Raw genomic sequence first — 72,089 nt, 5'->3', positions numbered from 1 at the left:
TAAGACAAATCACAAATAGTTTGCGTATTTCTGTTGTTGTTGTTGTTGCTTTTCCAATTGCTATTACTGTTACTAATGCTATTATCATATAATTATGTATTCATTTGCCTTTTATAGATTATTTTGTATTGCAAACGAACAAACATTAGAGAGAATTACCTGAAGAATATTAAATAATTGCGATCAGACTGTATATACTAATGCATGCAATATTAACATTTACATATATATATATGCTTACAAATTAATTATAAAAATTTACAACAACAAGTGTGACATGATTATTTCGTATTTTGTTGGTTCACATTGTAAATCACCGCCAGCCAATACGAACACAAGAAGTGAATAAAAAATAATTTCACTTTCGTTTTCTTGCATTCAAATCTAAGCAAGCGGTTTATAAGCGCATACATATATTTTTCCTATATAACGAACACATGCACATAGACACTTGTCAAAATCAATATGTGTAAGTATGTATGAATGGTATGTATTTTTGTTTTTAAATATAGTATAAATTTTTTTTTGGATTATGCATTAGCGATATAGCATGTAGTACGGTATGTGTGGATGATGGATTTGATAAATAATTTTTTTGTCTTTGTTATGCCAATTTATTGCGATTGTTTTTTTGTTTTTTCTTCCGATTGTTTTTTCTATCATTTGTTTTTTTCTTTTAAAATATAGTGAACATCATACCATACACGTTCCATATAATATTCACACCATACATCATCATCATGTACAAAAGGTGCCAGTTTATAAACATATTATTAAAGAAGTTCCCGTAATTAAGCAGGTAGTTAAAGAAGTGCCTGTCGTTAAGGAGATAGTCAAAGAAGTTCCGGTGGTCAAAGAAGTGCACGTTCCAATCATTAAAGAAGTTCATGTACCTGTACATCATGTTCATCACGAAGATCATGTTGTGCATAAAGATTTCTCCTCGAGTGGCTGGTATTAGAATTTTAAGAAGAATACCTTTACCTTACCGATCTTGTCCGATTATCTTTAAATTCCTTTTTTTCTCTTCACATTTTTTTAGTCACAATGTACATAATTAGGAACTTTTCTCTTATTTTTGTTTTAATTTTTTTTTTTTTAATTATATTGTAAAATTATTATTATTTTACTTCTCAGTTAGTTTTTTTTTTTTATAAAATCATGTACTATATAGATTTGTAAATAAATGTGTGTGTAGGATTTATTATGCTTATGAATAAAATAGTATATATGTATATGTAAAAGGAAAAAAAAAAAATAAATAAATGTAAAACGCGAAAGTTAATTAATCAGATTGAATTTTAATTTATAGGAAATGCAAAAGAAATGTTTTGTCCACGATATTTCCTCAAGGGGTTTTGTTGATCTTGACCGCTCAGCAAAGCCATTAATTACATTTGTGCTTTGATTACTTTTTATGAATGCCGCTTAGCTTTAAGATAATTTGAGATCATTTCAGGTCAAATAAATGTTTAGCAACACAACATAAGCACAACAACATAGTTTTAGTTGATAATTCGAACAAACTTTTTCTTCTTCTACATTTTCATACACTAGTTAAAGCAAAAATTTGCTGCATGTTTTATACCATACTTGCGACTTGCGTTACAGGGTCGTGTGTTAAGTTAGTGCGAACGTACGTAACACGCAGAAGGGCAGATTCAGAATCGTAATCTGAATTGATCTAAGCCCGTCTGTCCACCTGTCCGTCTAAACTCTCTGTCCATGTAAACTTGTTTTGAACCTAAAGCAACGCAATTGTTGAGATATTTTGATTTTTGATAGAGTCATAGTTACAGAGCCGAGTAGACAAGACTACCAAATCTCAGCGCAGTTTGACCATACTTGATAAATACAGCACAGGACTTGTCGAATGGACCACACATTAGTCTACGGCCATCAGCACAATATGGCTTGATACGTTTAATATTATCAACGTTACGCCTCTCTACGCTCACTTGCTGGGAAAAAATCGCAAACTTTTGCAATCACTCCATATACTCGACGACTTCCAAAGTTGGCAATAATGATGCGAATTGGTCCACAAGTGAATGGACAATGAGATATCGAAACGATCGGAGGTACGGGAAAGGATCGAGTTTAGTGAAAGAGTGGAAGGATAGATAAGCTGATTAATTTAATGTATGCGCAGACGGATAAACACGCACGTAGTAGTTGTAGGCACACAAACGCAAATTTGTTGGATAAAAATGCAAGTAAAAACAATTCAACACATTATAGTGTTATACGGGAAGTGATTGAAAAAGTGGTCTGATCCGCATCATTTTCAATAGCATTCGGCATTTGTCCTGTTTTGGGATCTGTATACTAAATTTCATCAATATATCTGAAAAATTGCTGCCTGTAGATTGAAACCAAAAATCTAAAGTGAAATCAGACAGTGATTCTGAATCGATCGGTATAAGAAAACGTGGGTCTGTCTCAGGTTCTCGTACCATAAGTAGTCCAGGTGAATAATGAATGCATGTATACTTGGATGGAGGACGAGAAGACTCAAAATTCGTTTTATGTCAAACACATATATACATTTTGAGGAGTCTTATGATGTGTCATGAATTGTATCCATGTCACTCGAGCATTTCAGTGAATGTTCTTACTTTGAAATCTTAGAAACAGCTTCCGAATCTCAACTTGATAATGTACGTAGGGACAGTTCGTAGGTATTTCAAGATGATTCTCTGCCTTTACACGAAGCCCTGACGATACTAAACTGGATGCTCAAAAAGTTTTTATGACATCACATCATCTCAAACTTCTTCCCGTGCGGTACGTTGGACTTATTATTGAAATAGTTTTGATTACACAATCAACACTAATTACTAAGTAGCGGAATTTTTTTTTTTGCTTTATTAAATTAACAGATTAAAATTATAAATAATTTGAAACAATAAGACTTTTACAAGAAACGATAAAAATAACAAAAGCTCGTACATACCTACATACATTCAAAAGTCATAATTAAAGATATCTATGACTAACACAACAAAACATACAAGACAAAAAAAAAAAAAAAAAAAAAAGTGAGTTTTTAAGGAACCGCGTACGTAATAGCTATTAAGAAAACTGACATAACTGGTTAACGAAGAGCATGGTTAACTAGTGTACCATAAACGTAGTGAACCAGAATACGTGAATATGTTATTGTTTTAATGATGTTGTTATGCACACACAAATGACAACAACAATTTTTTACAACTACTCGTATTAAAAAGATTGAAATTCTTGCTAGGTAAATATGTTGGACTTGACCTTCGGGCCATAAAATCGGTTGCAAACAGTTTTCTAGAAGTAACTCTAACGCAATCATTGAACAACTTTTACTTTTTTTTTTTTCGCCAACAATTACGCAAAAAAATCTTAAGGTTCCGCATAACACTAATACATGGACTTAAAAAAAAAAATAAAAAAAAATAACGTAAACCACATATCATATAAACGTCTACCTGTTAGTTACAAGTCAAGTCAGTTAAGTGGGAGTTTTGTGTTCTTGAATTTTATACCTGAGGTCATTCCTATGCATTACTATACATATAAGCAAACAAAAAGTGATTTCTTTTTTTAATTATTTTAATTTATTGCATTTTTTATTAAAAAAAATATTTTCTTCTTTTTTTTTTCTTTTTTTATTCTTTATATTGCACCAACAACAATCACAAGTTTATACAGGTAATTTCTAGGCAAGAATAGCATTTATGATGTGTAAGTAGTTGTGTATAACACTTGCTATAGGCGAACAGAAAGGAAAATAGAAAAAAATTCTAAAATAAAGGAAAGAAATATAGTCAAACAAAAAATAAAGGGGAAATCGTTCAGTAGATAAGAATCTGTGAAGGATGTGTAAGGTAAAGATTAAGTGCATGCAAAAAGGTATGAAGTAAAAAAAAAGTAGATTTCGAAAATTTGTGTGGGTGCGTGTGCGGGAAGGATGTTGAGTAAAATAATACAATTTCGAGTATTGAATGGAATATGCAACTCACAAGGATCTCGAAGGTTTCGCTTGGTTCAGTTGTTTGGATGGATTGGAGTGAAATGGAAATGGAAGATGTTAACACATGTATCAGGCTTTTGGGATATATCGTTATATACATCTAGTGGCAATAGGGGAAATTGGGGCAAGTGTGCGGACTAACACCGGCAGGATATTGACGTTCAGTCCAGCCAGGTAGGGGTGGAGCAGGAGCACCAGCAGCACCGGCATGCAAATCACAGAAAGGATAATTAGGGCAGGTATGAGGGCTAACACCGGCTGGAAATTTATCACCGCCAGCTGCAGGAGCGGGTGCACCCCAGGCGGGAGCAGGAGCATTCCAGGCGGGAGCAGGAGCTTGCCAATGAGGGGCACCCCATTGCGGTTGTGGTTGCCAGGCGGGGGCCGGTTGCCAACGAGCGGCAGGATTATGCAAACGCGCATTATCACAGATAGGGAAGCCAGGGCAGTCCTGAGGATTCACACCAGCCGGAAACTGAGCGGCAGCGGGCAAATGTTGTGGCTTCGCCAAAGCCATTGACATCAAACCAAAAAATACCTAAAGCAATTATTCAAAAAAGCATAGCACACATATACAGTTAGTCCTTTTTTGAACTCATCATTTTGCATTTGCCTTTTACTCACCAATTTTGTGAACATTTTGAAAATTTGTTTTTTATTTTGTTTTTTTCTTGCTGTTGTTGCTGTTGTTTTGTATGTAAATGAAATCCTTTTCTACTCGATGTCCAATTGAACTATAATCGCTATTGAGTCGTTAGTGATTAAACTTCCAATTGGTTTTGATTGTGGCAACCGACTGTCTTAAGTTCTGTTGATGTAGTTGACACTTATATACAATTTGTGAAGTAATTCTCTAACAATATAGCAATATAACGAGAGCTTAAATTTTAATGCACTCAATATTTACGAGCGTTAAGAACAAACCCGCAAGCATCTTATAATGAAACAAGAAAATGAAAAAAAAAAAAAAAAAAAAAAAAAAATGGGCGCTGCTGCGCTTATTAATATGCTCTCATTTCAATCTAAAGGTATGATCTTATGGCTCGATATTATTGTTGTATTGTTGTTGTATTCCAGTTTAACCACAAAAAAGAAAAATTTAACAACAACAACTCCAACAACAAGATAAAACACTTATAGTAGAATTTGTTACATTATTGTTTTATTAACATTATTATGCATACATTAGTTAGTGGTGGTAGTGATGGCGGTGATGGTGGTTGATGCTTGCTCTCTAGTGGTTGCATTTCATTGCGATTTGCAATATTTGGCTCCATGACTGATTACTTTTTTCTTTTTTTTTTCTTCGATAATACAGTTCTTTTTTTCTTTTCTTCTTTGATCATAGGTAAATGATTATTTATAAACACATGCATATATATATATATATATGTACATTCTTAAATACATATACAACCTACATGAAACTAAAACGAATTATGCATACGTCACACATTCATCTCCATATTTGTTGCATTACTTCACTTAAAAACTTAACCCATTAACAATTGTACCAAAATGCAATGCAATATGCAGGCATGAATAAATGCATGCACATTGTGCATACTTATCTACATATATACACTTGCATATCGATACCTCTACACATTTGTGTATACCTACTTACCATAAATAACTTACAGTATAATATTGGATAGATTGATATATACACATGCATATAAATACATATAGTAAATATAATATTTCAACATAATGCCACTCATTGCCTCTTATAACAACTTTCATTAAAGTATTGCACAGAATTAATACAACAACAACAACAAGAACAACAACGATAACAACAATAGCATAATTTAATAATAAAAAAAAAAAAAAAAAACAATTTAATACAAATGCATCATAGTTCTCTTGTCATTGTCTTATGGGTGGGTGGGGTCAACATATACAGGAAGGATCAAAAACGCTGACTTAAATTCTTTTACAATAAAAATGCATTTCAAGAACCGTAGATTGATTAAAGTTACACGCTTATTACATTCCATATAAATGCGCACTAGTTCTAGTCATTTTACAGCTTTGACCATATAATTATAAATTTACATCGAGGTTCTACAAATTGTACAAACACTTTGCAACTCCGTCTATTATATAAACAATGAAGTAGTTATTATATAATAATTTTGCAAAGAGAAATCGATGAAGGCCGCATTAGGGCAGTACTTTTAAGATGAGGTCAAATTATAAATATATTATGCTTACACCCTAAGAGCAGAGGCGGATTTAAAGGCGTCGCTGGAGATTCAAAATTTCGAAGGCTACCACAAATTTCCATTTCTCTTCCTCTTGTTTCTCAGGTGGTTTCCTTGTGGTACTGGGCATGTCCTGCAGCTTGTTTATGGCAACAGTGGACAATTTCAGCAAACACGCCACACTAATTACAACTTTTTAACACCCACCACTAACTTTTGTATACTTCATCTAAAATATATTGGGTGTAGCATGCATTTCAAATCATACCGGGATATATATGTATATATTTAAACACAAGATACGGGCAGTAGGTTGAGTTCCGCGACCGAATAGCACGGGCACTGGATCATACAAAGTCGTCTTGCTATCAATAAGATACGAAATGTTGTCCAAGTTGTACAAGCGACATGATTCGGTACCCGAAGTTGAACATGTGTCAGAAAAGTACGAGTAAGATGGGTTTCTATCCCAAAAGAGAGCTTCCACAAAGCCCACATAACATTTTTATTTGCGGCAAAACTATTCAAAATTAATTTCTGCAAATCTCACGCGATCTAGTCCTTTGAAATTGGAAATATGGTATCATTCAAAAGTATCCGTCAACGACTATTTGTTGCCAGTTTACTGCAAGCGATAGCCCGGAAAGTGTCTTTGCTCAACAAAGCTAATTTAACGAAAAGAGAATGCTTTTCTTTAGCCCATAAACAATGAATGCGTACTAGAGGGCGAAAAATTGTTCGAAAATATACTTTGGAGCGACGGAACAAAAATAATTTTATTTTCGCAATGATGCGGGCACAGTTGCCCGTCGGTGGAAATGGGAACAATTCCTTGTTAGATTTACTAAGAAAATACTGAAGCATGGCGGAAGAAATCTTATGCTATGAGGTTGCTTTTCTTGGAAATGTGTCAGCGCGATACATCTCCTCGAAAACATTATAGATAAAAACTCTTTCGAAACTCTAATGTTAGGTATGGAAATTTCAGCAAGCAAATGATCCGAAACATTCACCCAGTCTGGTAAAAACACAGCTCCGGAAGCCTAACTTGGATCACCAAGTCAGTCTCCCGACCTCAATCCTATTAAGGTCAGGTTTCGGAGCTTTCTTGCAACAATAAAAAACATTGCTGGAAAAGGATTCAGAAAGTATGACAGAGACTTGCCGTAAGTTAATTTTATGCACACCTAGAGCAATCGAAGCTGTCCTTAAAAACAATAGTGGATTTCTAATAAAATGATTTCCTTTAAACATAAAATTTTCAGCTGATCTTCAGTTTTTGCATATACACTTTCAATTTCACTATCTACCTACTCACATTCTTGAACTGAACTTCTTTTAAGTTTTTGTATATGCTTAACATAACTCTAAAGGCATTTTTGAATACATAAATGCTCCTACCACATAAATAAAAGGTAAATAAAAAATATAATAGCAGGTAAATGGAAGAGAGTACCCCTTTACCTTAATACAACCGCATATGCCTGATTTTCTGCCCACATGTGCGCTTGTTTACTACTGTGTAGATATAAATGAATGACAGGCGCAGTACTATTAGCCAACGAAACTTGAACTAAACCGATGGCCTAATTAGATGAAACGCTCAAGTTGAGATTAGCTACATGCAAAGGATAACTTGCGCCTGCCAGCCTGTAAAACTATTTCACAACACTTAGAGTACCAGGTATCAGAAATTGTGGTTGTTGAAAAGTGCTCAGTTATTCGGCATTAGCGGCATTTAGGCATTCATGTATTTGAATTATCTCTACATTGTGGATAGCCATTCATATTTTTTCTCCATAGACTTTCAATGTCCAAGGAGCACTACCGAAGCAGCTTAGCCAGGTAGCCAATTATAGTACTATTGCTCTAGTGCCCTTTATATCACATACAAGCACACCCACCCTCAGTTAAATCTTAGAATTTTAGAAGAACTGATTGCTTAGAAGGATGCAGGCAGACGACCTTCGTCACTCTCGATGGTTTCTCCAATGAGAGTTCCCTTTGCGGAGATGCTTTACTGCTCAAGCTGCATATTGTCACTGGGATTGGGTTCTCGAGAATTCGTGCGCCCCAAATGCCGTGCGAAAGAATAAAATGTAGTTCGTTCTGGAATAGAGATGGGATCGTGCCTATTGACATGTTAAAGGCACTTTCGATCAACGCATTGGGAAAATCCCAGATTCTTGTTAATTTTTGCATCAAAAAAAAAAAAGATTTAAAAAACAACCTTTTCGTCTCCGCACTTTATTCCATTTGGATATTAGTATATGCATGTACTTGCATTATAAATATATATATGTATAAATAAAGATATATGTAAGTATAGATATAAGTATGTACATAAGTATGCATATATACTTACATATGTTTATAATAGGTGATCGTTAATCATTCATAATGTCATTCATAATGACTTACATCTTTTCATATAACGACTTTTCAAAATAAATATGGGATGTGGTGGAGAAAGTGGTTCGAAGCAAAACACTTTCAATGGCGTTCCTCCTCGGGCCAGGATACGTCGGTGAACCAAATTCCATTAAAATATCTCCAAAAATTGCTACTTGTACCTTAAACACAATTATATGCACAGACCATAAAGAGACGGACGGACTTCTTGAGTCTGCTTATAAAGAAAATGTTTTTGGCTATTCAGCCATTTTTCATTAAGTGGTATTGCAATTACCGTAGAACGAAAATGTGCTAAGTCAAGTCAAAAAAGCTACGGACATTTGGTGAAGCTTTATTCTATAAGCTACGAGTTGAACGTGAATGCTTGAAATTCTTTTTATTGTCTCAAATTTCTTAAATAGAAAAATAACTACAGCTGCCTTAACTTTGTAAATTGGTAGGTGGAGTCATTTCGAAACGTTGTATTTCCGGCGCCCGCTGAGTTTGAATCTCAGATCTGTCGTGGTTTGCAACGCACTCCTTGGTTCCATTGGTAGTTTACAAATTGTCCAATAGAACGCGTCAATCGACATCAAACTTGTCCAAAATCGGTCAGGCACTTGGTGTTGTCAAACAATAACGTGGACATCGATTTTGTCCATTCTTCGCTTTGATGAACGCGTTGCTTGTTAATAACCACCTAATAAACACGGATAGCGCAGTTTATGTATTATCTGCTAGTGAAGCGCGCAACTAACTCAGTCAACTCATTTGTCTACGACAGTGACAGTAAAACTTTGTCTTTATTAGTAATTCTTATACCAGGCTTTCATTTCCATAATCTGAATAATTTTTGTTTACCCTACATCGCTGGTTGTACAAGGGCATATTAAATTTGTGCGGATGTAACGCCCGAACGGACTTGAGATAGACCCACCTTATAATACATCGAAACAAATAAGTCGAGAGGATGGAGACGGGGACGGTGAAAGTGATTCTAAATCCAACTAAGCTTGTCTGTCCGTCTGTCCATCTTCTTTTTTTTCAGAATCACTTTCTGAATCGATCTAAGCGTGTCTGTGCGTCTGTCCATCTCCTTTTTTTTACAGAATCACTTTCCGAATCGATCTAAGTTTATCTGTCCGTCTGTCCTTCTCCTTTTTTACAGAATCACTTTCCGAATCGATCTAATTTGTCTGTCCGTCTGTCTATCACGTTTCTCGTGTCCAACTGGCAGGCCACAATTTTTGCTATATTAGAATATAACGCCTTATTTTCAAAAGTAGTTAAATGACTAACTGTAAAATGGTATATGGTATTTAATGTTCGGCTTTGCCCCACTATAGTGGTTTTATTTATTTTTTCTTTATTGTTACAACATAAATCACCCCACGTTTAAGTTTAATGCTTGAAATTAAAAAGAAATAAAAAATCGCGTTCCAGATTTTCAATTTACGAATTGCTACAGCAGGCATACAAGCTACATATTGTCACCCTCAACTATGTATAGAAATTTTATTTCATCTAATTAACGGGCTGTAATGTACTTGTAGAATTTCGGGTGGCATTTTATGAACAGCACAACGAAGGCATCGGAAGACCAAAAATAATAATTTTTTTTTCTATTATTATCTACCGTATTAATGGACGATTGATTCCATTAATTTAATTTCGTTAGTTTCGTGTTCTTATTCTATAATAATAACGGTTCTTAAATCAACAATATGTTAAAGGAATTATAAAAAGAAATTCGCTATAAAAAGAAAAAAAAAAATTGTATGTTAAAAATTATAATAATTTTACAATTATGATCGATTTTTTTGTGCTCAAGTTGATAATTTTGAAATTATTACCCAAGAGTTAATCTATTAATCTTTTATTAATTAAAATTTTATTTTATTTTTTTTTTTTTTTTTTTTTTTTTGTTTCTTTTTCAACATTCCTTTGCTTTTAATCTTTAATGTTTTTTACATAGAGAGAGAAAAAGAGACAGGGAGAACCTATGAAAACTAGTTTTCTTATCGGAGTATGTGATAATTTGTGTTGTTCAGCTTTAATGCATTTATTTTCCTTTAAACAAAGGTTGAGGTTAACATTAATATTATACTCGTATGTCAAACAAATACTATCTAGAATGTAGTGGGCGCCCCCAAGCCAACCTCAATTCGTCCAGCGGCACAAGTCTTAATTAATTTAACCATTTAACTGCGACGGATGTTGAAAAGTATGATCTTAAAAAAAAAAAATGAAAATTTCTATGATGCATGTGTGTAATTTATGAGTAAGAAGCAATAAGCACGAAAAGCAAAAATATTCACAGTTTTCGTAACATAGGCGAGGGGGCGTTATAGGTGTGTTCTTTGAAAAGTTTGGCTTATTTTCAGATTTTATTTCTACGCAAGTGCGCAGAACGACAGATGAACGGAAGGAGATGCTTAAGTACATTCCAAATTTAAAACTGGCGAAGAATTTATATACTTTATGGGATGTTGAGGGTTAAAAAAAAAATAATAAAAATATGACACACTACAAAGGCGTGGCCAATTTTTTCCCCCTCTATAGCTTGAAAGCAAGAAAGCAACACAGAAAGACGGACAGACAAGCGTAGATCAATTCGGAAAGTGATTCAGAAAGTGATTCAGAAAGTGAAAGAAGAAAACAAGACAGACAGACGGGCAGAAGGAATCACTCTAACTTTCTGAATTCATCTAGGCTTGTATGTCTGTCCGGCTGTCCGTCTTATTGTGAGTGTGATCCTGAATTGATTTACGCTTGTCTGTCCATCTGTCCTTCTTGTTTGTTTCATTGTAATAAAAGGTGGCTCTATCGCAAGTCCTTCTTTGTATTGCATACATCCGCACAAAGTTAATATATCTTTGCAGCACAGATAATGTAGGGTATAAAAATCTATAATCGTCTCAAAAAATTAAGCAATTTTTTTTTATCAATTAATCATAAAATTGTCTATGGACCAAGTCGTACCAATATGCGTTCATTTTGATTACAAGTTTTAAGGTAGCAATGAAAGTAATATGACTTTTCCAAAATATTTTTCACGTTTAATTTTTTTAGTTATTTTGGAAATCTTCCTGTACTGACAGATAGGGAGGCCCGACTAAATCGATTCTGCAATTTTCGCTGATTGAACCCATTCTTAAGTAACCTTCGGATATAAAATTATTGGACGGTAAACATATATTTTTCTTAGTCTTTTCCATCTTCTTAATATTCTCCTTCGATTTATTTAATTATCATTGCGAACGATAGTTAATAACAATTTCCGCATTTAACTGGTTAAAGGTTTTATGACTTGAGCCCAAAAGCAATTTTTTATCTTTTGAAGTTAACCTTTACTTTGAGGTTTGAAATAATACTTTGTAATTGAAATATTTCGCCTTAAGCTCTAAGTTGGAAATTTGAAATAAATTAAATATTTATTCATATGAAGTGTAAAATAATTGTCATATAATAATTTCGTTCCGAGCAATAAAGAATAAGCTGCGATATTTATGACATTTTTAACACTTAATAGCTTTCATTTCTCCTTCTACTCAATAGTTTCAATATATTGATAACATAATAAGAAACAATGTCATATGCATTACAATCAAAACTTTGCATTAAATGAATCACATTGAGTTGACAGTTAATGAACAATAACGTATACGGTCGAACTACCGTTAAAAGTGATATCTGAAATTTACATAAATATACAGAAAAACACTTACAGTTATTTGTAAGTAAATAGATGTAGAACTTTTGAAGTGTATATGCGGTGTATTGCGTGCATGCATTGCAAATTGAACTTTATGAACTCATGCGTTATTATGTTTACCACCCACACCCTGTCTGTTAGAAGCATGAATATTTATGCAATTGTCTTTTCAATATTATACATTATTTTAATCGTATTTGTATATTTATGTGGCAAAAACGTTTGAGAACTGTTCCCAATTTTATTTGTTTTTCTGACACGGGCGCGTGTCAATGCTGCAAAAAAACAAAATTAGTCGCTACGATCTTATCTTTCATTTTGTTACTATAGCTGTTAAATTAAATGTATGTATGTGCGATGGCGGACTGGCAGGAGCGTCTTAAATGTCTACCAATAGAAAACGAATAAAAATACTGTAGTAGGGCACAGCCCACCATTAAATACCCAGCACCACCCCTGCTGTTAATCGTATAGTGACTTTTCCATATAAGGCCTTATATTGAAAGTGGCCGAGAAATTGGTCCGATTTGACGCATTTTCTTTCTAGTATTCATCCGGTGTCTTACACGCGTCGTTGCAAGAATTTTCATCAAAACATTTAAAACAAAAGAAAATGGGTAGACAGACAGACAAGCTTAGATCGATCCAGATAATGACCGTAAAAAAAAAACAACCGTAGATCGATTAAAGTGATTCTGAGTTTATCTAACTTTGTCTGTCTGTCTGGTATATATATATATATATATATATTTAATATACCCTTGTACGACAAGTGGTGAAGGATATAAAAATTCCTCTACATTTTTGGTAATTTTCATAAAAGTAAAAACTAAATTGTGTTTCATTTCAAGGCTGGATGAATATATACGTATGTACAACCTTCTCGAGTTTTCATGTAACGCAAGGGAATGTATAAAATTTTACATACGCCCTATTATATGATTTTCGCATGTAAAGCTTACAGAGCAACTAAACGTGCGTATTATTGTCCACGAAACAAAATGAAACCAAGAAAATTTCAAAATATATTCTTCAGTAACCCATATTTCATATTTGTCGACAATGTATATAGCAGTTGCAAGTCCTCCCAATACCACTATTTATAGAAAATTCCGACTTCTACATAACAGATTTTTAATAGATGCACTACAATTACATAAACAATTTTTAAGTAATTTAGTCGTTTTCCAAATTTCAATTTGCCTCATAGTCCCTGAAGCAGAACATGTTTCAAAAATGTTCACATATCATTCACTTTATATATATAAATGTTCTTTACGCACATCTTATGTCCCCACAGAATTTCCAATAACCGAAGAAGAAATATGGACAGGCTGTCGCGCTCTCCAGCCTGGAAACCAGCTTCGCATGCCTATATGGAAAGGAATCACTTCAGCGCACAATAGCGCATTTTAGTTCCTCTAGTCCGTCGCTGATGAGTTATGCTATTGAGAGACAGAGACTCTTGTATCCTTAGTATGACGCGCGATTGAATTTATTTGTTCTGGGACTTTCTCAGATACTGTAGTGTTTGAGATAAAAATCAATGTTGTAGACAAATAGAGAAATAAGCATGGATAACATTAGGGGAAAAATTAAAAAAGTATTTTCGATTTTATCATAACAACATAATGACATTTCAGAATAAAAGCGTTCTATTGGACTTGGTTGAAAAAGTGGTCCGGTCCGAATCATTTTCAGTAGCATTCGTCCTTGGGCTAAAGTAAATCGGCGTACGAAATATCATCAAAATACCGCAACTTGTACATTAAACTCAAGCATACAAAATAGACGGACGGACGGACAGACAATCGCAAATCAACTCACAAACTGATTCCGAATCGTTCGGAATACTAAAAGATGGATCTCTTTGAAATCCTTTTCGGTCTCGCACACATCCACATAAACTTAATGCACTCTATATCATATATGTTATGGGGTATAAAAATTGCAATAAAAATTCATAAAAATATATTTATTCTAGTCATGAAAAATTAAGTCCTACGCTTATGTTGCGGTTGCCATTGCTCTTAAGTAATATTTTAATTCGCGATTATTATTGCAATTTCAGCTTTGAGCCACACCGTCAGTTTCGCCACAACAATCTTACCATAAATTAGCGATGGTCACATTAGTAGTATTAGTAGTGTTGGTGTCATGTGACAATTTATGCTGCTGGCTATTTGTTGACTTTATTTCAATCCAAGCCAGCAATCAAGCATCAGAAATATGTATATAGTTTTCAACAAGTTACTTACTGGTTTAGTCGAAGCTGAAGTTAATTTCGCTACATTATGAATTAAATGCATTGGTGTGTAAATGTTTCTAATGTTCACGTATCTACAATGTATATACCTAGCGACAAAAGATTATTCAAATTGTCACTACTTAACGTTTAAAAAAAGGCCAATTCATTCTGACTATATAGTGACAGAATCCTTGTTCATAAAAAATGAGATAGAAAGTGGAAATTGAGCACATACTTATCCATACCAACAATAGACAACAACCTTGGCGCACACATGCTTGAGAGCTGATTAATTGTTAATCAAATCCAAAACTCAAGTCAAAGCTGAACGAAAGCTTGAAAAACTTAAATGCAATATGCTTTTCATGGCAAATATTTGCGATATTTTCACTAATATGAACCCATTCCTTAAGAAGTCTTTGCAATTTTTGTGTAATTCCCCGAGGTGACAGGTGTTCAAAATTTGATCAGCAGCAAACATGCCTTTCCTCCTTACATCATTTTTATTGTATTTTATCAAACATAACACCTTTCTAGACTTGAGTAAGTGATCCAAAAATATGCAGAAAAACACATGTTATTGAATAGACTCAAAACGTAGAATCGGTGACCCCGGCTTGCTAGTTCTTTTCTTTCTCAATTGCGTAAAAATGCATTTTTTTGTGCAATTTTACGAAAATATATAAACAGTAAGAACATTATTGTCGGCTGAGGCCTATTGTATGAAAACAAATGCAAACAGTGATTAAAAGTGAGTAAGACTGGCCTTCAGAATGTGGATATTAATGAAAATATTGCAATAGAAATTAACTAAAGTAACTAATCACAAATATATATATATATATGAAAATATGAAAATTTCGATATATTTTCCATTCATTTCACACTTTTCGACTCCTTGCACCACCAACTATAGGTGTAAAACGTTCTCATCAGGTAATATAAGAACGTCACATGCGCAAATTTTCTTGAAAGTGTGTACAATACCTGCTGAACGATGCCGTAAGCATTTCTGGAAAAATTATAAATATTTATAACCATTATAAGGTTAACCTATTGACGTTAGCTGAATAATGCTATAAATGATTAAGAACTAATGACGGAAATTATGACTTTTTTTATTTTTTCGACTTTCTCAAACGATTGTGAACAAAATGAAAATGCCGCTAAAGTTTGAAAAATTGATTCTCGGACTTTCAAGCATAAGAAGAAGAAATGCGCAATGAGAAAGTAAAGTTTGAGAAAACGAACTCTCCAGAAAATCATTATCAACAATACATATATATATATAATATTGTTACAGAAATCCCAAATCCAGTTCATTTCGGATAATTAATGTTCCCATATAATAAATTCCCCGGAGAGGGAAAAAGTAAATGCACTTTCGCGGCGCGTCTTACAGCTGCGGGCCGAGGAAAACGAGTAGCAGGTTAATGGATTAAAAATAAAGCCATGAAATTAGGTAATAGTAATATGCTCGTAACAATGTATGTAAATAGAATATTTACGGAAGGCAGAAAGTTAGCCGGACAAGAACATTTGAGTCGAGACTACTGCCAAAATAAATTGTGTGCCAAACCTACTGTTAAGGAATATAATTGTAAATAAAAGAATTTTTAAGTGTATTTCTCTTGAAAGGAATATCCACGACCTAGTGGTACGAGCCCTACCTTAGAAAAGCGAAATTCATAACAATATAAATAAATTTCGATCCTTAGATAACCTGCACACCACTTCGTCTCGCACAGTTTTGGATTTAGTCCCTAGACTAACGAAATTGATATTATTTAAGATAAACGGAGAACCAATAATTTTGTTTATCAATTTTTTCATGAAGGTAATGGTAAAGATATAAACGATAATTTACTCCTTACGGTGGCAGAAGGTTCAAACTTGAAAAGATTCGATTGGGTTAACACGTCAACGATACCAAAGTAATCATGCAACTGAGACGTATTCCGCTATACGCCGTGCTAAACGCACATATAGTTTTCTTGTTACCCATGGTTCGTCGAATCCTCTAAACCAATGTCTAATAAGGCCTAGCACCGATTTAGATTATTCCATATGTAAATTCAATTAAAGTTTATGGTTGAACAGAACACCTAGATCCAAGGGCAAGTCCACATTGTCCAACTCGTGTAAATCAATAAAATATTCCGCTATCAAATTCGTCCTAAATCACAGAACAACATACTCTAACAAAATATATGCGATTATTTTCTATACTATCTGAAATTATTTCTCACTTCCATTACAGTTCGACACAACTGGTACGGATTATTTTCTATACTATCTGAAATTATTTCTCACAAATAAATATTGTGGCTTGGTAAGGCCGAACTTTATATATCCTACTCCTATACACTTATATTTGAACGTTTCGAAGCCACCATGAACACCGCAGGTTCTTCATCAACAGATTCAGTAGTAGATTCTTCCGAAAAGACGTCATCGTCTCAATCGCCACAGGTCGAAAAGAAGAAAAGTTCGACGATAACACTTGTGCCAGAAGAAACGACAACTCCGCATGCCGCCAGTAAACTACCACCGGATGGGGTTGTAATGGAAGACTTAGCTGTCGCCGATGTCGCTGATAATATAGAAATTGTAGAGAATGAAGTGATGGAAGAAATACTGATAAATTACTTGACATCAATGGACATAGGAGGTAGGCGATAGGGTCTAAATAGCAGACATATGGGATCCAAATTCCTTCTGCTTATTTTTTTCTAAATTGTTACTAAGGGGCCATATTTCCTTATAAAAATTAAACCTTTTTCTGATGGGCTTACAATTCTTTAGAAATTTTATATCGAATGAGGTGTAGAAATCGACTCATAAGGCGGAAATTCGGCCCATTTTATTTTTAAGTTCCAATATTATCATGAACAAATTTTCTTCATCGAACATTAACAAATAAGCCTCTGACATATAAGGGATTTACATTACCTGAGAATCCTTATGCGGTGGTATTCAAAAAATGGACGTCCTTGCTTCAAATTCGATGGGGCTGATTTCTTTGTCAATTTACTATTGTGAACTAATTTTCACCATGATGTATTGAAAGGTATACCTTTTTATCATACAAATAATAAGTTTTCATAGGAGCGGTTATAGGAGAGGCGGTTCACAAAAATCCCCGGCCGAACTAACTTCTCATACCAATTTAAAACGTCGAAGTACTATCTATCACGCAGCGAGTTTTGGCAAAAAAATCTTAGTAATTGCAATTTTTTAGCCCTAAAAACGGGCCGACCTTAGGCCAGAATACGTCCTTGTACTCAATTTCATCAAAATATCTCAAAATTTATGACCAATAGGTTGAACGCGGAAATACATGGACAAATATCAAGCGGACAGACAAGTTTAGTAGTTATAAAAAAAAAGGGCTACCTTAAGCTCTTCTGGATGTTACATATGTCCGCACGAACTTTGCACAAGTGGTATAGGGTATAATAGGACATTGAGCACAGTTTTTGCAACTGCTTTGATTAAGCAAAAGGTAAACTTTGTAATGCAATTTTCATTATATACATTTTCAAATAGTTAATCTCCCTTTTCATACCAGTCTTCTAAAATATTTCATTCCTTTTTATTTAAATATTTTCATAATTTTATTACAATGTTGTACAATATTTTAAATTGTTTTTTAAATGGCTATCCATAGTGTAGTGGTTGTGCTAACGATGTTATAATAACGTGAGTTTGTGTGTGTTTAGATAAGTGTAATATATGTATATATATATATATATATATGTACGTGTACTACTAATGAGATACTAATAATAATAAATTAATGCAGGTTGTTTAAAATTTTAATTAAAAAAAAAAAAAAAAAAAGAATAAAAGATATATAAAAGCAGAAAAATCAGTTTAAATTACAAACGTAAGTAACAACAGTGAAAAATATCACAGAGATTCGTAATAAAAAACTCTGCGTAATAAATGTTTCAATTCAGTCCGATGATTGCATATTTTTTTTAAGCTCGCCCAATATAGGTTTGCTTTTTTATGGCATGGTTGCTTTTAACATCAATCGGATGCTTCACGTTTCTCAACTTTTTCAGATGATTCGCTTGCCAATGTTTCATTTCTTTCATGCCTTTCGCTTCGTGTTCGTAAGCGTAGCTGTTGATCAAGTTCCTCACGTATTTGAATATCTCGCATGCGATTTTCCAACTCATTGGTACGAGATGAAGACAAAGAAACATTCATCTCTGAATTGCTATCATTATTATTATCGCTGTCCATTGTGGTGAATTTCTTCTCTTCTTGGATAGATTCATTGAAATCACCATTTTCTGCAAAAAAATTTTTAATTAGCTCAAATTTTACTTTTCTCGATGCTCTTAAAATGCGTATTTATAATGTTAAGTTACTTAAGCACTTAGCTCTTTATCTTATATTTATTATTCGAGGGCTTACGTATACAAATTTTTGTGCCTAACGAAGTATACATAATAAATTTTGATAAAGAACAGATATTTTTATGCTACACAATACTTTAGCCCCACTCATCAGCAAAACTGAGATGAAAACCATGTCATAAATCATTTTGAACGGATTTAACGCAAAGTATCTGTCCACTTGTAATGGCCTTAAAAATTATTTGGGACTTTCAATTTTGTTTTTTTCCAAAAACTTCTATGTTTACTCGATCGACAAAGAAAAAAAGAGTGACAAAGTTCTAAAAAAGTATTAAAGCCATTAAGCCCTATGGGTAAATGGCCAAAAGTACTGAATAATCTACGAAAAAGCCGAAATTTTGAGTCCATTTCTTATCATCAATGGCAGTAGTAAGCACTGAAGATTCCCCGCAAATCGAGCTAACAGAACTTTCTATTCTAGTTTTTGCTGACTTAGTGGTTACGTCTCTTCGTACTTACCCAAACCGTCTGATGATGATGAATCTGACGAGGTGCTCTCATGAGGTTCCTGTGTCAGGGTTGGCGGTAACACTGATAGCCTAGGAGCGATTGGTCGTGATTTACGGGCCGGATTTAAGCCATTGCAATAAATACAACGAAATGTCATATATTCGAATTCTTCCTTCAAAGCCATACCTGCACGCAAACACAAGAGTGAAGTATATAGTTTTCATTTTTTAGCAGCCAGAAACCCTTTCTTACCATTGTGTCCGTGACATTGCTTACAAATCATTGCGAAACGATCTTGAGGACCATCACCAATCAGCACGTCAACAAGACGCTCAAAGATACTTTTATTGTTGGGATTGACAATAGGAAATGGGGTACGTCGACGTAATTGTTGATCCAGAGCCTGACTCGAAAACAATGATGAAGACAACGTGGGGCTTATCATAGACAAATCCGAGGTTAATGCGGCATTTGAAGTGCCAGTTAATACTGCACGTGCTGATAAACTAGCATTCGGCGTGGCAGGTGTGGGGACCAAAGTACCTTGCATTATTTTGCTTTGTGGTGAGACTACATTTAAAGTTCGATTTAATGGCGAGGCTGTTGTAATATGCATAGGAAGGGAGAAGAGAATTTTTTATAAAATATACTTTATCGTATTTCTTTTTCATTTTTTCAATAATTACCAAATGGCAGGCGAGTGGTGCTGCTCGACTTGTCGCCAAATCGTAATAAAAGATTCACGGCAACCTTATAGGTTTCTTTGTCCATCACTTGTTCGAGTATCTTCTTCTTTTCAGCTCTAAGGGCGGATAATTTCGTTGAATTCTTATTTAACTTGCGTTGAAAATACCATGTAAGTAAATAGCGTAACATTACTATACTAAAATGATAAGCATTTATTCGCAACATATATATTTGTATATGTAAATTCAGCTTATTATATACTTACACTACAGGAAAAATGAACAATGGCAGCGAATAAAGTAAACGATCGCTCCATGTTGAAGGAAAATATGCAAAATAAAATATTGCAAATGCTACAACGTAAACGCCTATAGATACTGCTAAAAAATTGCCCACAAAACGCTTCTTTTGCTCTTGTGTATTAAATGTGTATTTTTCCAAGCTTTCAATCTGCTCATGCAGGCTCTCCAACAATTGAGTTGTGTCCTGATTTTTCTATAGTAAAATATATGTTTGCAAAATTTTCATGTACATATGTGTAAGAATTTCACAGAAATACCCGAAATTTTGCCAGCAAAGCACCCATTTTGAAATATTAAGGCTTCCGAAATTGTTGCTTCTTACAACAACACCTTCGAGGTTTTTTCACGTTTGTTTCCTTTGCTTTGCTTCACTTTCTGCGGCAAACGCTTGTTTATATTTGAACTCTGACTGTGAATTTAAAATTTGCTTATTTGCATTCCTTTCGAAGGGTAAAAATAATTTAAAAAAGTAATAATACAACAGAAAACGCAATCACAGCTCACAGCACCTCTCCCACGGAATAAGACTAAGTTTTTTCTTTTGCTTTTTTTTTTTTCTTCAAGCAAATATATATTTTTAGACAGAAGAAAATTTATTCATAAAAAAAAAGACAGGAAAAACAAACCCACACATGCAGTGTTGCCAACGCGTTGAAATGTCAATTTAATTAACAATTATGTCGCATAAATTTTAAATGCAAAAAAAAAAAAAAATGGCTTATCCTAAATAATGCGCTAAAAAAGAAGGAATATTTGATGAAAACTTAAGATTATATTTTCTAAAAATTTTTGAATTTTGAAAAAAATGGATTATCGGAAAGAGATTTTTATAGAAGTATTGTTTAATGCATCACTTAGGCAATGTTGCAAACGCCTGCAAGTCACCTATCATATTATAGACTCATTAGTCATTCATCTTTACATAGCATGACTAGCAGTTGATTACATTTCTGGTTATTTAATTCCACTATTGCATTATGTATAGATGAGATTAAGACGAATTATTCCGAAATATTGCTTTTGACTTACAAAATAAATTCGCGATCATCTACAACATACTATTCTCGCGACCAATAGTGAGAAGATGTTTTAAACATTTATGAAGGTACACGTTTGTTTTTTCCCACAACTTATGTACGATCTGTTCCTCGCTTATCTTTCACGCCTTAACTTTCACAGAAGCTGCTTTTCCTCGTTTCCTCGATTCGTTATTTTATTTTGAGTTCATTATGAGCACAAGGTCCCACCGTCATAATGGACATTATGGTAATTTTCAAAGTCCCAAGCGATATTTCTTTAATTTGGTTAAGAGTAAAGTTGTATTGATTTATATAATCATGTATTGATTGTTTGTAAGGAGTCTGTCTGAGTGTGAAACACCTGCTGTTAGAACTAATGAATGTCAATAAATAAAAGTGGTATTACTTACAACTTGTATGGATAAGTCCTTCCTAGATTCTTCTGATTTTAGAGCGCTAGGGCTTGAATTGTTCTGTGATCACGTGTAGCCATACTCTCTTACTTTTCCTTCTATACCATGGACTATGTAACAATACGGTTTGAACTGAAGTTTAGACCATATACGTGTACAGGTAAAATACATACGTTATTTTTTTTTTTTCCCCGTATTACGAACTTCACCACAGATAGTAACGTGGTCACAATTGCACTTTCTTTTGTACAAAAAAAAAAAAAAACCAAACAATATTCTCAAAGCAGGCATAACTAAATGAATGATAAGAAGTTTTAACATTAGTTTCAAAAACCAAAACTAATGGGCAAAGATTCTGTTATTAGTTACTTGATATGACGTCGCACTATCTCACACATTTGTAATTCTTTGTTTTCAACTGAACATACGATATGGCTTATATGTAAGCATATGTATGTATGAAAATAAATCAAACATTTCGAACAGCTACTATTGTGGATAAGAGAAACACAAAAAGTCCGTAACAATCTACTGGTTTCAGTTTTGAAAAAGATGTTGGAACATCTGGACATTTAGTTGTTGCAAAGATGGTATTAACCATGATCACAACCAAACAATAACAATGGATTGATGTTACTTAAACTTCATAACATAAATAATCTCAACGTAATTTTATTAATACATTTTTCAAAGTTTCTTCTTCACACTGTTCACTAATGCATCTGCAAAGCTAATATGTTTCATGTTTGAAAAAAACTTTTTAAAATATATTTAAATCGCTTTGCAATTATAAGAAGGTTTTTGTAATATTAATACCATTGTTTACACTCATTTCAAGATAAAATATTGTAATTAATATTAAAAGCATATAATCTAATCAACTGTAGCGTACATGAGCTCCTCAATTCTATCTTATCTCCACTTTAAATATGATTGTCAAACAGAAAACAAAAATTAGGAAATCTCGTTTATGTGGTAGACAAATCATAATAAAAAAATTTGAAAAGTGGAAACTAAGCTTAAAATAAGTTGAATGAGAATTTAATGACTACACCGCGCACTCTGGCAAAAACAGACAGTTAGTGCATGACAATCAAACGCGTTGTTGAACAAATTTTTAATATAATCCAACGTATATTGGTGAAGACAAAGTGGAAGAATAGTGCTATGTCAGCTTTAAATGCTAACGAATTATTATTTGAACAAAAGTCTTTATATAAGCCACCTTTAGAGGAGCTACAAAATGGTCGGTGAAGAATTGCTCTGAATTTATAAAAATTGACACAAAATCAGGTGTTTTCGTTGCCTATCGAAAATCAACAGAAAATCTAAAGACAAGCAGAGAGAACGAATTTTTCACCTCTCTCAGTGTTTCTCTATCTATTTATTCTCAATTTAAAACAAGTCACAAAATTGCATTGCGCTGTCACCGAATTTTTTATACCCGCCACCTATGATACTAAGAAAAACTAAAACAAAAAAACAAAGCGAAAAAATACATTTTCATACTCTACAATATTGGGCGGACCTGACCGACTTTTGCATTTTTGTAAAACATACGTAGAATTTTTTATAGTGTAGCTATATGTCTACCTATATATAATGGGGAAAAACACTAGGAAACCAGAGTGGTTTTCAGTCTACTTTGCATTGTGGGCGTGTCGTTCAATTGATGTGACATGTATTCAATATTAAGAAATTACGCTGTTTTTGCCAAATTTGCAGCCGAAAGCTTCAATTATGTGAATAGGAAAATATTCGCTACAGACATAACAGAGAAATTACAGATCTGCTTACCTAGTTGGCCTAGTTAACAGTTCGTAAAGAAATTATTAAATGTCATACTGTAGTTATGGTTCTGACATAGTATGCAAAGTTTTCCAACATATCTCTGTTCCAAATTTTGGGTCGGATGGGTGCTTTCTGTCCAAGATATGGAATTCTTCTTTGACTGCGGGCTATGTGAGGCCAATCGCGGTAAGGTTCGTTGAAAAAACGAAAGTTTCGAAAGAAGAAAAGTTTTCAAATATATACATAAATATATATACGTATGTTTTTAGTGCTAATCGTTTAATTTTGAGTAAAATAAAAAAAAAGATTCTGCAGATGTGTGCGTGCAATGAGAAATCATCAAAATAAATATATCATTTTCAAAGTTTAAATGAGCCTGAATTTATTTGGTTAAATCGATTCAGTATTAAATGCTTATGAAGAATGGGATCTTTGGAGCTCCCGCAAACGTTTTAACTAAGTGAATATACCGTTATCCTTTGTAGGTATAAAAATATTTGATTTCCAGATAATGCGAATTCTTGCACGCACGTTGGTATTGAAAATGGGCCAATCCGGTCGAAGGACATGCCCACACCACTCCGTAAACTGCGAACTCCTCTGTTTCATAAAAGGAACGGAAAACTGGGTTTTGCTCATTATTCATAAATTATAGCAAATGTATATTTTATGGACCACGGCTACCCAATATTACAGTGTATTTAAATTTAATTGTTTTTTCAATACGTTTATAACGCGCAGAAACAAGCTTCAAAAACCCCATAAAGTATACAAATTCTTGGCTAGTTTCACATCTTGAATGCACGTAAGCATATCCGCCTGTTCGCCTGTCCATCTGTCTGTTCGTGTTACTTTGTAGTGTTTATGGTAAATATTCTTCCGTTAATGAAAATATCGGCTAAAAATTTGCAAAAGTATTTGAAATTGACCTAAACTTTTCAAAGGGCACGCCTACGACGTCCACATGCCTTCACGACAAAAACTTTTATTTTGAAAATAGAAAAAATCATCTGCTCTCCACTCCATATAAAGCATGAGAATTTGTAGTCTTACTGCTCTTGTCTTTTTTTGGGGTAAACGGTGATGGGTACAATAGATTCGGTCTCGAAAGAATTTAATTTTCTTACTTCTTGTTAATTCATTTTGCAGTTTTGCAATCAATTCTAACCAGAAATTTTGAAAATGTTACCGTAAACGTTAGCCAATGTCCAAATCTAAGTGCATCGGAATATGGATTAATGGACATAGGTAAGTTATAAGAAAACAAGACACAAATTTTTTTATTCATTTTCTTCTTTTTTTTTCATATATACTTAAGGTCTTGGCGGTTGTCCAACACTTTTGGAATTGGGTGGAGCGCCTTATTTGTTGCCGAAAGTTCAAAAAGATAAACTTTATGATATTAAAGCTATATGCAGAAAATCTATGGGTGAAGGAAAAATATTGGCAGGTACGTTCACGAGAATCTAGTAAAACATGATGACAAAAACGGGCCACATTTGTTTAGGAGGTAACACAACTGTGAGGTAGTGTTGTTTGCAGGATTTTTTTGAGATGAAAAGAAAGTTAATGGAATAAAAACACTTGTAGAGATTATCAAGAGTATATTTAAGTATTAAGAAGAAATGAATAATTAAAAGAAATTGAAAAATAATAACACCGGAGCCATTGTCTCATTCTCTTGCCTCTCATCTTTCCGATCGTCAGCGTGTTACATGAATAGTAGACATCGTCTGATTGGTCATATAATAAAAAAAAAGAATTCTCGCAAGCTCTGTTCCATTTAAGCACCTTTGCGACAACTGGTGTGAGCTTGATTTTTGAAAAGAAGAAAAAATAACAAGTAAGAAAATTAAATTTGGTCAGTAACTTTGTAACTTTGCGTGAGTGTGGGCGATTTTTTCCACTTTTGCACATAAAGAGTAGAGTAGAGACTAGAGTGGAAATTATCAGCCTTTTAACTTTAATAATTTCTAAGGAACGAGCAAAAATCCAAAAATTTTTGTTAAAACATTGCGTTTAGTTTACGCTCCATTGCGCATTTTTACTTCGGCCAATTTGGCCCATTTTCAATACCAACCTATGTGCAGAAACTTCCAAATTAAATGTTAAATGACAAAGCTATGTAGGGCAGATCTGTTAAATGCCAAGGCAATGTAACACAAATCTGTTAAATGACAAAGGTATGTAACGCAGTGTTTCTACCACATTTGAAATCGATAACTTCATTTTTGCTACCATGGGAGTGCTAGCAAGAAACTCCACATAGACACGGACAGACATGGCTTAGTCAACTCAGAATTTCACGGTGATCATGAATATATACTTTATAGGATCTCTGAAGCTTCCTTTTGTGGTTTACATATGAACAAAATGAATATGCCGCCATCTTATACTGGTGGGTGTAAAAAGGAGAAAGTATTCTTTGAAATCATATGTTGATTGGTTCTTTAAACTAGTCATTTTCTGTTAAAACAACCAATTTGTTAAGAATCCTCCAAGAAATCTGTTAAAGAAGTAAACAAAAAGCAGAAGAACAAGCAGAAAATGAAGAAGTAAAGAAGCACAGTGTCAATTAAATTTTCTTTATACAAATTTTTTTTATAATACTTGAGAGTACGTAATGATCGCTGATGGGTGCGAACACGCGATACGCATATGTGTATGCGTATATACAATGCATTAATGTATAATAAGTTTTGATAATTGGTATGCGATAAAAATAGTGAGGACACTTACCTGTATAATACTGTCATTTATGAAAATTCTTTTTGTAATGGGTTTATGTAAAATATTGGACACAAACCAAATAATAAATTACTCGTTTTGTAGCCAGCGAGTGTAATTGTAAAGAATTTACCAAATATTCGCACCTGGCAATTCCACAAAATAAAAATTTGTATACACGTGTTTTTTGTTTACATTTTAAAAACAAGGGCTGCCTGGATTTTCTATACCATTCAAAATAACTATCAATTGCCCACGAAACGCACTACAATCAGTGTATGAATTTCGCTATCGAAATGTCCCGTGTTATATATTGTACTTGCATTACATTAGCAGCTTTTTTATTTATGTTTGACATAATGATAACATGGTAACTTCCTTGCCTGTTGTACGACTTCGTTTTACATGAGTTACTTAAATTTATTTGTTTTTTAAACTAATTCTATTTAATACTGAAGACGATGCATGTAAAGAGTTCGTCTTTGCCTACATGGCGAATTTACTAACGGCAATATCGATACACATCAGTAAATATCACTAGGAATTCATGTGTTCAATATCGGTCTTATTATTTAAAACAGGTTACGGCGGGTAGTTTGCTAGATAGAGAAAATGAAGACAGGTAGTCCTCACGAGCCGACAAGGTTGATTTAATTTTTAATTTAAAATTTTTTTGTATTAACGATGCAATAGTGGGAGCTGGTGCCGGTCCGTATCCATTACGTAATACCAATTGTGAGGGCATTTTCAATCTAAGTATATCCGCTCAAGACGAAATAAAAAACGGCAGCTACACTGCAAAAATAACAGGATTACAAGAAGATTGCTTATTGGAACCAATACCGGATACGGAAACACGTTGCGCATTACTATTGAATTTATATGTGTGCCGAGGTGAACCGGGGCCAGTCTTAAAGATCAACTGCAAAAAGCGTACCGGACATATGAATTTTATTGAATGCATACGAAAAGGCTTGTACGAGAAATATCAAGACAAATGTGTGGGTGAGTAAATATTTTATAACGCTGATGAAATTTCCTTATGCCCATCGCAGAGTATATAATGTATTAGAATTGTTTCCATAGCATAGAAACATGGCAAAAACATGAAAAACCTTATCGAGTACACATATTAGTAATCAAAGTCAATATCAAAATCTTAAATATATCTTAGGATATACAAATTGCTGGATAAACGATGCAACAGTTATAGTTAAGTTCGCGCCGAGTATTAAAAAGCTTACTCACGCATAAATAGATTTTCTGCGTCATATTCTATTTTACTTATGGTACAATGGTATACTAAATTTTTGTGAATGTGTCTGGGCAGCATTCCCAGGGCTTGAGATAGATCCACCTTTTATTATATCGAATCATTCTCTGAATCGATCTAAGCTTGTCGGTCCTTCTGTCCGGCTTGTTTTCTTGTGTTCAACCTACAGATCACAATTTTTGAGATACTTTGATGAAGTTTGATCTATCGTCCTGTTTGGGCCTAATGTTGAAAACTACTGAAAATAGTTCAGATCGGACCGCTTCCCTTACAACGCTTCATTTCGAAAAATCGGTATAACTGTAGAGTGGTGTAGGGTATTTAATGATGGGCCGTGTCCCACTATAGTGTTTTTACTTGTTTTTCCTTTTATATTTTTAAGGTTTGGGTGGCTTATTCTTACTCAAAAATGGTAAAGCTCATCAGCATGTTATGCGTGATTTTAGTCGCAGCCCAATACATACGGAGAGTGAATTAAATCAATGGTTAAAATTTTTTGAGATGCCTGGAACTTTACACGCTGTGGGCACACTGGTGACGCATGAGCACGTAAGAAAAGAAAAAAAATTGTTAAACCAGCACAGGAGGAGTTATTAAAACTTTGTAGCGTCGATGTTGTACAAAAAACTTTGTAAAGTCCACATTTACCGGTTCCAAATAACTAGTGACATGGAATTAACTATGTCTGCTTGATCTCTGCATATCTCACAACACCTAGGTGTAACGAGCTTTAAACGCAGTCTAAAGAAACATATTTGACACCAAGCTTTTTCTTATCGATTACGTGATCTGTAGCCGTATAAACGGCTAAGTCGATGAATCGGTCCGCTTCTGATTAGAAAGTAGATAAATTTAACAGTTCTTTGAAATTCGACATTTTCAAGTTTAAAATTCGTTATATATATATATATATATATATATATATATATATATATAATCTATATCTATACATACATATAGATATAGAACAATACACATATACAATATATAAATATATATACATATATATATTGTATATATTGTATTGTATTGTACATATTGTATATATACATATATATACAATATATATATATATATACATATACATTAATATATAGCTTTAAAAAAAAGTGGACTATGTTAACATGATTTTAATTTACCACTTGAAGTTACGAATCGTTAAATGAATTTCTAGAAAAAAATTACATTTCAATCTCTTTGTTTTCACAGTTTTCATTCCAACTATCAAAAAGCTATATGTAAATAAGTCCGCGTATATATAATTATATAAAAATATGATTTAAAATATATATGATATACGACAATGTTACTGATATGTTGAGCGAATGAAATTTTTTGTCTTGTCTTGTCACGAAATATTGTAAAGAAATCCTTTTCTAATTTCTTTCTTCTTTCAATTTATTGTTATTTCTTTTTAATGCATTTGTCCCTACAGGATTTGGACTTACGTTTACAGCATTTTCATTCATTTTCACGTACAAAATGGGGTGGTCATTATCACTACGACACTACTCCGGACACGATAGAATATGAAGCATATTTTAATGTAGCTGAACGTATAGTGCGTGTTGACAAGCCGAAGACAACGCATAAATTTGGTAGAGATTAACCAGAACTTTTTATGAAGCTTCAAGTCTATTTAATATTTAATAAACTTATAATAATTATTTTTTTCTTTGTCTTTGTTGAAATAACTTATAAACAGAAGCCACAAAATTCTTTAATAAAAAAAAAAAAGAACATCAGACCTATAAAATAAATGCTATAATATTTGAACTTATATATAATAAGTAGTCATAACCTAAAATGTGACTCTTAACATTTGTATATACATATATAATTACGCTGGTCGTTAAATTGTAAGTAATGTCCATTGTGGTTGAAGAGAGTAAATAAATACTATTGTGGCACAATAGGGTGTGGCCTTGGCTATTATTATATTAATATAGCTGTTTGTCTTACTCTAATCTTAGCTCTCAATCATTGCGATGCGCATGCGCTTTCTCTCCTCTCTTTTTTTCTCCTTCTCTAGATGTTTGCACTGTATTGAAGCATTAATTGCAAATACCAATCAACTTTTGCTTACTTTAGCTTTTACGGGCAAACATTATTCTCTCGCTCTTTCTCTCTCTCTCTCTCTCTCTCTCTCTCTTTGTCTCACTATCTGTTTCTTCGCGTTTATATGATAACTTTTTGTTACTAGAATCACATTTGAATGTAATTTCTTTTTGGTTTTTTTTTTCAGCATTAAAAGGGAATTATTTTTCTTTGAAAAAAAAAAAAAAAAAAATGAAAAAGTTCACAAACTGCTTTAACGCTTAGCTGTTGTTGTTGTTGCAATTTTCTGTAAGTTAGCCATTATAATTTAACTTGTAAAGACATATCGTGAAAAGCATAATAATTGCGCAGTTATTTATTCTCCCAACGTGATATATATACGTGTTTCTGTACATATGATAAATGCGTTAAAGTTACTTAAAATATAATAATATTTTTATTAAATATTTGGCACAAAATGATTACAAATACTTACTATACACATCAATGGTTAAATAAATTTTTTTTTTGAAATAAAGCTTTCAAGCAAAAATGTAGAAAGAATTAAATATTTATTAAGAATTTTTAAAGAAAGTAAATGTAAAATATGAAACAAGTAAAAGCACTATAATTCCGCGACTCACCATTAAATACCCCACATCACCCTACAGTTATTTACATATCAAATTTTTAAAATAAGGCGTTATACGGGAAATGGACGAAAAAATACTTCGATTCATGTCATTTTCAATAGACTTTGTTCTGGGGTTAAAAGGTCCGAGTGTACCAAATTTCGTCATAATATTTTCAATAATGTCGCCTGTAGGTTAAACACAAGAAATCGAAGCGAACAAGCGGATCGGAGTATAGGTGGCAATCGGTGTAATAAAAGTTGGGCCTATTTCAAGTCCTTCTTTGCATTGCATACATCCTCACAAAGTTAAGATACTCTTGTACCACAAGTGGTGTAGGGTATAAAAGGAGGTTTGAAAACGTCGCTTACGTTATTTGATGTAAAAGAGCATTATTTACATAAAAAAAAAATCCTGGTGGAGGTGATTCCGCACTTAACAATTTATTGCTAACGAAATATCACCGACGCTTTATAAGAGAGGACAGGTTCGCTTGGAGATTATCTTTATGCTTAAATAGAACTTTACTGTAGGTGAGTGTAGAACAGCACATAAGGGCTACTTCCTTGTCGTTTATTTCTTGACTTCTATTGTTTGATTACGTTACATCGTGTAGGTGTATCGCTGTGTCGGTGTATGTGACTCTTTCATTTGGCGAAAGGTTTTTCTTCTGTGGGACAAAGGTTTAATTGCAACGTATAACTTTTTCTAAAAAGTAATCACAGCGGAACATTCTATGCTTGCGAGTCAAGTTGGGGTATCCAACTCTATTTTGCACTTTGAAAAGAAAATAAATCGAGAAGTAAGTTATCAAATTTTTTTTTTCTTAATTATTCATGTAATATTATGGCGCGCAATGTAAATGTAAACTTAAAAATTTCCATTAATGGTTTCGGATCAGAATATCGATTTTAACAAGTGAAAACACTCTACTATGATATCCCAATCATCACTAAATGCCTTGCAGCACTCTACAGTTATTCATATAACGAAATTCCAAAATAATGGGAAGTGGTCGGAAAAGCGGTCCGGTTTGAAACGTTTTCAACAACGTTCGTCTTTTGTTCAAAACATACCGGTGTACCAAATTCGATCCATTTCGATCGATCAGACGGGTCGACCAACATATGGACAGACAAACATGCCCGCATGGATTCCGAATTTGATACTTATCCATTATATATATATACATATATATATATGTATATTGGGACGTGGTAATTGGGTTTTTACATATTTGTACAAAAGGAGTTACAGAGCAAACGAGCAAGTTTTTATTTTTCTGTCTATTGCAATGAAGGCATTGCTGTAATGAGCAAAATATCCATCTATTATGGAAAAAAGTATTTTCACTTCGTGTTGTACTGTGTCCCTTGACTTATTTGGCCTATTCTCAATACCAACTTGCACGTAACAACGTCCAGTGAGCACGTTTACCCAAGAAGTTATACAGACGGACAGACGGACATTTTTAAATCAGTTCACAATTTGATATTGATCGCGAATATGTATAGTCTCCGAAACCTCCTTCTGCATGTTGCAAACATTTTGACAAATAAGTATACCTCGATCCATCGGTATTGAGTATACAAATATTAATAACAACAATGATAAGTTTTCAAAAGATTTTTATGATTTTCTATTTATGTACGATTTACAGTTTTTTTTCAAAAAAAAAAAAAGAAAAATTGTATTCTTTTGTTCGCTATTATGAAGATATTACAAGGTTTTACGTAAAATTTGTTAAAAAAAAAAAAATTCTAAATAAAAATTCTAAACACAATTTTATAATCATTTTTGAGAACTCTTTTCTTAACTCTTGTAAACCTTTTCAAATAATATACGAAAACGACTTAATTAACTTTGTAACCCTATGCTCGTCGAAAGATCTGCAAAACAGTTAAGTTTTTATGTTAAAAAAAATTCTTTAAAAAAATTATGACGAAGCCATAAATTTAGAATGTCAGTAAAAATTATTGACAGCCAGTTATACAATGTTAACTAACGTTAACTAAGAAGCGGAAAAAATCCTTTTTTTTTTGCTTAACTTCAGCCTTCCTTTGCGAAAAGGTTACATAAGGGTTATGTCGCTAGTATTACATGAGCAATCATAAAATCATTTCGTTTGTTAACTCATTTACTGGGAAGCTGTAAACTATACTTAAAAAACAAAAAAAGAAAAAACACAAATTTGCAAAAAAAGGCGAAAAGAAAAAACTTATTATTCAATCAGGAAAAACGACACAATACGAAATTTTATTGCCGAAATTGGTTAAAACGTGTAGATGTGAAGGTGAGGGGTTTACTGGTTACTGCTAACATACTCTCTAAAAGTGTACCCTTGAACTTGTATTGCATCCGTCTAATCTTTTATCAAATATAGTAAACTTTGGCACTAACTGGAGCTGTCTCCATTAACAATGTGTATGTATGTGTGTATGTGTGCGCATCAGCTAATGTGTTTTAATACAACATATCGGCAGCTTCTTGTTGCTACGCTTATCACCATGGCGTGGAGGTTTACCAACTTGCTCATTATATTTCCTTTAGCTGGAAGTACACCAAAAAGATTCAAGAATTTATTCGTTCCCAAGTCAGATCTTAAGGATTGAGAAGGGAAGATAATACAATAAATAAATTTTGGAAGCATGTCCTGAAGTGCAAGAAATACAAACATTAGGTTATAAGTAAAAACACTAAAATGGATCATGACCCATTAGATATCCTACACCACCCTACAGTTGGTAATGTAATGACCTTCAAAATAAGCCATTATATGAACAGCGGTTGAAAAAACGGTCCAATTGGAATTATTTTTACTGGCGTTTGTCTTTGGCTCAAGCTACGTAAGCGTACCAAGGTTCATTCCAATATCTCAAAGATCTACGGCCCGTAGATTAAACGCAAGAATATAGGATGGACAGACGGTCAGACAAGCTTCGATAAATTCAGAATCACTTTCACGGCATAGGAAGTAAGAAAAGATGGAACTACCTCAAGTTCTCCTGGGTGTTGCATACATCTGCGCGAACTTATTACACTCTCGTCCCACAAATAGTGTGGGGCATATGGAATGGATTAGGAAATGGCAAAACAGAGGTATTTTCTATTAAACGAACTCAGCCAAAAGTCAATTCTTGAAAAATTTACAGCAGCCTTACCCATCAAATCGATATAATATTTTCATATTGTCTGTCCGTCTATAAAAACTTCCAGGTGCTCAATAGGAAAAATTAACTTTCAAAACCGGAACGATTAGGCCTTGAAGACTTATAAAATAGTTTTTAGACTAAACTTGGAAAAAAACTGAATATATATATATATATACAGATAGACATATATAGACATATAGTGAGTTAAGTGTTTGCGTATCGGGCGAGCTAAGGGGACTGACACAATGAGGCGTTATTCCTATTTTCGGGTTGGGACTACAACTTTGCCGACTTGTTGTGGGAATTGACAAATCGTATGTGTTTGTATGTACACATACAAATAAAACAAGAAAGTTATGTTCGGCGGTGGCCGAATCTCGCATACCCATCACTATGCTGTTCGCATTCTACTCTCCAAGTTCTCTCGTTTGATACCCATATCGCTGGTATTATTAAGAAAATATTAATCGCGGTGTCTATTGTATTCATTTAAAAATTAACTCATGTTTAGGCAGATAATATACCTTCGTTTGAGGAACGTACAAAATAGTTTTAAACATCCGGTCTTGTTTGCCTTACAATAAATAAGCATAAAACCACAAAATAGTGAAAAAAAAACAAAATTTAATCACTTGTAACTTTGTGTGGGCGTTGCGGACGGATTGGTTCCATTTTTGCACGTAAGGAGTTGAGTGTTTCGTAAAGTACTTGTGGAAAATTTCAGCCTTCTACCTTTTATAATTTCCGAATAAAGAGCAACAATTACAAAATTTTTGTGAAAAAAAACGGAGCTGCGTTCAATTTGTGGTACACTGCGCGCTTCCGCTCCCACCGATTTGGCCCATTTTCAATACCAACACGCTTGCATAGACTTCCAATGTTTCTACCAAATTTGAAATCGATATCTTCATTTTTGCGACCAGGAGAATGCCTGCAACCAAACTCCATACCGACGGACGGACATGGCTTTCACAGTGATCAAGAGTATATATATATACTTTATGGGGTAAAAACAAAATGGGTATAAAAAAGCACAAGAAGTAAAGATGATTGTTTCTTTTAAATTTTAAAATTATTTATCTAATTTATACTTATTTTAAACTAATATACGTTTAGTTCATGGTACGAGTTGTTTTGTAAGAATTGAGGAACAAGCAATAAAAACGATTTATTTTAAAGTTGAAATGGTTTTATTAGGCAGTCATAAATGGTAATTTCCAAATTATGGTTCAATTAATGCACAGAAAGGCTCTCGATGTTATCATAAAACTTAAACAGATTATGAAGATTAACAAAAATTATTATTTTTTTATAAATTTTTTATTTATGCTTACGTTGATTTCTTTATTTTTGGTTCTAAAACGATATGTTTTTGTTTACATTGTTGCACTGTTGCCCATTGTGTTCACCACTTAGGGAGTTTTTAAAACGAAAATGACGCACTGTTGTGTCAGCTTCCTAATGGCTATGATAGCCTTTCGCTTTTGTCCAACTGCTCTTGAACAACTTTCTTAACCATATTTGATGCTTAGAATGACGTACAGTTCCATTTCTATACCTTATAAAATCTTAATAACGTTTATTCAAGTGTCTGGCTCCTAATCCTATCGAATTTTACATGTTTCTTGAACGGGTTCTCCCTTTCTATTCTAGTTTTCTATTTCTTACACATTTAGTTTTCTTAGATATCAAATTCAGACTAAATTATTTCTTAATGGTCTCTAACATCCTTACAAAATTAACCACAAGCTTTATCCCGTCCCGGAAGTGTGCACCAGCCTAACCTAACATCATTTGTCTTCGTCTACGATTATCTTTAAAATAATTTCTCAAATTGAATCGATCTCTCCACACGCTCGTCTCACTTCATTTGTCCTCGCTAATGCTGAATCATTATTATTAACTTGGATCCTCTTGTTATTTTAACTCTGTGGATTCAAGCGGATTACGTCTTGTCAGCATTCAGTTTCGTTGATAGCTTAGTTTTTAAGTTGAATGCGAATTTTTAACAAATTGGTCTTATGAACCATCAATACGATCACATTCGAAGTTAAGTCCGCTGTCATATATGACGAATATGATAGTCTTACCGACTCCATTCACTAACTCGAGGTCTACATGCTTAACTTACCCTAGATACATTAAATAACTTAAGTAATAAGTTAAGTATAAGGACAAAAGGCAGAGAATGACTTTCGCCGTCCTCACAACGCATACACACACACACACATATATATATATATATATATAGAATACACATACAAAGTATGTATAATAGGAAAAATTTATTTTGTTTAATTTTTTGGGAAATTTAAATTTTTTTTTTTTTTTTTTTGCACGATGTGAGCGCAATATTTAAAATTGCCTTTAAGGTAACAATTTCAATTAAAAAAGATAACGATAATGATTTTAAATGATTTCGAATCGATTGTATTTTCTTAATTAATTGTTACTATAGTTGGTTGATACTGTTTCGGATGCAATTATAAAAACCACAGAAAACGATAAAGTAAATAAATTCATTTAGTCATGAACTCCATGCACATGCTTTAGCAATGGGCTTATGGTTTAACTAAACTATGCTGCTCATGCGTTTGCTTATAAAAGTCTGCTGCAGCCAATTAATGTCATTTAACCCGATAAGCATTTTTCACAAAATCACAATTACTCCGATAGAACACGACAATAATAACAATAACAATAATAACAATACTCTATCCCGTTGCCATTGAACGCTCTTCGCACCACCCATAACTAATACCCTCACTATCAACCATTCCTGCTGAGTAACACTTAGATTGCCGTTGCTGTCACGAGCCTAGATTTACAAACACCTTCCTTTTCGCATATGTACATATATATATATATATATATAGGGAAACAATTATAAATTGTACGCGTGTGTATGCATGTATGTGTACGCATGTATAACACTATTTCATACCGAATGATTTACAAGTAATTAATTTCATTTATTGCATTTTCCCTTCGCTTATTCATTCATTTATTTATTCATTCTATCGTTCATTGTATGTCATCATGTTTTGTTGTCTAGCTATCAGTTCGAGCTCAGCCACACATTTTCTTTATACACGAATACTGAGTAAGTCTGAGCAACAAACAACAATATTGTGGTTTATCTCAATTAATTGTTTAGAAAATTTTGTATTGTGGGTGGCTACTTACTGTTCAGTTGGGTAGAGAAGTCATTCAAAAACACCTCAACGCAACATTTCAGGTTCAGTGAACAAATGCTTTGTTTAATGAAAGCGATCGAATTTATTTTGATGAAGATTAGCTAAACGATTTATAGTAAATTATGTGCAATTTTCGCATAGTTTATGAGCTCAAAATATCATATATTAACCCAATTTTTTTTTCTTTTTACTTTTACTAAACAAGTTGTTTTTTTTTTTTCTTTAGAACGCCATAAGTTCTATGTGCTTTTTTTTAAAATTTTTTTTTGGAAAAAGGAACATTATGTGTTGAAGTGCTTAGGAAAGACGTATCTTTTATTATACCGAAAAAAATCTAAATCGATTTCATGTTGTCAGTCCGTCTGACGTCAACCCATTTATTTTTGTGTTCAAGCTTCGGGTCGCAAGTTTTTCGACAGATTTTGAGGAAATTTTGTATACTGACTGACATATTTTTGCTAAAGGGTTAAACCCATTGAAAATGGAAGGAGCCCTTTTCTCATACAACGCCTTATTTTGAAAAGTCGTTATATAAAAAAAAATATCAAAATTCTTCGAAGAAAATTGTGTTCGCTAAGTAATAGCGGCTCGCCATTCTTAAAGGATGTAACAAATTCACATTGGGTGGGGTAATTTTTGCAGCCTCCTCGGGTAGTAAAAGATCTAATATTCGAAAATTATTGGTGAAAACAAGCTTATAATAAAAATTTGTCGTAGAAATGCACCTTACCGAACTCGGACCATGTAGGTCTGTTACTTGCACCCCACCCCATATAAGGGGTGTCATGGAAAATCTGCAAAAAAAAATCTAATATTTAACATAACTTGTCCATAATAAAAATTTGGCATAAAAATTTTCAAATTTTCCAATTTGAACCGCATTAGTCTATTTTTGGGATCACCTTCCCGCTAAAGGTTCTCATGACAAATAGGCGATAAAATCAAAGTTTCTATGACGAAAATATGTGAAGAATAAGAAAACCTTTCAAAAGAATATGAAATCTGCTAAACACGGACCGAGTCAGTTGATGTTGCCTATGACAAAAATGAAGTATTTATGAAAAGTGTCTTTACATTATATCATTGTATTATCACGGGAATGAATAAATAATTCCATTAGAGAAAAGCGGTCTAGAATTATAATGAACTAATCATCCATGGGATGTCTCCTATTCGTGTAAGACGATGAGAGTCGGAAAGAAATGAGAAAAGAGAAAGAAAGGACAGGGCTGTGGCCGACTTGGCAGTGCTCGGTCTTGTCCGATTATAATGTTTTTGATAGTGATTTTATTGATTTGTTTACTTTGCACTTAATCCCAAGTTAGATTTGTTGTGGGCTATCTTCACTTTGGCGTGAATTTCAATGATGTTACGATTCTGGGTGTTGGACAGTCTACGCTTCTAAGCTGCTGCGAAGCTGAGAAGTTAATATAAAAAATTACGTCATCTACGTCATCACTACGTGTAAACCCAACAGGAAGCATTTGAGATCCAGGATTATATAAAAGCGTGATCTTCTTCTTAATTGATTGCAAAGCAACAAAAAAAAAATTAAGGTAAAAAACTTATGGCTACTCAGACTAGGACACTTTTAATTTTTCTCATTAGAGCCTAGGCTTAGTACGGAAACAACCGAAGCTACTTAATGCAAATGAATACGAAAAACTTGTAAAGGCAAATAGTAAATACTTATAAATAAAGTACGACAAAGTATTTAAAATGTTTTTTAGAAAAAAAAAATTGTATTTAAAATATCATAAAAAAGTGACAAAACAAACGTATTATTCAATTACTTCCGTTTTAGGTTATCCTTAAAATGATTTAGAAATCTTTACAAAATGACATACAAATGCTTTGTTGCTCATTTGAAAAGAAAAGAAAATTAAACAAGAAACCGCCCGACTTCAAGTGGCAAAATTCGTAATGTGTGGGATCCCCGTAAATGCATTTTAAAACAAAAACTATTGAAACGTCAGTAGCTACTTAAGACGCAATTAGCAGTAGTGCCAAGCGGCGACGACATGCAGAAACTAATAGTAATGACGAGAGAGAGAAAGAGAAAGAGATAGAGAGAGAGAAAGAGAAAGAGAGAGAGCAAGAAGTAAGGCGAAAAAGGGAAGGAATATTTGTTTTCTTTTCTCTTTGATTTTAAAAATTCTTCCTGAAGATGTCTATATATATATGTATTAACCGCATACATTACCGGACCAGAGACATCATATATCTATACATATGTAAACGAACTGTGTTAAGTGATGGCCAATTATGTCATATTGACGTTGCTTTGATGTTCGATATGCATATATATTAAATGCATTGTTTAAGATCAATTAAGTAAGCAATCTGGCGATTGTGACATCTGTGTGCATTATTCTAAATTTAATTTAATTTTAAAATAAAAGAAAAAAGAAAAATAAAAATATAATAAAATGTATTTTGAATACAAAATCGCTTTGCATAGAAAACCATAAAGTGTAGATCTTTAAGTAGCCACAAATCACTTGAGAACGGTGCCGAGTAATTTAAGCGCCTCTTGTTCTCATTTTCATCTCTTTTTTTCTTTTCCTCCTTTAATAGCATTTGTTGTTATCGTTGTTATGCTTAAACAATTTCAAAATGACAAATAATTTATTTGTTAATTATGAATAATTGGACAATATACAGAAAATTATAGCTTGATCTAATGGCATTTGGATAATATTTAAAATTTAAAATTGAACAAACAAACAAACGGAACTGTTCTCTACTTACTTTACTAATTAATTATTTGTTTTTTTTTTTTATTATTTATTTTTTTAACAAATTCCGGCACAGATTCTATCATTAGTCGAGAAAATTAAATTCAATCGGGACCGAATCTTTTACACCCATCATCGTGATCATAAAACAAAGATTAAGGAAAATGAAAAGAACTAAAAATTTCCATATCCTATAATATTGAGTGGGCGAGGTTAATTTCGTTTCTTCTTCTGAATTTTCTGAAAGGTACTGCAGCCTCGCCCATAGAATATGCGTTCAAAATGTTGTGCATTTATTTGATATAGTTTATGAGTAATGAGCAGAAAACCAATTTTTTATTCCTTTTGAAAAACAAATATGTCGTCATCTTATGTAGCACAGAAGGCGTGTCCACCGAACGAATTGATCCATTTTCAATGCGAAACTGCGTGCAAGAAATTCCAATGTTGCTGCCAAACTAGAAGTCGATAGCTGCATGCGGACGGACAGACGGACATGTTTACATCGATTTTGAATTTGACGCTGATCAAGAGTATATATAATTTGCGTGATTCCTGACGCTTCTTTGTGGGCGTTGCAAACGTTTTACCAAAATGAAAAATGCTCTTGAACCTTCGCTGACGGGTATAAAGATAACTTAATTGAAAACAAGTAGGAAGGTCGGCCTTTATACACGCTATCCCACTTCACCTAATATAGTTACTCACTAGTTTTGGTAATACTACATACTAGGGGATGCCCTAAACATCGTATGACGTGATCCAAGTTCAGCGCAATTAATTTACTTCCCAAAAGTTGTGTTTCGTTTTCCGCCAAAAAAAACTATAAATTAGACTTTCTTTCCATATAAGTGCTTGCATGGCAATCCTTATGTATGTTATGGTCCAAAAAATAGATCTATTTGTTCCAAATTTTCTACTGTTAATTATCTTGCTAAGTTGCTATTATGGATCAATTTTCATCATAAAAATTAAACCTTTTTCTGAAGAGCTTACTATTCATGAGAGCTTTTATATGGGGTGGGGTTTAAGAAATGTACTCAGGTGGTTTAAATTTAGTCTGCAGAAGATCAAATCACAGAGGCGTCAACCCAGGAATACGATTTGAAAAAACATGAATTGGAGTCAACGATCGCGTATATGTTAAGAATCGGTTTTAAATTTTCCAACTACTTTTTCGGAAATTACTCTGAGTCGTGGAAGAGTGGAAGAGTAGAAAAATTTTGATTTTAATTCGGCCAACAATCTCCGAAAGCAGCCAAGATATCGATCATGAAAGCAATCGTATAATTAACGCTTTGTAAAGGCGGAAAATTCCAAAGAAACGTTTAGTAGTTTACAAGGGATAACCGAGATCACTGTATGAAAAATTATACACAATTACGACCGTGACAATAATAGATTTTCAAATTCTTCTAAGAAGAAATTAACCTTTATATGCCTAGATAGCTTAAAATGAAGGCCTAAAAAGATTCTCTTCGCGATGTTATTGACTGTTATAAAAAAATTTATCGTATTCATTAATCTCTCCTCGTTTTTGTCTTTCTTCTCTTTTTTCGGCCGCCCCTTAAAAATCTTTCGCAAGTAAGTGTTAAAGAATTTGCTGTTTTCCTCTACCAGGGCAGATGCAGATGAAAATGACCAGAAATGTAGCATAAATTTATTTAAAAGAGGAACGAATGCTCCTCCATCATGATTAACAGCCGGTAATGTTATTATCATGCGTATGTGTCCAGCAAGCTTTATTTCAGACATAAATGTACTGCAGCTACGTCTCTGGCATGCGCGTATTCTCAACTCAACTCTAATTTGGTTGAATGTGTAGTTTCTGTTTTCACTCGTTATTATCTGTTTACAGCCAAAGACATAGAATAAAATTCGTTTGCCATTGTGTATTCATGCAAAATTCTAGTTAACCGTAAATGAAGGTCAATAGGCGCGTATCTAAGAAATTAATGATTGCTAGAATTTTGTCGGCATTGTTGTAAAATTTGCTCGAATGGAAATCCAAAAAGGTAGCTGCAAAATTTCATTTTAATGTTTGGAAATTATTAGCGGTAAGGTAACAGTGGCGATGCATATGCAAATTTCACTAAGTGAGAGAGAAACGGATCAGCGGACTTGACTGGATTGAATCAATTCAACTCTTTAAGTGGTATAACAGTGTTTCTGGTGTTAGAAAGGAGGAAGGAAAAAATCGCTTAATCTTTTGTGTGTGTTGGGAATGAAAAATAGGTGAACCCCCAGGATAAAGGCATACAAAATTATGACCACATACGATGAATATGTACCACACCATCATCGTAACTATACAATCACTTGGTAATCGCTTGACTGCATAAAAGAGAGCAACTACCATAGGTTGCCCGGTTTCCGTCTTAGAGTTGATTAATGTTCTGATCGACGGATCGAGGGACTTCCTCATAAGCAAACATAAACCCTGGCTGCAAGGACAGTCTTGTACTTAGAATGTCTGGAAAAACTTAGTAAGACACGACTTCAAAGAGATTCGTTTAATATAACAAATCAATATTTGCGATCTTGCAGGGCAGGGCTGGTCTAGATGAAGGGATTTTAAAAACTTTGAATATGAACAATAAGATATAGCTACCTGGCTTGAACTAATCGATTCCCCGAGAGCAACTTTAAAAATATTTCTATCATCTTAAGCGTAGATTGATGGTACGTGGAGAGAGCGAGAGAGAGAAACTATTCAGGAACAATTGCTTTACATGGTTCTTGTCTAGTAATCTATTGTTCCCTTTTTATGGAAGCAATTTAAGTATCATTCACTATCACATTTGTTCAAACGGGATTTACTACTTAACCACTCGGTGCGATTAATGAAGGGTGTGGGTTCCTTCCCTCTTTTTTTTCTCTCTTCCCTCTTTTTTCCTCTGTGACTAAACATTTTGATGAACCCATTTTCCGTAAGAAACTTATACTAAAGACTTTTGGTGAAAATCTAATAAATTTATGAATGGAAATGAAAGTAAACTGCTTTAAACTAGGACTTCCGTCTGCCCGTTGATCAATATCCTGTCAATTATCTTTATACCATTTGGCTTTAGCTGGTCCGTTAAAGTTTGGACTGACGGTCAAAGAAAGGGGACGAAAGGGAACTTCTAGGTTGAGTGAACGAATATTTGTTATTTTTTTGTTCTTTTTAGCGATCAATGACTCGGAGGATGTCCTTACACGTGTAACACGGTGATAGTCAGAAAGAAATCGGAAGAGAGAAATACGGATTGGCCGCAGCCTGTGCGGCATGTATTAAGCATATCTCGACCGAGAGCCCATTAGAACTATGACCACAAATCGTGTGTCGCATAAGCGATTAAATCCGCTTAGGCGAACTTGATAGTCGCGCTTCTTAATTACTTGCCTACTTTTATAATTATTTCGTTTAGTTTTCGATATCGGATAATTAAAAAATATGCCCTAGACAAGGCATACACACATTCATAAGAAAAGAGTTTACGCTCTTGTGAAGACAAACAAAAAAAAAAAATGCTTTCTACATAGGGCGGTCTAACTTCACGCTAGTGCAAAGGTGAACCAGTGTCCTCGTTAAAAAGTTTCACAAAACTTTTCCACGCACCGTCATAATCTTATTAATCGATTAATAAATAAAAATCAGCAAAACTGAACTCTTCAGTACATAATTTCTATTTCATTCGATCGCGTGACATTAAAATTGAACACATCTTAAGTCGTTGTTTGTATGTCAAAGTTCTTTGTTGTTGCCGTAGACGTTCTTATTAATGAGATTAGTATCGATTTTTTACTTCGAATTTCCTTAAGAAAAATGAAGATTCTTTTCTCTAAAGCTTTGAACGTAAAGCATAGATTCATTGACTCATTCTTTGCAAACGATAGGTAAAAGAGTTTGCCTTTGCTATGAAAAGAATAAACTTGACCTTGGAATTGGTTTTTACAGATTAACGCTGGCAAATAGAAAGAAAGTTTTTCCCTTCACACAGCGTATTAAATAATTAATTACAAAAATTTCCTATAATTATTTCATACTTATGTTAATATAATTTTCTTATTAATTAATTTCATTTTTCTTGAAATTTTCCTTTAAAATTAGCGCTTAATAAAGAGAAGACAAGAAGGAAATAATTTTGTACTACCGCGACGACGCTTGAACATTTAAAGGATTGAACAGCTGAACAGTATCATCGGGACGGTTAACTGCGGGTAGGATTACAAGTAGCGAAAAATGTTAACATTTTCATTATTTACTTTTATGGTTAATGAATAGTTAAAAGAATTAGAGTGAAAATCGAGAAGAAAGAAAGCGAGACAATCCTTTCATGCAAACTCAGTGCACGGACGTATACGAATGATTTGCAATAATGCAAAGGCAAATTTTTCGCTACCATATCGTTGGTAATACCAATAAAGGATTAGTAACAATTTCATAAAATATTTAAATAGGAGGGATGTACGCGTATGCATATACATAGATATAGGAGAGCGTTGAAAATTTTAATCCTTTCGTTTACTTGACTTTTTGATTTTATCCTTTTTATTTATTCATTTTTTTTTTCTTTTGAATTTGAAAGGCTTAACTTTACAGTTGAAGGATTTTAAGCAAATATTTAGATGCCTGAGTTTGTTGTAAGGTGCTTTAGTATATGTTTGTAAATGCGATGAAAATAAGCCGGTCTAGTCCCATCGGATTACGGATGATTATCCCGTATTAAATGAATTTAAAATGTCAATATCTTCAAATGAATATCGAACGTTTAAAGGTTAATTGCTTATAAACTTATACTTATTTACATATATATATATATATATATATATATATATATTCTGTTTAATTGTTTTGAAAATTGTTTTGAAGATTGTTTTTTTTTAGTCAGTGACTTGCAAAAGTTTCTCTAAGCGAGAGGAGGTATACGAAGCGTACCAAATGCAAATTCTCTTAAAAATGGACAGCATTTAAAACTCACAAACACACACACACACACACAGAGAGAGAGAGAGAGAGAGAAAGAGAGAGAGAGAGAGAGAGAGAGAGAACACAGAGGTGTGTTAAGGATTGTTTTTTTTTGTTTTTTCTGTGTGTCTGTGTCTGAAGAGGAAGAAATTCAGGCTTTAAGCGTTACTTTAGGAAACAACGATTTTTAGAAAGAGACATTTATGATGATCGCGAGAAGTTCTAAAAAGCATTTACATAGTTATTTTTATGCCTTGCAGCACTTGGGGTACAAGGGTATGTTAAGGTCGCGTGGATGTTTGCAAAACCCAGAAGAACTCCACATAAACCTACTTTTTGTGGTAGCGTTTCAGAATCGATCTAAACTTGTCTGTCCCTCTGTCCACGATTTCATGTGTTCAGTGTTCAAGCTTGATGCAACTTATTTATAATCCTCGATATTTTTTATAAAATGTTATAAATTATTTATTACAAGCATACATTAAATTCGTGCCGATGTATGTAATACCCAAAATGAATTAGGGTAGACTTCCAATTTTTATTATACCGATCGATTCGGGACTTTTTAAAACGACATTAATTCGTCCGTCCGTCTGTCCATCTTGTTTTGTTTTTTCTGTTTAACATGTAAGCCGAAATTTCGAAATTTGGTATAGTAAAGTGTTTTGGCCCAAAAAAGGAACACCAATGAAGATGGTTCGAATCACTTTCGCGACCATTCCCTATACAATACCTTACCTTAATAAGTCCTTATATAAATATAAAAAAAATAGTAATTTTTACAATTTCGCATCAAAAATCCCTTAGTGAGAGTATTTCGGCGTCCTAAATGGATGTGAAAATTTTGAATCGGACGGCGCAATTTTTTAAATCTCTTGCCTTCTAACCGTTTCTACGGAAACTGAATTTTTATAATGGTAAGCAACCACGATTTTCATTCATTCTTGATGAAAATTCGTTCATAATAACAACTTCATATATAAGTTAACCTCATCGAATTTAGACCACATAGGTATAATTCCCTATTTATATAAGAGTTCTAATAAAAAATAAGGCTTTATGCCCCAAAATGCTCTAATTTTTAATACTTTATGATGATGAAAACGATCGGTCGTTAATAAATTAGTCGTATAGGAGTTCGGATCTACTAAGTCTATTTTTTAGAACGCTCCAGTTATAAGCGTTCTCGTTAAAGCAACTCTTCTAGGGCTGGGCCACGTGGTGGACGATTTTAGTATCCTGCTTTGTGGCGGGTTTCATGAAAATTATGCATTTACATTAAAATAATGTACAATATATTAGTGTATTACTACTACGCACAACTTCAATACAAAATTAATAGTAATTGCAAAAAAAAAAAAAAATAAAATAAAAATTAAATTAATTATTTGAATGGAAATTTCATTAAATTTTAAAAAAAAGTTTTTTTCCTTTAAATTGAAAAAATTAGAATGATGCTTGTCTTCAATAAGTAATTTAAAATCGCAGACGAATATATATAGACTTGTATAATATTTATTTTAACCTACCGAAGGTCCCATGGTATCTCACAAGAAAGATTAATAAAAACTTTGGAAATTTATTCTATCAAAAATTAAATTTTATTTGTAAAGCTTAAAATGTCTTAACTGCAATTATTTTCGAATTCGACCCTTGCGAACTATTCTAAATGCGCCCCTAAGTTGTATCGAATAAGAGGCATAGATCTGACCATTTTTTTTTTTTGTATGTAATAAGATGAGTCTTTGTACGGTCGAGAGAATAATTGGCTACGCCTTCTGTACTTGGAAAAGATTGACGATTGAGATCAAAAATCGTCAGTCATTTTGTGCTCAACAAGTTCTCTTAGCTGTAGATCAGCTATAGTTAGGATAAGAGTATAATACGTAGTTTATACGGATTGTGGTTTCAATGATTTTCTAGAATGATTTCACTTGAAAAAGCGGCTAATAATTAATTTTGACATTGTTTGGATATAAACGTATGGCGAACAGTGAGTGGATGGTAGTAAAGCAAGGAAGAAAGTATAGTAGAAAGTCGCCTTTATCCAGAGAAAGACTAGAAAACAAATGGTTTCCATACTCAGTAACATCGGACGACAGTATTGGCATCGTGTGTCTATTGTAACTTATGAATAATGAGCAACCAAACTCAGAAAGCGAAGGTACCTCCAGTTTATGTTCCATTGTTTATTGCACGTTCGTTAAGTGATTTAACCCATCGTCAAGACCAACCTGTTTGCAAGATCCTCCAATGTTCTTACCATATTTGAGAGCAATAGTTTCATTCTTGCCACCACGACAATGCTTAGCATAGCCGTACAGACGGGCATGCGTAAGCCGATTTAGAATTTGGTGCTGATCAACAACACATATACTTTTTGGGATCTCTAAAGAGTAAAAAGAATAAATCCACCCCTTTCGTTAGTGGGCTTGAAAATCATAAACTTACGTACGTAATTTGTAAAAATAATATTTCTCCTAAATTCCTCCCGCTCTGTCACACATTACGGTTTCGTGCAACCAATGCTATTCCCCAATCCCATTTTCACCGCTACAGTGCAGTGAAGGTGTTTGTGGAACTTGATCATGACGATCTGTGGTAAAAGATGGGATTCGTCTATTGGTCCACTTGTCCACCTGAACGAAATATAACTTTCTTATATAGGAGAGCTTCGGTCTGCAAGGCTCCCGGCAATTATGCTTCTTTGAGCTTATGTGAGGCTAACAATTAATTTGGTTGATTAAATCAACATGGAAATGTCTGGTTGTTGCGACTACAAGTGAAAAATCTACGTTCACTTTGAGGTTAGTTTGCTTTACGTATCAAAGTAAACAGCTTTCGCTTTAATTGCATAAGTGTGAACAGGATCGAAGGCATTTACATACGAGTTCTATGCATGAGTCTACTAATGTTCTATCTAAACCTTTTATCTCGGAGATCCCGGAAGCAGACGACATATCCAAATAGATAAACCTATGTGTAGACCTTCCGAGGTCTCCAATTCTTATATTCCGTCTGTTTTATGTGGAAAACGTAGGATAAAAAATTATTTTAGTTGCGGTCCATTGTAAGTAGGTATGAATAAGGAACCTTTTTTTTTATTTAGGTAAAAGAAGAGGGTCGAACCAAAATTATGCCTAAAAAAAAGAAGATTTTTTTTTTTTTTAAGCAAAAAACCCGCGGAGCGTTAATATACTTAACAAGGTCAATGGGATTTCTTTTGAACTGTTTTCGCATTTTTTGTTTTGTTTCTTTTCATTTTTTTTTTTTTTTTCTGATAAAAAATACCAAATGTTACCGTAAACTGCTTTTTAGTGAAACTAGAACTAGAATTCGAAGGCAAGTAGTTCGTTGTTTTCGTTTTTTTTTTTTTTTTTGTAGTTCCTGTAAAAATTTTCAATATTTATGGCAGTCAAATAAAATATAATAAAAAAACAAAAAATAAGGAAAAGTCTGTGAAATTATTAACTTAACAAGGTAAGAAAGGAAAAAAAATGATTTCAATTTTTAGAATAAATGCCTTTCAGTATTATATACGATCGCAGCTCGTTTTTGGGCAGACGCTAAGCAAATGGTTATAAAAAATGAATTTATTTAAAAAAAAAATAAAAAAAAGAAGAAAAAATCTGATAGTTTTACAACCGTTTTGTAAATTTCGGTTACAAAGTTAAATTGTTTTTTTTTTTTTTTTTCAACTAAAATATTGATGAAAATTTTCGAGTCTAAACAGCTAAACCGCAATAAAAATAGTTTTGCGTCTATTGTCTTCAGTCACCTCGTACAAATGTAAAAAGTCGAAAAAAGAAAGAATGAAATCTCAAAAAAAAAAGCAAATGTCACTATGACTTTTTTATGGCTGACTATTGCTAGTCAATACCGGTCGGTGTACGGCACTTTTCCATTCCAGTGGTAACAGAAAATTGGATATCAGAACTAATAAGAAGTAGATAATAGCACCAATAAGTGAGAGAGATGTGTGTTCAAAAAAAAGGGGGAAATTTTATTTCATTTTTTATTTTATTTTTATTTTTTTCGAAAAATATTTATCTATTCATCATATATCAATAATTTTGTGCCCTTTCAGGTGATCGATCTCCCTTAGATATAATGCACCTGTGCTAGCATTTTTTCCAATCTTCAAAGCACTTCTGATATGGGCTTTTAGGTAAGACCTTGAACTCTTCCAGCGATGTGGTCTTTATTTCCTTCATCGTGGCACAACTCCGTGCTTTCAATGTTTTTTTCCCTTCTTGCGAACAAGAAAAAGTTGCAGGCGGCCAACTCCGTTATATATATATGTCTTTTTTTGAACCCACTTCGTGATATGTTCACCTCCCATATTCACCCACTTCAGCAGTGACTTTTAAAATTGTTTGTTCCTTTCTCTTTAAAGGCGAATATTCGCTGCTTTTAGCTTTAATTTTTTATGCCTAATTTTATCAGGTTTCACTTGTTCTTCTCTTCTGTCACCAACACAAAACTACCGCTTGGATCAAATTAACCCTTTTCGACACGTGAGCATGTAAAGTTTCAAAATGTTTTCCTTAAATACCTATAACCGGTTTTTCTCTACCTAGTTTAGCTTTCGAGGCACCGAAGACGTATTCTGCCGTATAGTTCAGTGGATAGACTTGCGAGTTAGCACGTTAGATGGCCGATGGGCCTTTTTCTTTTTCCCAGGTTTCTGGTAAATATCTGAGAGCACATCGTCGTGTTATTCAAACGAGATCGCATTACCGTTAATGCAGTATCTGCAAAATGCTTTTCAGTCTTTTCAGGTATTACGTTATGTTTCGATAGATAATATTTCCGATCGTAGCGACGGTAAAGCGAGGACTATTTTAAAGGGTTATGACTGCAGCAAATGCAACAATACTTTATAGCCTAATAGAACTATGAAAACTTTTTTCTTAAAATAAGGCAAAGACACATACTACTGTGCACGCAAAAGATACTGAGTCATTTCCATGAAAATCGCGCAGAATTGTTTTAACGGATGATTGAGTCTTTATTAATATTTCCAGCATATGTATGTGTATTAAGCTTTATTTATGTTAATACCTTCAAAAGTTAATGCAATGCACTTATTTTCTTTGACTTTAAAAAGGGCTTTTTCGCGTTTAGCTTCAGCCTTAACTCCACGGCCCCAAGCGTTTCTTATAAGCTTTTATTTAACTTGCTCTCCAAACATGGAAATTTCCCGTCAAGATTTTAGTTTTAATGAATAGCTAGAAAGCAGATCGAACTAATTGGACCGAACAGGACTATGTCTCGTATCGTTAACCGTATGTCAAAAAGCATCGGCAAGTGTTGTCCGGACACAATTCTGATGAACATCTTCATGTAAACAACGCATAAAGCAGAAAATAATATTTATTGTTAATTTGTTTGGCCCGGGGGAAGGCAGTCGAAGGAAGGCCAAACTACGATGATTGAAGAAAACTCACTCTCGCTCTTCCATTTGTAATAGTATGTCTGTCTGCACGTTTGCGGATCATATCTTATTGTATCTCCATCTATTTATTTATTCGACTGAATTTTCCTTTTTACTTTACAATGTATTCATATCGAAAACAAAGTAAACCGTTTTAACGGATTTAGGAAAATGTAGAGTATTTTAGGTATTAAGGGTATTAGGGGTAAAGGTATCTGCTTATAGTTATGTTAAATGTAAACATTTTTGCCCTAATATTATGCATTTTTTCATTATGAAGAACAACATCAAAAGGCACCAGGATATTAAGAGATTGATTATGATTTTTTCGTCCTGCATCACCACAAGGTACAAGGGCGTTTGAAGTTTGTGAGACTGCATGCAACACTTAAGAGCGAAACCTAATAAAAATGATTTGGAGCAGGTCACTTTTTCGCGACCGTCCCATATAAAGCTTTATTTTGAAATGTCATTACATAAATAACAATATTAATAAGGAAGTGGTGTAGGGTATTTAAGTGTTGATCGTGGCCTACTATAATGCTTTTGCTTGCTTTTTAATTAAACTTTTTGACAAAAAAACAAGAAACAACAACTGTTGAAGGATGTCATCGAATGCATCAAAACTGTCCTTCCTGTATATAGAAAATAAATTGATTTAAATTTAACATAAGCTTCAGCACCTAATACGGAACATGCGCTGTAATCTCAAGGGTTTGATGGTAGCAGGTCGAAAGGAGATGATATGATGCTACTAATACATTAAAATCCATTCAAGTCCATATACTGCAAAGAAGAAGGACATCATCGTGTAAGTGAAAATTTTTCTTTCTTTCTGTTTTGTTTTTTGCTTTTTGTTTTTTTTTGTTTTGCGGTATCGCTGTAAGCATGTGCTTTGAAAAGTTCATCAATAGATTTCACCGCACAAGTGATGGTGGCAATCATTTTGTTTTCATTAAGTCGCCTTTAAAGTACGCTCATGCATCTTCCATGGCCATCAACGGTGGAAGAAATTTTATTAGATTCGGTTTTATTAGGGGTAACTGACAAGCAATTTAATATATATCTATATGGAAAGAAGACATATCTCTCTCTATCTCTATCTCTATCTCTATCTCTTACTCCTAATATGGAACACCTTGCTTGCTTGCTTGCTTGCTTCATGTGCATGAATGTGTATATATATATGTACGTAGTGAGCTAACGGTCAGCAATTTTTCTCCTTGTCAATTATCGTTTAAATGGTTATTTATCATGTTACACCAATGCAGTGTTATACACATATGCACACATACACATGCGCATGCATAATAAAAGCGACGCATTGCAATGTTTTGACAGTATTTCCATTTGATTGCGTACACGTAAACCGTTCATGCTTATGGTATGTAAATGTATGCTTATATCCCCCGTTTTGCGCACATGGTCTTGCCAACGTGACTATAGGAGCACTTTCACATCTATTGATTATTTAGGCAATTAATTTTCCGCCACGTTATGGTTGATTACGGGTCTATGTTATCGCCTTTAATAACCATTTATGCATATCGTTGCGAACGATAGATAGAATATGATGACATGAACACAACTACAACAATAAATAACAAAGAAAAATATTGTCGCACCATCTCGTAAATTTGTCTGACCATTTATGCGTTTTGTCTTCTCATCTCATCTATCGATTACATTTTATATGTGTTTTAATTATAACCAGCTCTTAACGCTTATTAAAGACGAAATATTACTGATTAACAAAACACAAATCATTTATGTTTCACATTGGTAACGATTTCTTCTTTTATTTTCATTCATATTCGATTCGCATTATCTTTATATCATTGCGTTCTGTTCACTTTCCACATACAATGGAATGTGTTATATAAAAAAAAAAAAATTTTTTTTGATCCCATTGTAAATTGATGCGCCGACAAGCGCTCATTGATATATGGTAGCGATATACAGTCGCCTTTATATATAAAAATAAAATTTTCTTTCTTACATGTGTTAGTTACAATAGAATAAAGCGTGTTTTCGCTTATTTGCGGTAAATTATTGGAAAAATATTCTCAAAGCGAATGGCTACAGTCTTGGGTAGCGGTAATACTGTACTTTATTCAATGCAGCATCTGGTTTTGCGGTTTTGAAGTAATCACACGACCTTTGTACTCCTTAGTGACCAGGTTCTATGCATGGGATGTTTGTATGCTCCCAGCCGGATAAAACTGTCCAAATCGCCTCGAAGGTTTTATTAAAGTTATTTTACAAGAAAGACCTTTTTTAACCAATCGACAACGGCTCACCACTAAACACCGTAGTGCAATAAGGTAAATGGCCGAAAAAGTGGTCCGATCCAGACCATTTTCAATACCGTCCGATTTTGAGGCAAAATATGTCGGTGTAGGATATTTTTATTAAAGTGTATCAGAAATTGCGGGCAGTAGGCTGAACATAAAAAGCACCTGAGCAGACATCCGACGGTCAAGTACACGAACTTAGTTCGATTTAGACAATGATTCTGAAATGTCGAATATAATAAGAACCCAAATCTATTTCATATCCTTCTGGCTGTTACATATATCGATGTAAACTTAACATACTCTTTACCAATAGTGGCGTAGAATAAGATTACTCATCACTTATGGATAATAGATGAGCTATCAATAAATTCAGAAACAAGCGGGGCTTGATTGGAGAACTACGTAGGCAGTCAACTTTCCCTCTCTCTGTTAAAATTTCTTTTATGCGGCATATAAACTGCAGAGTTCTATCAAAAGTTCGCGTAACTTAAACCTTGGATCGAATTAATCCGAAAATTAAGAGAAATATTTACTTAAATTTAATTAAAATGAAATAAACTTAGTGACGTTTGCAACTAGAAGAGGCCCTTACTGGACGTTTAATGCGATTTATTCGTCATTCAATAAGGCCGTAGAATGAGATGCAGGACGACTTCATACAATTTTAAGATAGTACCAACCGTCAAATAAAATGTATCAAAATGACTTTCCCGCTAGCGGCGGTACATACGAAATTCAGATTTTTCTACACTTCTACAAAAACAAAAACAGTATCATCATAACGACTTTAACTTGCAAACTAACGATCGAAAGGCCATGAAATTTCGCCACATATCGTTAAAAGCCTGTTGTAAAAGCCATACTCAATGGAGACAGCATACATGTATATATGCATGCAGTATACATGTCCTTCCATGAGCTCATTGAGTAATGCGGTATATATTACGTAATAGAATTCCTTTGCCAAAATGCAAACGAAACGTATTAAAATAATTTTAAGTGAACTTCATTCAATCAAATATTTTCTGGTAAAGCTAAGGTGGCATTACTTTTGGCACTTCTCAGATGTCTGGGCGAAAACCTGAAACATGTGATTCTCCCGGGATTCTCTTGCAGTCAGCCTCTTACACGATTAAGGAGGCTATGCGGAGAAGGCAAAATTGATAAGAGTAAGCAGAGCAGAGTAAGTTTCTGACTACATGGTGAATGCATATCAGAATTCTATGCATTGCCGCAATAGATGTTAATACCTTTTCCATTTGTCAATTGTGGACTTTAAAGGTTGCTGGTAAGAGCAATTCATGAAATACGACTTCCTTCCAATTATCGCCTATGGGATGAAAGAGAAGGAGATAGGCGGTGGACGACGCCTATTGGACATGCGCAAATTGGGCTCACTAACCTCTAATATATGTATGTATTTACAATATGTAAATATATTTTCCAATTCGCTCAGTTATCTATAAAAGACACGATATGATGAGGCGCGATGAGGAAAATCCACCAAGCGGATGAAATGTACTCAATATTGGTTGTTACCTGGACAGGGTACAATAAGCTTGTGCGAATGTATACAAAGCTTGGACAGAATAGCGACTTGCAATAGACCCTTAGTTCAGTGCAGCAATCGGTTTAAAACTAGTTTCTTAGTTAGAATCACTTGTTGAATCTGTTTAAATCTCTCTCTGTTTGTCTGTTTGCCCGTTTTTTTTTTCTCTCAGTAGATGTGCTCTGTGATGGTCAGAAAGAACTGAAGAAAAATATAAGCGCATTGAAGTGCAATGGGAAAGGGTTATGTCTTCACCAACTGAGCATTAACCATAGCTACGATTGGAGTGAACTTTTCCGCACTTGAGTGACTGAACTAACACTGAACTGACACTGACTTACTGACTTAACAGACCCCCAATTATTCTGTAACATTGACGTTTATTACTCCTTTACATTACTATAAGCTAACGGCTAACTGTTCAGTGGAGTTCTATGCTAACAACAAGCCACGGATTCTTTCAGCATAATTATCAACGAAATGTCAAAACATCTCTTCATCTCGGTAACACAAACTTCCAAACAGGTCGCCTTAGTTCATTAGTTCGTCGAGCATAACTATCTTTTGTCACAACGGTTTGCCTTTTTATTCGGCCCCAACTATACGAATAAATGGAAAAGTGTGTAACCAGAGAATTTGGATGCACATACGTGAAGCGAACGATAAGCTTGGTGTGAATTGAATATGAACAAAAAAAAAAAAAGAAAATGTTTATAATGTTTAAATGTTTATTACGACTGATGTGACGGAAAATGACTAATAAAGACGTGTGCTAAAGAACAAAAAAAAAAAGAAAAAGAGAAAATTTTTTCTTAACAAAATCGTAATTATATGGTCGGCAGATCATGTAAAAGATTATAAAGACTACCTTTGCTTATTTATTCATATGCCATAAATTATATAAAGGGACGGATAGGAGAGATATTCTCCACCATATACATAACAACATATGTATATATATATATATATATATATATGTATATATGTATATTTTTTTTTTTTATTAACTTGTTTTCATTTCATTAAATAATGAATTAGCACCTTTGCAGTTTTTATGATCATTTATTGTTGCATATGGTCTCCGCGTACATGCATACGTTCATTATTAATTTATATATGTGTGTAGATATTTTCTTGGTCGATGATGATGATGATTGAATTTTTTCATATTCATGCATGATAACAGTTAGAGCGTTTGTTTGTTTCCCATCATGATTTTTATAACACTAATGGTTGAGATTTCACGTTTCCCTAATATTTTTCATTTATTTTTTTATTTTTTTTATTTTTATTATTTTATTGGATTGACACAAATATTTTTGAAGCTTCTACTAGAGGATTGAAATCATACTAATTTTTAGACTTCATTTGTAACGCTAAGGCGGATGCATTGGTGGACTCAAAATCACATTCGAAATTTCCGTCCTGCTGTCTAACTTCACTGCGATGACTTATGCAATATTCAGGGAACAGAGGAGGGAGTTATTTGATAATATTTGGAAATGAATGTGATTCGCCAACACAAAGCGAAGACAAACAAACAATAACAACCGTCTAAAAACCAAAAGCAGTGTACAGTGAATAAGAAATTTACTTTAACGAGAAATTGGTATAAATTTCTTACTTGCCTTAGCTTCGGCGAAACTTTTTTTTTCACTATAACGTAACTATGAGTTAGTTGTGGAAGCGTTTGTCATAAGCTATGTTAAATTAAAAATTACAACAGCGTAGGCAGTCAATTTTTTTTCCTTCAAACCAATCCCTGGCTCTTTCTTTCCGCCAACTAGATTTTACTAGGGAAAGTGAAGACGAGAAGAAAACAGAAAGTAATCTTGTAAAGAAAAAATTTTCGCCAAAGTTTCCTCTCCGGCGATTACTTTTAAAAAAAAATTTGTATTTTTCCGGAGCTCCGCCGAAATGCAACCTAGCTACCGATTATTTCTCCAGTTAGTCTCTCAGTTACCATTCGGTTCTGTCTATATGCGTATAAAGGAGAGTGACTTGGTCGATACGATTTACAAGCAATAATTATTTCTAACAATCGCTTCAACAGTTTGATCTTATGCCTAAGTGGTTCTTATGAACACTGATATCTTATTCTTAACTTTTATCTTTATTATGTAAGTGATTCACGCGATTGCGATCGAAGCACACGCTTACTTTAACAGAGCGTTGTTAGCACTTTGGCTGCCAAAACCAGAAGAAGCTTTCACCCTGCCGATTAATAAGATGCAGGTTCGAAGTATATACCGTAATTGCAAATCGTGACTATCCCTGGTCTGTCATCTGTCTTACATGCAAGTAGACTTAGGCTAAAAATAAAATACTTAAGATAACTTAATTAACCTTAAGTCTACGTAGGGGATCAAAATGAAGGACGATGTTGGTCCTTACAACCTAGAATGGTTTTTCTATTCCTTTAATATGAAACAAAGGATTATCGGTTTTTTTTTTGAAGAAAATTTCGCACAAAATGCTTATAAAAAGCAAAAAATCTCATTCGAAATTTTTCTTATGATAGATCTAATAATGGGGGCAGAGGATATTAGAAATGTCCGAAATTTAGCACTTGCAGAGGCAGTCCTAATTTAATCGATTAATCGGTTAGTGGCAGAACTATCATAATTTTTTCGTTTCTAAACCTTATGAAAATCGTTAGCCTAAATGGTGGTTCAAACTGAGGCCTTATATGGAAGGTGGTCCAAAAAGCAGTCCGTTCTGAACCATTTTAAATAGCATCTGTCCTTGAGTAATGCTAAGCTAGGGTAAGAATTTTTATCGAAATATATCAGGAATTTGCGGCTTATAGGTTGAATACAAGAATACAAGACGGATAGACGGACGAAAAAGAAAGATGCACAGGCAAGCTGAAATCGATTGAGAAAGTGATCGTTATAGAAAGAGTTAGGTCTGTCTCACGCTCTTCTAGGTGTTGCAAACACAACGAAAGCAAAACTTAACATATCCTGTACCACTTTTCTTCTGAATCTATTTTAAAGAGCGTTTTAATGCAGAAAAACAAATACATGTCATATGGGGTAATATTATATATATTTATATGAAGATGAACACCTCCTACAAGATATTTCAAAAATTCGCAGTTCCGTTAAAATTTTAAAATAACAACTCAGGAGATGTCTTCCATGCGTGTAATAGGGTGACGGACAGAAAGAAGTGAAGGAAGCGAAAGAAGCAAAAAGATGGCCGCAGTCTAGTTTATGTGTGGCCCAATCTTTAAATGTTACGCCTTTACCGGTTAGGCACCCACTATAACTACGACCAAAGTACACTCTACCCCTTTGGGATTTAAACCAGCGAACACAAACTTGATAGACGCGATTCTTAGCTACTTGGCTACTCTTGCGGCATATGGCTGATTTTGGCGGTTCCAATAGGTTTCAGCATTCTTCACGACATGTCATAAATTTCAAACTTCGTAATGTCTCTGCGCTTGTGGAAACCTTTATGGCGGAACCAAGAACATTTTTCTTTCCCTTTTTGAACGCATAGAGTTGATCAATCTGTGAACCCTGACTGCTTGGGTACGGCCCTTCGGGGAGTACTCGTGGTGGTTGTGGTTTTCACCCGTTCCATGCCAAAGTGGAACAAATCGAGGTGCGGAAAGGCCTCAACACTCAACATAGTGGGTTTATTGATCCATACACAATAAACAATCAGGACTCTGGTGCTGTTTAGGCCCCTAGTTTACAGGGATTGTCTAACTCGCCAGGGGGCGTGGGTTACGCTTAATAACCCTATGGCATGGGCCACCGTGAGGTTAAGCCTTACAGGCAGGAACTCACATTAAACCAATGCTGCAACTTCTGTCGCTGAAAATTGTTACAACTCGATGTACATAGGATCCTAACAAATTAGTGTTTACTGTAATCATAGACTAAAGACTTAGTTTGTTTTACATGTACATGCTTCCTAATATTTTTCAATTTTGATACTTATTTTATTCACTTGGCAGTAAATCGCAGTTTAGCGAAAACTTAGTTAGTTTTAAAAATTGTGAGCTATCTTGGTAAGAGCTACCTTTACTTCGCTAAATAGGTTAAGAATTTAAGTTCAATGTTCCGATGTGCCTCAAAGACACATCGTGGTATGTATCTCGATATATTCTGACTTTGTGTTCACTCTGCTTGCACTTTAAATGCAAAACGCTTACGATCTCTACCAAATATATTTATCGGCATTGCACAAAGTACGGATGGATAAATGGCCGATGAAAGCGGTGGCATTGATCTAATCGTAAGTTGCAATAATACAAATTTTATGTAACTTTATATAATCGTGAAAATCAGTAAGGAATTAACATAAGTGCTGCTGGTTATAATAATTTTCTGCTATTAATAAAAACAAAGAAACTGTGAAGCGTTATGGAAAGAAAGATAAATAAATAAATCGCCGGGAAAGAAAAGGGGTTGTGAATTAAGTTTAATATATCACATACGCGATTACATATTTGAAAAGTGTTCGACAGCTAATTGGGGTGTTGTTGTTATTGTTGTTGTCAAAACATGTTTTGACATAGTTTTGTATAATAAAAAATTGCTTTTTTATTTATTCACTAGCGGAACGAAGATAGATACTCACGCTCAAGTAAAAATCCACTTATACAGAGCATAGAACACAGAAGTGGTAACATTTTATTGCTTAATAATAAAGAGATGCGATGACTCCGTGCAAATACGATTCATCGTCTGACTTTAACACCGATAATAATTGAAGGGTTCGTTGGTGAGTAAACTCCCTCGGGAAAATAAGAGAATATAAAGAATGAGTAGAACTCAGATTGAATTTTTGTTGTTGTTATTGTTGTTGTTGTGTTTATTTGATGATTAACAAAAGGAAAAAAAAATGCTATGTATTAACTTACTTTTTATCCAGAAGGTGTGAACAGTGGAAAGTGGATTTTTGTTTCTATCTTTTACATTTAACATGTGTCAGATGTTTGCAGTGTTTACGTGCGGATTATTAAACTTTTTTTTAATTTTCTTTTTTTTCTTTTTTTTTGGGAACAAACATATGTAATGAATATCTATCTATATAACATATATGCGTAAGAAAAAAAAAGGCTAATGTTTCCGTTACAGGTTTCTGGTGGTATTGCATAATTAATCATGAGGGATTATGAAGTTGAAATTGTGCAGACAATGAAATGATCAAAATTTGATAATAGGAAAATTATGCATAATTGTTTATTTGTTTGTTTTTTCTGTGATTTATAAGTCGTAACTTTTTGTTCAAAATTGGGAAGGGAGAAAAAAAATTTTTTTTTTTGTTGTATTTTTTGTTAATTAATTTTTTTTACTCTATTCAAAGGAAATTCTCTTTCTCTCCCCTCGCTCGCTCTCTATCTCTCTCTCTCTGTCACTCACGCTCATTCTCTTAGTCCTTCTCTCTCTTCCTTTTTTTCTTTCACTATGTGGGTGTATATGTTGACATTAGTGTATATTTATTACCTTATTCTTCAGAATTAATTATCAATGAACGAAAAAAAATAAGTAAGAAAATTATGTTTAAGTGCGACCGAATCTTCCAGAACCAGCATTTTTATCTTAAAAACTACAGTGGGCGATGGTCCACCTTTAAATATGCTACAGTTATTCTTATAACGTCTTTTCAAAATTAGGCGCTGTATGGGAAGTTCGCCCTTGGACCAAAACACATTGGTGTACCAAATTTCATTAAAATATCCCAAACATTGCTACGTTTACGTTGACCACAAGAAAACAGTGGTAGTCGGGCGGACAGACACAGTTAAATCAAATCACAACGTGATAGTGAACTAATCGGTATAATTGAAGATGGGACTGGCTCATCTACTTGGGGGTATTGCTTACATTCGAACAAACGTAATATATCATTAGCCTGGGCGGTGTAGGATATTAAAAGAAGACGGAAATCGGTTCTCTCTATTCTAAGATATCTATCTACCTTTATATTTATTATACTACATGATTATAATACTGTACATCGATAGAAATTTCTAGTAATCTGTAGGAATTGTTTTCCAAAAATCAATTTTAGGGAGAAGAGTACTAATAAAGAATATATCTACGACAGAAGAAAAAGGTATATCAAAGACTTCTTAGCACTCTCTGTTGGTTGTCAAATATTTTCCCACGTTAACGTTCCGTATATTGAGCTGAAATTTCAATTTTCAAAACTTTCGCGCCCAGAAATATTCAAGTGTCAAATAAATGTCGATCGACGAACGTTAATTTGCCATCTAATTGCGTCCTCTTCTCAAATACTACGAAGGAAGTTATGATAAATGCAGAGTTCAATCATAGAACATCGGTTTTCCATTTTTGAATAGATGCTGCACATACACATTATATAGATGGACAGACGAACTCCCGGAGAGACAAACACATAAAGAGATGAGCGCACGGACAGATGGACAGTTGAGAATAGAAGCAGATGGATAGGCGAACAGATGAATAGGCGAGCATGTGGACAAATGGACAATTGAACGGACAGGCAAATGACCGAATGGATCGTTGGACAAGCTTAAATACATGCCGAGCTGGATACTTGTAAAGTATACGCTCTTCATAAGATCACTGAAGCGTAGCTTCTGGCTGTCGCAATATTTTGGCAAAGAGAATACGCCTTTTTCGTAGGTAATGCTTATAAGAACACATTTTGGCTGATCGGGTTTTACAGTATAGTAGGGGATTTGGAATATGCAAACAACTTTATTGATATTATGCAGCAGTAACTTTTGTCCAGTTACTTGTAGATGGAATTTTTAGAGTGATCATTTCGGGTAATGTCAGGTGTGGGTGGGTACATGTTCTTATTTACTGGAGCAATAAAAACTGTTGATGTTATGTGGCGTGCTCTCTTGAAAAGCCGAGTTTCAAGAAAAACATTCTTGGCGGCTTTCAAGTGCTCGCATACTGCCGTAGAAGGAGATAAGTGTTAGGAATAATAAGATTGTAGATCCCCTAAGAGCTTGTTACGCCTATAATCATATTTTTATTTGTCTTGTCCGACAATTTAAGTAAATATTGAATGAAGTGTGCTATGGATTCTCCCCTTTCATTAAAAATATATCTCATCAGTGCCGTTTGAGCCGTACATTAAAGTCTTATAAAAGTAGTGAGAAAACTAGATTTACTTGATCTTTAGGCAAAGAGAAGAATTTTATTCTCTGTGCTCAAGGTTAATATAGTTGAATGTGAGCTTGAATACCCGTAGTTTATTTTATATCATTGGTAACTTTTTACTGGCACGAGTCAGTCTGCTGTTAGGATGCAAGATAGTTTATATTAATAATCGTTTGACTTTTATCCTTCCTTTTGTCTTGCTTTTGTTGAAACTAAATATCAATTCAATGAAATTATATTTGAAACTCTACATGTGCTCTAGCTGGCCTCACTTGACCTCGTACAGATAATGACGAAAAATGCTGAGAGAAAAATAGAACCCAATGCAACTGTTTTCTAAACAGTGCGTAATATAAATAAACATTTGCTCGATTAAAAATAACAAAAATCATTACAGTATCGTCCAGGAGGGAAGGACACAGATGTGTTTTCACATTCTCGCAACGAAGAAGAACAAAGGATTTGATTTCATATCTATCACCGAAGAATAAGCGCATGTTAGATTTATTTTGTCGTTTGTAACAGACAGAGACATTGATCATAGATTGCATAAAGTATATCAACAGGAGTTTGAGACGATTTATCGAAGCCTTTGTGAGAGGAAGGCCTCAACGCCTATATTGTGAATGAAAAAAGAAAATGTTTTCCAAATATATGCCAAGTTCCCCTTTTAGCTTAGTCTGTGTGATCTCGCCTTGTAAGCGTTTGTGGTATAAATGAATGGAATTCGTAGGTAAAAATACTTTCAATAGATCAGTGGAAGACGTTAGAATCTAAATTGTGTTGCAAATGCTGTCTAAAGCTATTTTCATACAGCCTAGAAGAGACCTTTACCAATCCATTGATAAGTAAGCAATAAACGAAATAATTTTACTTGTTATGGCTTAGTTTACGGAGATGAGTGTCAAACTGTCGTCTTAAGCCGAATATAACCTTTTTTCAGTTACTTTTTTTTTTTTTTGTTAATATCTCTAATGTCATCATAATGAAATGATAATCCGTAAAAAATTGAATGATTTTTTTTTTTTTTTTGTTATGATTGTTGTTCGTATGTTTTTTCAAGCGAACATGTATATGTTACATGCATGTGATGTCGAGACAAAGGCTAATTTTTATGTAATTGCAACAAGCAGGACATGTGCCAAGATAAACTTTGTAATCATTTTATTGCGTTCATGAAAAGAAAGGGTTACAATCGTGATTGCGAAGAGATATACCAAAAATTTATAGGCGTTAAATTTTGGCTTGTATTGGCTGCAAAATGAAGCATCATCAGCATGGATAAGTTTAGAAGGTTGTTATGCTGCTTGCATTACTTAGCAAGCAACGGATTTCGTAAAGAATTAAACTGAGAGAAATTGTTAAATAGAATCACATTAGGGTTAAAAATTTCATGTGTTATCTGATAGAAAAGTGCGATAATGCTGTAACTTTCGTCTTCGAATGTATAGCCAGCCACATAATGAATAAGGCAATCGCACACAATTGCAATGGCGTGTCATTGAAGGGACTCACACAATGCACACAGAAAAAAAATACAGAAGAAAAGCACAATATATTTCAATAATTTTAAGAAATTTTTTTTTTTTTATCACGATCCACAAGAGAGAATGGGTTTGGTAAATACCAATTTTAAACTTTAAATTAATGCCGGGTTTGTAGATCGTCGAAGTTGAAGTCCGTTGCTCTTTTAGCATATCTTTGTGAGCTGATCGCAATACATCTGATCGATCAGTTAGATTTATCATCATTGAAATACATACGTCAAGGTCAACTTACTTTGTTCCTAATTTATCCTTAAATTGTTATATGTAATGCGGTCATTTTTAAATATTAGATTACATAATACAATATGTCTACGATTGAAAGTCCCTGCAGGTCTCTTGTCTCGTGTTGTGTAATAAGAAACTATATATATATATATGTGTTAAAAAGGTCGAAAGTTGTAAGCAAATGAACGCACGTGTCATTAAGTTATTTCGAACGTAATGGAGGGGTTGCAATTTTTATCTCACTCGGACACTCCACAGACGATTACATTTAAGAAGTATACGTACTAAGACGCTTGTAAGGACAAACGTTTAAACGAAACTTCATTACCGAACGGTCTGGTCTTATGCCCGGGGTCTCTCTCTATACACGGCCCTACGTATGGTTTCTATCGGCCAATGAGCTTCGTGATTCCTTATTAACTAAAAAAAAAAAAAATTACTCTTGATGATTTCAAATGGACGTACATCACTTTCGAAGAGTCAACAAAAGGTGAAAGCTATGCCTTCACAAAATATTAAATATGTGGTTATCGATTGAATTGGACCAATTTTTTTATAAAGTTTTTTGTAAATATTGCAAGAAAGTAAAATAAATAGCCTGTGTTTCAATATTTCTCCAGATAATGCCATTTAGCGCATCACTCAATAAGTCTCCGGTTTGAAACGCATATTCAAATACTGTTGATAAAAATGTGTCAAAATTTCATTAGGTTTCGATCATTATTTTTTTTTTTTTTTGTGATGTTGAGGTAAGATGAACTAAGCCAAAAAGATCATTAGTTTACAAATTGCAGGTGGATGTCAATAAGGAGCATTTGCGTCATTTTATTTTATTCTGTTGCAAGGCGGAAAAAATGCCACTCAAATCAAGCGGTAGTGATTAAATTGATTTGGGATGGAAATGCGGTAAGTTATGAACAGTCAGAAAGGTGTTAACGAGCTTTCTTATAGAACATATTAGCCTTGAACGTACGAAAAACGTTCACAAAATATCTGCAGCTTTGCGAGAGGCACCAAAGGAAGAAATTGAAAGTTTCTTAAGCTAAAGTCCAGTAAAACCTCAAAAAAAGCCTGCTGTGTAGTTAGGAATTAGTCAACAGGGAGTTGCAGATCGATTGCATGCAATGGGAGAGATATGGAAGAATGAGAAACGAAAGCACACTGAACAGCGCAAAAATCGTACAATTGTCAACCGCTTATATTTTTCAACTCACTATAAGGGAGAAGATTATTTTCATGAAATTATTTCGGGGAATGAAATATGGATTCTATAGGAAATCACCTTAAAGAAGAAAGGCATGAGTTGACCCAAAGCAACAATCCATATCCATACTTGTAAACAATTGAAACCTACGCCGTACAAGCATTAGTTTTATCGGTTGTTTATACCTAAAGTTTTGGAAAAAATTAACGCGTCAAGTTTCTTTTTGAATGTAATATGAAAAAAAAAACCCAAGACTAATGTCAGGTACTATGGGGAAATTGCTCAAGAAATAAAATATAAATTACTAATTATACATTTATAGATCATTACTGTGCTTTCCATAATAGTGACCTATCCATATAAATGTTCTCATAAAAACGAACTCCAGCCTTATGTGGCGACGATATGTTATTTGTACTATCTGTAATGAAAACGACGAAATTATATGCATTTGTAAGGTATTTAATTACCGATCTTGAGTAATTGGGAATTTTTTTTTAGCCCATACCACCTTGTGGTACAAGGGGATACAATATTAAGTTTGTGCGATCGTAGGTAACAACCAGAAGAACCTGAGATAGATTTATCTTTTATTATACCGATCGATTGACGATTCCCTTCTAAATCGATTTAAGCTTGTCTGCTTGTACGCCTCTTTTGTGTTCTTTAGCTCAATCGATCAGTCTGAAATTTTTAAAATGTGTTGAATAAATTTTGTACGCCGACGTGTTTTGGCCCAAGGGCGAATGAAAAACTTTTTCGACTACTTCCCATATTAAGCATTATTTTCAATGATCGTTATATGAATAACTATAGAGTGGGGTAGGGTATTTAATTGTGTATCTCCTATCCTAAACACTATAGAGTTTTTACTTGTTTTAAGTTGAAACGTTAGGCAGTCGTATAATTACATTTGTGTTTATAGCGGCTCACGTTATAATAAAGGCAGACTTTACCTGTCTATAAAGTTCTTTTTCAACTTGATTGTTAATAAAATCATTAAAGATACGCAGAAATTCAATTATTTTCCCAATTCCTTATTATTCGAGCAATAAATTTTTATTAAGTTATTCTTCTAGAGCACCTTTCACTCTTAAAAGTCTCACCTCGTACGATTATTTGTTAAGTATTTGCATTTGGAAAATTTTTCGCTAGAAAAATTTAAACTCTTGGTTTACGATTGAAGCATTTATTTTGCAAAATTATTGCACCTGAGTTTTTCCCGTCGTTTATTATTAGCAAAATCATGAAAGGCATCATAAGTAAGTAAAGTTGAGTTCGAATAACTAACTCAATAACAATAATAATAATAATAATGAGACGGAAAAATGTTTAAAATTGTTTTTCGAAATACTATTGACTTCAGGTTAAGGTAATTATCTACCGGACGACAATAAAATTATTGGGATTTCTCCTATCTAATGGAGAGGGGAAAAAAAAAGTGATTATAAAATTTGCGAAAAATTTACCTTTTTTCCAGGAAGTAATTACTCATATAGTTTATAGTATTTCTTTATCTTTACATTTATTAATCTATTAACAAAAACTTTCTACTTTACAATTATGTACAATTTTGTTTTTTTGTTTTTTTTTTGCAATATTTACAATTTAAAAATCAAAGAGAGAATAACACTAATATGTATCGGCTTAAATTAACTTTTATAGTACCACTCGTTTATATTATTGCGTCGTGAAAGTAGATCAACGAGCTTAGTTTCTTGTCCTTGAAAAGCAGTAAGCAAACATGCCACCGTTAAAGATATCTTATGACAATTTTTCAGACATTTTGTTAACAGACAGACTGGTTCTCGTAAATATTAAGCTGAAAATTGGTCACTGGGTAAAATGCTTTAAGTACTTAATGAATTTTACTTGTCCACAGTGAATAAATATTAGTTTCTTGTTGAAAATTTTTTCAAAATCAGTTTGCTTAGGCTCCATGGCTCAAATTCTTACTATCAAAAAAAAAAAGAAGAAAAGGGAAAAGTTTAAGGTTAAATTAATTGTTTTTACAAACTTGATTGAAATTTTTACAATTTTCTCTTTCAACATTAACAACTTAAGGAATTTGTCTAATTTGTACATCATTTTTTAAGTTTTGTTTTTTTTTTTCTCTTCCTTAGCACCACGCAACGAAACTTCCTTGAAAACTGGTTTTCTAAGAAAGCTTATGTTAGCGAGACGATGACTTGCCTTCATAGTTTTTGTATTTTTGTTTTTTTTTTTTTCTCTTTTTGTCTTTCGAGATAAGCATTTCTTTTAGTCGAGCTAACTAGAGCAGAAAAAAAGAGTCGCGAAATTGTTGGTTTAACCGTACAATTTCTATATCATATTATGGTTTCAAACCATTTAAAGCGCTATTTGTGGAAACACACATATTCACTTAACACAGTATAAATTAGTTATTTTAAGTTGGATAGCGCTTAACGTTAGACAATCGCAAAGAAAAACTCGAAATATTCTTAACGAATTTCGTTCGCTGTGTCTTTTTGATGATGTTAGCGTTACTTTTACGATTTCTTCTTCCGCTTGTTTACAACTCAGTCTTGTAGGGTTTAAATAGCTTAGGCTTTAATTCCTGATTTATGGCAGTTTGTGAAGGCGACATTGACGATGCGGAGGAACCTTGCTTGACAGGTATCAACAGATCAGCGCTGTTAATTGGCGAACTGGAACTGTTTAAATGGCAATTGATCGAAGAGCTATTGCGTAAATTATTTATCGTTGAATTACTGGATGTCGACGATGAAGATGTATTATTGTCTTGATGATTACTACTACTATGGTTTAGTACCGTTAGCGATGTGTTTGCATTACTTGAATGTATGGGCGAGAGATTGCGATCGAAAACTTTGGTGTGATCCGAGCCGACGGGGCTTAACGATAGTGTGGACGAATGCGGAGATGAGGACGATTGCAAATCTAAAGGAGGCGTCTGATTTTTGGTAACATACGCGGGTACAGCCCCCAACATAGCTGGATAGGCAACAGCAGCTGCTGCTGCAGCCATAGGAGCAGCAGCCGTCATATGATGCGACATACCATGTGCGAAATGATGATGAGCATTTGGCGCAGGACGTGGCGGTATATGATAGGGATTGTAGCGGTATTGTCCATAGATATGTGAATGACCCGGCACAGGCATTGATGGTATAGCCGATGCCAGCATTGGATTAGCGGACGCTGTCGGATATGGGGCGTATGGCATGCCTACACTATTGGCGGCGGCCTGTAAAATGGAAGCAGCGAATGCCGGATCCGAGTAGACGGCAGCATAAGGCCAAGCAACTGCAATCTGTTGACGTTTGTGTTTCATTCGGCGATTTTGAAACCAAACTTTAATAGTGGATTCGGGTAAATTCAATTGAGCGGCCAATTCGCAACGTCTCGGTCGCGAGACATAACTTTCTTTGCAAAATTCCTTTTCTAAGCGACCCAATTGATCGCGTGTGAAAGCAGTTCGATAACGACGAACTGAAGGATCTGCCGGTATTTCCGAATTCTGGCGATTACCACCATTCGTGGTATTATCCGGGCTGGATATACATTCTAAAAATAATGAAAATAAAATTTAGAAAAATCTTAATATATTTGTTGCATTTTCATTTATTTTAATGTTTGTTATGTTAAATTGTCTTCGCCTATCATTTGTTTGTTTAATATTTATTAAATATATTCAACTTACCGTTAGGAGAAGGTGGCGGCGTTTGAGGTTTCCCATATTGTGCTGACATTAAATCCACAACTAAAGGTTTTTGATCTGCGACATCATTATGATGTAAATGACGACTTTCAATGTTATATGAATGATAGCCTTGCATAATGTCTTTTGCGAATTTTACTTATTTCGATTTGATGAGACACTTTTCAAATAATTTTCAATAATTTGTATATATATTTTATTTTTTTTATTATTATTAGAATAAATATTTTAAATCGCTTTTTTATTTCCTCTTTATTCACTATGCGGTTGTAGTTTTTGTCTTTTTTTTTTTCTTTTTTTTCAATATATATACCAGCATATGCTTCGCTTGGTGTACAACTATTAAATGTGATAATCTCTGCAAACCTGTAAACCTTATATACCCGTCGTAGACGCAATTTAGAGAGAAAAAGATAAAGGCGTGCTTATTGTGTACAAATTATAGTTAAACTGAAAGCAATGGCTGGAAACAACAACAATTTAAGCGTTAACTAGCATATGATTGGTGTAAATGGTCAAAAGCAATGAGAGCGACACCGTATAATGAGAGAGTGAAATAGACTCGACAATCACTTGCTTATAACACAATAATTTACTAATGTGTACTCTGTCTCACTACAAGCAGGTACGTAATAAGATGGAAATTTTGAGAAATATTTATGCGCTCTATCTCTTTTTCATACAATTCAATGGGTACAATGGCTTAGGCAGCAGAATGAGTTGTTTTATTCTCTCACACAATTACTGATACTAAACACAGATAATAATATGGCGATTACGATGTTAAGGCAATCGCTAAAAGCAACAACAAAACTAAGTAGTAAATTGTGCAAGCAACTAAATAATTGAGTTATTATAACCTCAGAAAATAGATGTACAAACTTATACATATATATATATATTTAACTCAGACAAGAGAAATAAAAAAAAATTCTAATTTAAATTCCTTGCAAGTATATATAAAATAGATAAAAAAAATTTTATATTCATAGCGTAATAAGGATATAAGTACACATACACACACGAGGAGCCATATTGTATATTGTATATTTCTCTTCTGCACAACAAGAAACATGGCAGACACTATGCACACAAAAAAAAAAAAAATGTTTAATAATTGGATTTTATCTGTGTTCATCAGCATGATATAACTACTATCCCCCGTTCGCACGTACATGTATATACATATATATATATATATATATATATGGGGAAAAGAATGGAGTGTAGCTCTGCATGCAGTCTTTTGTTTCATTTTTGTTTTTATTTTCATTAGCTTTCGCATGTTGGTCGTCGTAGTGTTTTATGCTAAGGTTTAAAATATATATCTAAGCCAACCATATACCCCATCATTGGCTTTTCTCGCATTATTTGGCTTTTATGGCAGTTTAATATTATGTGTTCAGCATGGTTTATGAGTTTAGCAGTCGTTACCGTAAGACACATAATAAATGTGTTTATCTTTCGTTTGAAAAGGAAACCTCATATGGTATATTGTATATATATATATATATATATATATTATATATATTTATGTATATATTTAGTTGTAAATAATAGCTGTGCCAAGTTCTTTTTAGTTATTTCAGCTTATGTATATTAGAAAGCAAGTGGTTATCTTCTGTCTTAAACGAAATGAAGAGAAAATTTACATTACAGATTGAAAACGTTCAGATAATTAAAATATGTGTTATATATAATTTCGCATTTTTAGGTTTTCGAATTTAAAATTTTCAGAAATGAGAGAAAAGGAAAATTATGTTGGCCTTAGACACGAAGCTTGGAAGAAGAACAAAATTGTAGATTTGTGTTTTTTAAATGTTTAACTATGATAATCATGGTCGTGGATAAAGTACATCCATCTTAAAACTTGATCCGTTAAACGGAATATACACACATTGCACATTTAATTCTATATAAATTTTTGCAATTGCATCAACGATGGTCCAGGGCAATGAAAAAAGATGATAGCAAATTGTATCAGAACCACGTATTCTTCACTGGAGTGAAGATAAATCACCAAGATAATCCACATATTATGGATCGTTTCTTTGCTAAAAATGTCTTTGCTAAGTTATGATTTATTGCGAAATAAACAACAAACATGTATTAAAATTGAATCATAACAGCAAACGTGCACATATAAAAAGCATACTAAGCCGCTAACTACGAACACAAAAAATGCTAAGTTATTGCTAATAAATCTCATGCAAAATTATGTTACAAAGAATGCAATGTCAAAATCATGTTATAACCATTTTCAGAGACATTATCCAATGATTTGTTTTTGATATGTCGTGAAAAATGCTAAAAGCTATCAGAAAAACCTAATACCATTCATTACCCTGGTCCCGGCGACAACTCAATAGCATGCATATAATTTGTTAAGCAAGTGCATGGATAAACGTGCTACGCGAAAGTTTTTAGCGAATTTCGTGGTGATGGACAGGGACCAGGGTAGTGATATTAGATCTTTCTGATAGGTTTTAGCTTTCTTTTAACGATGTCACAAGTCTGCACATGGCGAAATTTGTTAATTTTTTTTATGCACATTTTGTATTTTGTGACTTTTCTCCAATAATACACATGCATTATATAATAAATAGAAAAAAAAAAATTTTTTTTATTTAATTTCTTATAACCTATCTGTCTGTATAACTTATTTCATTTGTGGTTGTATTTCTATTTTTGTTTAGCTTTTTCGCTCATTTTCAGCGAGCCAAGTGTGAAGATAGCCCACCTTTTGGCAAAGATAAAAATGTGGGCTATATACAGTGGGTTAACTTCACGCCAGTTATTTTTCGTCATAAATGCATTTCTAATATCCTATTCTTGATCTGTTCTAAACGGCAGTGTTCTACAAAGAGAGAAGTGTTTAGTCCAACCAATTAGATTATTTCGCTTTTCAGGGTCAGTATTACGTTCGTGAGTACTATTATTATTAGTGTTGGGATAATAGACTTTATTTTGTTCGTCCGCTTGGTGTGCTGATGTCCTTGGTTCTACACTTTTTCATACTTAAAGTAAGCAGCAGAATGAAAGAAGGGCTTAAGCTTCAAAGCACTATTATTAATGGAAGCTGAAATGATAAGATAAGCCTTAAGACTGTTTTGTTTGTTTTTTATTCCAGAGATATAAACTCAAAGAGTAAAGTTTAAACGCCTTAGCATCTAAGGCTATCGGTTTTATAGGCACTCTATTGCACTTGAGATTTGTACTTACGACTGTTCGAGTTGCTTGTCGAGATCCTTTGCCCACTCGGCCATTTTGGCGAATTTTTTGTTTTTTATTGTAATTGAAAAAAACTGCGCTGTTCGTACGTATTGAGGAGAATGGGTTACATTTGTAGAGTCTGATGCGATGAGATTAGTCGTAAAACTATTATTAGATGTAAGAAACAGTTCCTTAACGCATTCTTGCCTAAAAATTTTTCTTTGATTGGATCCTTTCTATCGAAAATACAAGTCTACTCTCTGATTTTGTGATTGTCAGGCTCATTGCGATTAGGTGGCAAGGAAACTCGTGGATTCTAATCCCAATCAAGTAGCGATTCTACGAAACTCATTTCTAGCTTATGGAGCTCTCTGGATCACTGTTTAATAAACGCCTACAATTATTTATGGTAAGCTCTATGTACAAGTTAAAACTCTCTTTTCAAATAAAATTTTAAATTAATGAACGAATCCACACATTTTGATCCTTATCTGTTATCATTTGCCGAATATTTACAAAGATACTGTGAAATTTTCATTGGGTTGGATTGGAAAGGCCCACTTTTCCAATTATTATTAAAATTTTTTTTTTTTTTTTTTGCTTAGGAGATATTTCTTTTAGGGATAGGCAAGTCAGCAAGTATCATAGGCAGAAGAAGGAGGAGGAAACCGTTAGCAAAACATTAGGAATGGGGGAAAATTTATTCACTTACGCTATTTAATTCAATGTTTCTGTCAATGTATATTTTTTCTTCTATGAATCTCTCACTCAGGGCATATCTTCTGTCCGTGCAATAAGGTGTGGGTCAGAAGAGAAATGTGTAGAGAGATAGGGACATATTGTAACTTGCTTTCTTCAACCGAGCACATACCTATAGCTGCGAGCTCTCATCAATCGTGTTGAACCGCACCGACGACAAGCAGACACAAATACAGGTAAAGCGTTTCGAAATTATCAAAGTTCTCTAAAGACGTACGTACACTAGCACTTAACTTTAAGTATAACATTGCAAGCAAAGGCATGTTAGTGTTGGTACACATATAACCACACATATAGTACTTAAATATACATTTAAATGTTTACTCATAATTATTTTAAAGGTTATTTAGCTAGAAATCTAGTTAAAATGTCAACAAATAAAGTATTTATGTACGCAGTATTTATGTATGTACCGTATTCTATAGACAAATTAGTAAAAGGGAAAGGGATTTTAGACCTTGTACACGCTGTTAATCCGTTTCCCATAAGCGACGTTATTAGCATACTTTCAAATGTTCTTTTCGCTTGCATTTCGTTTGTTTACTTAACGGTTAGATTTTATTACACCATCTTGAACAATAGTTATTCACATGGATGTGAACAACAACAGTTGAAGGAATCGTCATACAATCGTCTCTTGCCAATCGCTGTGGAGT

The 72,089-nt window shown here is 33.7% G+C and overlaps 5 protein-coding genes across 9 annotated transcripts in view; 2 read left to right on the top strand and 3 right to left on the bottom strand.

The window, feature by feature from the left end:
- LOC119637034 overlaps positions 1 to 1,136 on the top strand; it is a 5,562-nt gene extending 4,426 nt beyond the window's left edge. For 2 of the 3 annotated variants that reach the window (XM_038032808.1, XM_038032806.1), the window contains one exon: positions 688 to 1,136. In XM_038032808.1, the coding sequence (XP_037888736.1) occupies positions 688 to 961 (274 nt within the window). In that variant the 3' untranslated portion in view covers positions 962 to 1,136. Of the gene's footprint in view, positions 1 to 223; positions 470 to 687 lie in introns of those variants that run through there. The other variant, XM_038032809.1, reaches the window with a different exon arrangement.
- Positions 1,137 to 3,943: 2,807 nt separating this feature from the next.
- LOC119636919 (cuticle protein 1) lies at positions 3,944 to 4,833 on the bottom strand. The gene is made up of 2 exons (XM_038032643.1): positions 4,634 to 4,833; positions 3,944 to 4,547 (listed from the first exon to the last, which is right to left on the bottom strand). The coding sequence occupies exons 1-2, from the start codon at positions 4,646 to 4,648 to the stop codon at positions 4,110 to 4,112; spliced, it is 453 nt and encodes a 150-aa protein (XP_037888571.1). The 5' UTR covers positions 4,649 to 4,833; the 3' UTR covers positions 3,944 to 4,109.
- A 13,556-nt stretch (positions 4,834 to 18,389) lies between these two features.
- LOC119636998 (endoplasmic reticulum junction formation protein lunapark-A) lies at positions 18,390 to 22,066 on the bottom strand. Of its 2 annotated transcripts, none has more exons than XM_038032771.1 (7): positions 21,875 to 22,066; positions 20,703 to 20,854; positions 20,409 to 20,638; positions 20,143 to 20,339; positions 19,709 to 20,056; positions 19,466 to 19,642; positions 18,390 to 18,880 (listed from the first exon to the last, which is right to left on the bottom strand). In XM_038032771.1, the coding sequence occupies exons 2-7, from the start codon at positions 20,727 to 20,729 to the stop codon at positions 18,612 to 18,614; spliced, it is 1,248 nt and encodes a 415-aa protein (XP_037888699.1). In that variant the 5' UTR covers positions 20,730 to 20,854; positions 21,875 to 22,066; the 3' UTR covers positions 18,390 to 18,611. The 2 variants fall into 2 exon arrangements, with proteins under 2 accessions (XP_037888699.1, XP_037888698.1); XM_038032770.1 differs by lacking the exon at positions 21,875 to 22,066 and adding an exon at positions 21,475 to 21,757.
- An 896-nt stretch (positions 22,067 to 22,962) lies between these two features.
- LOC119636937 (ester hydrolase C11orf54 homolog) lies at positions 22,963 to 29,759 on the top strand. 2 transcript variants are annotated; one of them, XM_038032668.1, is made up of 6 exons: positions 22,963 to 23,123; positions 24,818 to 24,916; positions 24,987 to 25,118; positions 27,089 to 27,400; positions 28,051 to 28,217; positions 29,104 to 29,759. In XM_038032668.1, exons 1-6 carry the CDS (start codon positions 22,964 to 22,966, stop codon positions 29,275 to 29,277), a joined length of 1,044 nt encoding a protein of 347 aa, XP_037888596.1. In that variant the 5' UTR covers position 22,963; the 3' UTR covers positions 29,278 to 29,759. The 2 variants fall into 2 exon arrangements, with proteins under 2 accessions (XP_037888596.1, XP_037888597.1); XM_038032669.1 differs by lacking the exon at positions 22,963 to 23,123 and adding an exon at positions 23,647 to 23,854.
- A 36,532-nt stretch (positions 29,760 to 66,291) lies between these two features.
- Positions 66,292 to 67,631, bottom strand: LOC119637027 (segmentation protein even-skipped). Its single transcript, XM_038032800.1, has 2 exons — positions 67,444 to 67,631; positions 66,292 to 67,307 (listed from the first exon to the last, which is right to left on the bottom strand). The coding sequence occupies exons 1-2, from the start codon at positions 67,577 to 67,579 to the stop codon at positions 66,292 to 66,294; spliced, it is 1,152 nt and encodes a 383-aa protein (XP_037888728.1). The 5' UTR covers positions 67,580 to 67,631.
- Positions 67,632 to 72,089: the final 4,458 nt, after the last annotated feature.

This window comes from Glossina fuscipes, unplaced genomic scaffold, assembly GCF_014805625.2.
Source record: "Glossina fuscipes isolate IAEA_lab_2018 unplaced genomic scaffold, Yale_Gfus_2 42, whole genome shotgun sequence".
In the NCBI taxonomy this organism is placed as follows: domain Eukaryota; kingdom Metazoa; phylum Arthropoda; class Insecta; order Diptera; family Glossinidae; genus Glossina; species Glossina fuscipes.
Note: the sequence above shows the minus strand (reverse complement) of the source record. Positions and strands in the feature narration are given on the sequence as shown.

Excerpts from the sequence above, each read along its gene's own strand:
- LOC119636937 (XM_038032668.1), top strand. The coding sequence starts at position 22,964 with ATGACAATCAAACGCGTTGTTGAACAAATTTTTAATATAATCCAACGT. Across the intron at positions 23,124-24,817 it reads TTTAGAGGAGCTACAAAATG|TTTTGCAATCAATTCTAACC; the intron begins GTCGGTGAAGAA and ends TTCATTTTGCAG. Across the intron at positions 24,917-24,986 it reads ATATGGATTAATGGACATAG|GTCTTGGCGGTTGTCCAACA; the intron begins GTAAGTTATAAG and ends TATATACTTAAG.
- LOC119636998 (XM_038032771.1), bottom strand. The coding sequence starts at position 20,729 with ATGGGTGCTTTGCTGGCAAAATTTCGG. Across the intron at positions 20,057-20,142 it reads CACCACTCGCCTGCCATTTG|CCTCGCCATTAAATCGAACT; the intron begins GTAATTATTGAA and ends ATATTACAACAG. Across the intron at positions 18,881-19,465 it reads ATCATCATCAGACGGTTTGG|AAAATGGTGATTTCAATGAA; the intron begins GTAAGTACGAAG and ends ATTTTTTTGCAG.
- LOC119637027 (XM_038032800.1), bottom strand. The coding sequence starts at position 67,579 with ATGCAAGGCTATCATTCATATAACATTGAAAGTCGTCATTTACATCAT. Across the intron at positions 67,308-67,443 it reads GCCGCCACCTTCTCCTAACG|AATGTATATCCAGCCCGGAT; the intron begins GTAAGTTGAATA and ends CATTATTTTTAG.